At 36.3% G+C, this 72089-nt stretch overlaps 1 protein-coding gene across 1 annotated transcript; it reads right to left on the reverse strand.

Annotated features, from left to right (window-relative positions):
* Positions 1-27785: 27785 nt before the first annotated feature.
* On the reverse strand, positions 27786-42814 carry LOC140858810 (uncharacterized). Its single transcript, XM_073260093.1, has 3 exons — positions 42397-42814; positions 33586-33723; positions 27786-27961 (listed from the first exon to the last, which is right to left on the reverse strand). The coding sequence occupies exons 1-3, from the start codon at positions 42812-42814 to the stop codon at positions 27786-27788; spliced, it is 732 nt and encodes a 243-aa protein (XP_073116194.1).
* Positions 42815-72089: the final 29275 nt, after the last annotated feature.

Consider the following 72089-nt stretch of genomic DNA (forward strand, 5'->3'; position numbering starts at 1 on the left):
TTAAACTTATTGAGGGGTCTCTCTAGGCTAGACTTTTCTTGTATCAAATTCTTGTCATGGCAAACTTAATTTCTTTGCTTCCAAGCTTAAATCTTTGACTTGGAAACATAAATTTGCTTAAATTTGAGAGGATTTCTTCTTGAATAAAATCAACCATTGAGTATTACAAAAAATCCTATAATTACTCTCAAAAAAGTCATCCGTAATCATGATTTATACTCAAACTCTTTTGACATCATCAAAATCAATTCTATGGCTAACACTTAAGCATCAGAGGGTCCACCACTGGAGAACCCCCCAATGTGAGGACTTTTTTGTCTTTGGTGGTTTTAAAGGATTCGGCTTAAAGGATCAACCGAGACTCGATGCCAACATCCAATTTCAAAGGTCTTGACTAGCTATCTTGTGATCGTTTCTCTCTCTCCTGACTCTAGTTCAATAGTAAAGTTAGCTTGACTCCCCGATGGCAACAAGTATTAATGTGATACCCTAACCTGGCCACTAAACAGCACAGTCCAAAAGACCTACACATGAATCTTAAAGCACAAAGAAGAAGAAAAAAAAAAGAATAGGAGGAATAAGACTCTCAATGAGAGTCTTCTTCCTATTCCAAAAAGGATTCAAATAGGAGCTAAAAAACCCTAAGCCCCTATTTATAAATGAAGACTCCCTTCCATTTTATGGCATCCCATCACTAGAATCTTTCTTCCTCTCCCTATTTTCTTCCAAATTCCTCCCTTTTGTTCTCGGATAGATAGCATTGTGCCGATGGATTCATGGTCCAAACACCATTAAGAGCAAGGTAATACCTCAAGAAAACCTTCTCTTTGATTCCTTCTTGATTTTAGACTAAGATTTCTATAGTTTAATTGCTGATTTTTCTTGAAAAAATTGGATTTCAAAGTTTCCTATTTTTTGCAATCCATGTTAATTGAATTTCTGTCACCATCGAGCACCAGATCGGTGAGCTATGGCTGCACTGTCATGGGCTGCACCTTCAGTCATCTTTTTCGAGTAAGACTCCCTCGGACTTCAGAAAGAAGAAGAGGATTCAAGAATTCCCTATTTCGCCCAAACGTGAAGAAGAAAAAGAAAAGAAAAAGAGAGAAAAGAAGAAAAGAAAGGAAGAGAAAATTCTCTCTCCTTTTTCCTCTCTCCTCTCCCTCTCCTCTCTTCTCTCTACTTTTTCTCTCCACTTTCTCTCTCTAAAATTTTCTCTGTATAGACTATTTGTCTTTTTTCATGGATTTCTCTCTAGACTTGTATCTCTCTCTAAAAATTTCTTTCTCTACTATCTCTCTAGGATTGTTTGATTCAGGTGTCCTGTCAATGATTTTAATCGAGCTTAGTAAAATGTTCTAGCCCATAATCACCAAACCACATGCTGGCACCTATCCTGATCAGATCAAATACTGCTAGAGTGGCTCATCAATGACTTCTATCAAACCATCTGTATACTAGATTAACCATGATTTGATGAAATTATCTTGATCGGACAATCGAGATACCAGGCAGGTTGTTTGATTAGCTCTATTCCATCTCGTTAATTTTTTTCTTTTTTGATATTTTCTCTCTACTTAATTTATGAACCTAGTGAAGAGTCTCTAAACCTATTGCTTTGAATCCTAGTTGACCTAGGAGACGACTTTGAACCACCTTATTAGTTGAATAGTATATCTACACCATCTGAATCTTGTTGAGCTTTGTAAGATCTAGTTTTTATTGATCCCTATCGAGTCCTTATATCTTAGCTAACACTGATTAGATGAAGTTACTTGATTGAATTGATCCCTAATCACTGAAGACATATTGATCTCCTCCTTGACTTTTAATGAATACTATTGATTTGATCATCCTCGATCTCTATTGAACCACCTATGTCCTAATTGGATCTTGATCGAACAAATTAGATGACAAGCCAACTTGGATTGTTGAATGAAATTATCCATTAATCCTATCTTTCTTAATTATTTTTATATTTTCTAATTACTAGACTTGATCTTGTATAGAATTATAGATGTCCAATAATAGAATTCTGTGATATGATCAATGATCTGATGATTTTGAAAAAAAAAATATAGAATCATGTGAATTTATTGGAGTGCATGAGATAAGAAATGCTTTACCTTTTCTAGATTTATCAAAAAATTATAAAATATTTTTTAACATGATTTATAAAATAATCCATGAATTTGATGAATGATATTTTATTATCAAAAATATCTTATTTTTAAATGTTACGATGAAATATGATTAAAGAATTGATTATACTCGATTGATTTTGATATCACATAATTATGTACATTTTTATCAAATTGAAATATAAAATATGATTATAAAAAAATTTTGATTCGAGAATGATTTGAACTCTCAGCTTGATTATATAAAGGATCCCACCAATAGAGGCTAATACGTTGGTAATTAATTAGTCCTAAGGATCTATATCACAAATAGATATACGATATGTTGCCAATAGATCAGCAACAAACCACCAGCAAATTTGCGATTTAGAAGAATTTTGCTGCGAGATGATTCATGGCATGTTGCAAGTGAAGGGAAGGGAACAGTTTCCTTCGGAATGCCCAGGTTGCATCTAAATATTTTTTCTAATGTTCTACTTATTTAAGGATCAAATTCTTATCTGAATCATAGTAAAACCAGGGATCAAATCTTAAATTATCTGATATAAATCTTCACGGAGGCCTGGATATGCAGACCCTCTACTTCGTATGCACGTTAGATGCCGCAAGAAAGTAGGATGAACTCCAATCTAATTGACTTTGCAACTCAATCAATCGAGAGATGAGATCTGATGATGTGACATCTCACACCAGTAGGTGGGATGCCCAAGAAGAATCCATGCCCAAAGAGAGGAGGCAGCAACAAAAGGAGAGATGTAGAAGATGAAGGACCTCTCTCTTCACACGCCTGTCTCTCTCTCTCTTTTTCTCTTCTCTCAATTTGGTTTGTTTGCTATTCTATTCTCTTCTCTCATCCACAGGTAGAGACCCTCTCTATTTATAGATGATTCTCATGACCCAATGAGAGGAGGACTCTTTATTCAAATCTGATTTGAATTGATCCAATACTCATGAAAGGACTCCTACATGAGATATAATTGCCATCACTTATGATATCCACTTTGCATCCACTTTCACACCTACTTGAGATGCCCCAAATAAGCACCAAACTAATTTTTGGTCATGCTTCATGAGTGGATATTTTTAGTGTAAGTAAGAATACTCATATCTCATCTAAAATAGGTTCGATTCGAATCTGATTCGAAGCTAGTTCGAAATAATTTCGAAAAGCTGTCAATCCTAAACTCTTTAAGACTTTTATATCAAGTATAACTTAGATTTTAGACCTATTTAAGTCTAATTAATTTAGATCTAATCTAAAATTAATTAGTATTTAAATCTAATCTTTCATATATTTTATGGATCATAGATAGAAATTGTTCATCTCTGGGATTGAATCCGAACCTCATGTGTAGTGCTAGCTAGACATAGTCAACTCTTCAATCCCGTTTGACCCATAACTCAATTCTCAGTCAAGTTAGCTTATATGTTCAATCAAATCAAGTACTTTCAAATTAGACATATAAATATTGGTCAATTCTTTCTTACTTTGTCTGACTTGTGTGCGTGACTCCATAGGTTCAAATACTAAGCCGGTAGCACAGGAATCAATTTCTGCACTAATCGAGATACCATCTAGCAATGGTATTCGACGTCCAGATATATTGAATTATCGCAAAAAAATATTTCAGAATCCATACTCATGGTTACCACATAATTCATCTTTTTGACCCTAGATGCTCTAGGATGGTCTCAGGTTAACTGTCAACCGAGATTGCTTCATTCACATTGTATTTCAACTTTTCAAATCCATCTCATGAATTACCCTGGCCAAAGATTTACTAAATTGAAATACAGTGATACATCAACTTTAATAATCTGGAGGGGTCAATTCCATCTTGATCCATACACAGACTTCGCAAGTACTTGACTACACCCAGTAGCCTTCTGTCACTGCATTAAAAATCCAGGTAGTTTGGCACCAAAGCACAGTGAGTTGCTTGCAAGTCACTATGGTGATCTCAGGTCTGAAAGATATTTATACCCATGTGTTTCGCGAGCAGCTCTTGACAGTAAAATACTTAGTAGGTGAGTCACTTATTCAGTGATGATGTACTCTTATATCTCACCTGTATGCCATACCAGTATCACCACACTTCTTGATTAAGAGGACAACCAACCCATATGGCACACAATGACCTTCACTCGATAAACATCATTATCCCGTAATGACGTACCATTTGATCGCAAACTTATTTTAGAACTATATGATAAATTCTCTCTTTATTGTACACTAGCATAGCTTTATCGACTTCATCACAGTACAAGAGTTCAAGAAAGATGTCACTTTGTGATGAAAAATATCAGAATAACTATTATTCAATAATCAATAATTCATATATAAGGATGAACTCAATCATCACACGATTGATTTTAGGACATAATTTTCAATAACTCCCACTTGTACTAAAGCCAATTGGGGCAGTATCTTATACCCATCTTCCATTTGAAGTCATCAAACTCTTTGATCCTGAGAGCTTTAGTGAAGGGGTCGGTTAGGTTCTCCTTTTTGTCGATCTTCTGAAGCTCAATGTCACCTCGATTTATGATATCTCACACTAGGTGATAGCGGTATAGAACATGTTTAGTGTGATGGTGTGACTTAGGTTCTTTCACTTGAGCTATGACACTGGAGCTGTCACAATACAGTAGAACAGGATCATCAATGGAAGGTACAACTCCCAGCTCGATAATAAATTTTTGCAACCACATCGCCTCTGTTACAACATCCGATGCAGCAATGTATTCCGCTTCGCATACAGAATCGGCCACAATATGTTGCTTGAAATTTTTCCAGCAAACAACTTCTCCATTCAAGGTAAATACATAGCCCGACACGCTTCTACTGTCATCACAATCTGACTGAAAATTAAAATCAGTATATCCCACAAGTTTCAGATCAGAGTCTCCATAGATAAGCCATTGGTCTTTAGTATTTCTCAAATACTTAAGAATTGCTTTTGCAATCTTTCAATGCTTTTCACCTGGATCTGACTGGTACCTACTCACTACCCCTAGTGATAGGCCACATCCGATCTTGTACATGTCATAGCATACATGATAGATCCTACTGTCGAAACATATGGTATTCTACTCATACGTTCTATCTCCTTAGGAGTTGTCGGACAATCCTTCTTGGAAAGAGTAATTCCATGGCCTATCGAAAGATAGCTTTTTTTGGAATTATCCATGTTGAACCACTTCAACAAGGTGTCAATGTACATGGATTGGGACAATCCAAGCAACCTTCTAGATCTATCCTTATAGATCTTTACCTCTAGGATGTAGGATGCTTCTCCCAAGTCCTTCATGAAAAACTATGATGATAACCATAGCTTCACACTCTGCAAAATTGGGATGTCATTTTCTAGTAACAATATGTCATCCACATACAGCATAACAAAAATGACCACAAAATTGCAAGCCCATTTGTAGATGCAAGGTTCTTCTTCATTCCTAATGAAGTCATACATTTTGATTACTTTATCAAAATGGATGTTCCAACTCTTCGATGCCTGCTTAAGTCCATAAATTGACCTTTTCAGCTTGCACACTTTTGACTCATCTGTGGATGTAAACTCTTCAGGTTGTATCATATATACCTCTTCTTCCAACTCTCTATTAAGAAAAGTGATTTTGACATCCATCTACTAGATCTCATAATCTAAGTGTGCAGTGACAGCAAGCATAATCCGGATGGACTTGATCATTTCCACAAGAGAGAACGTCTCATCATAGTCAATACCATGACGCTGATGGTAACCCTTAGCAACCAGACAGACTTCATCTACCTTCCTGTCCGCTTCTTTTTTTCTCTTGAAAATTCATTTACAACCTATGGATTTTATCCCTTCGGGCGGATCAACTAGTGTCTAGATACTATTGATCTCCATGGACTACATCTCAGACTTCGTGACCTCAAGCTATTTTTGAGAGTTGGGCCTTTGCATGGCCTCCATATAGGTGATCGGATCCTCATCATTTTCATCAAGTTCAATAAGATCACCATCCCAAATCAGAAAATCGTAGTATCTGTATGGCTAACGTGGTACTTTATCGGATCTCCTTAATGGTGCCTCTACTGGCTCTGGATTTGATTCACCAATCGAACCCAATTCTGTATGTGTCAGTCTTTCCATCTCATGAACTTCATCAAGTTCAATTTTATAGGCATTAGTTCCTTCACCAAGGAACTCCTTTTCTAAAAAGACTACCCAGCTGCTGACAAATACCATTTGTTCTATAGCGAGGTAGAAGTAGTACCCTTTAGTTTTCTTTAGGTACCCTACGAACAAGTATCTATCAGACTTCGGTCCAAGCTTATCTGTCTTTAAACGCTTGACATAAGCTGGACACCTCCAGACCCTAAGATGTGAGAGCACCGGCTTACGCCTAGTCTATATCTCATATGAAGTTTTATCGACAGACTTGCTGGGCACCTTATTCAAAATATAGCAGACAGTCTCTAGAGCATATCTCCAAAAAGATATTGGCAGACTGAAAAAGCCCATCATGGATCGGATCATGTCTAACAAGGTTCGATTCCTCCTCTCGAACACACCATTATGTTATGATATTCCAGGAGGGATCCATTGTGAGAGAATCCCATTCTCTTCCAGATATGTCAGAAACTCACTGGTGAGGTATTCACCTCCTCGGTCTGATTGAAGGATCTTAATACTCTTTTTAGTTTATTTTTCTACTTCAGCACGGAATCATTTGAATATTTCAAATGATTCTGACTTATGCTTCATAAGATAGACATACCCATACTTTGATAGGTCATCTGTAAACATAATGAAGTAGTAGTATCCTTCTCTGGCATTTATATTTATAGGCCCACATACATCAGTATGTATTAGACCTAGAACATCACTGGCTCTTTCACCTTTTCCTTTAAAAGGTGACTTAGTCATCTTACCAAATAGATAAGATTCACAGGTAGGTAATGATTCACAATCATCTATCTCAAGGACATATTTTTTGATCAACCTGTCAATCCTATTCTTATTCACATGACCAAGCCTATAATGCCAAAGGTAGGATTCACTGACATTATCTAGTTTGGAGTGTTTACTAGGTGTGTACATTACACTAACAGACTGTGATATTTTGTATATGCCATGTTTTAATTGTCTATGCATAATTATAATATCATTCATAATGATATCATAAAAATAAATGATATCATAAAAATAATCTTTTATTATAAACTTGTAACCAAGTTTGGCTAAAAGGCCTACAAAGATGACATTCATCATAAAGGAGGAACAATAATGACAATCATTTAACATGACACTACTGAACTTGTAGACAAGCTGCAAAGTTTCCAAGGCCAAAACTGGAACAAGACTTCCATCTCCAATGTTAAGGAACCACTCACCCTCTCGAAATTTTCTACTTACCTGCAGTCTCTGCAATGAATTGTATATATTAACAGGACTTTCGGTATCCAATACTCAGGTAGTAGTATCACAAATAGAGAAATTATAAGGTATTCTCATATAAATACCTTGTGAAGCAACCACTTGCCTCTTTCTCTTATTTTTAGGTCTGTTTAGGTTAAGGATGGCTATATAAGCAGGATAATTTCTTTTTCAATAACCCAACTTCTTACAGAAGAAGTACTCTGCCTGGCTCTTGTCAACTTTTGACAGTTTGCTCTGCTTGGGATCGGTGGCACAAGATTTTTGCACCTTTTTCTTCTTTCCTCTCCTAGAGGATCGACACCCTACAATGAACCTTTCACTAAATTTACTGACTCTTTTTAGAGCTGATGATCTTTCTCAAAAGTCTGTAGTAACCCTAGCAAATCATGGTAGTTTACTGCAAGCTTCATCATTCTATAATGACTGAGAAAGGGTAGGTAGGATTTCGATAGTGAATTGAGAATAGCATCCTTGCCTAACTATTCATGCAACGGAAAGTCAAGTTTGCTAAGGCGTTCAATCTACTCAATCATGTATAACACATGATTAATAACTGAAGCCCCCTCTCATATACGAGCATTGAACACTGCACAGGAGGTTTTATATCTCTCCACATCCTCAGGGGTGCCGAAAGACTCATTCAATATTTGAATCATCTCCTCAGACTGCGCATCCTCGAACTTATGACTAAGTTCATCATTCATAGATGCCCCCATCATGCAATTCACAGTCGTGTCATTGAGCCACTTCATATAAGTGTCTCTCGCAGCACAAGGAGCATTGGTTGCAGGTTCTTTAGGTGCCTATTTCGTAAGGACATACAAAATCCTCTCGTGCTCCAACATGATCTTTAACTTTCAATACCAGCTATCGAAGTTGGGTCCGGTGAGCTTGTTGCAATCCAACAATAAACGGAGGGATAGTGTATTGGTCATAACTGAAAGGAGAAAATATTAGCTTATTGGTATATGAATTTTTTTTTTAATCCTGAAGATATGGACTTTAGTCTAAAAGTCCTCCTACTATTTTTTGCGAATTGATAGCCTCTACCTCCAACTTGAGGAATTATATTAATTTTTTAGTGGGTACTAGAATCCACATGGACTACATTCAAGTCTGAGTGTGGCTCGGCCAACCCTAGTGCATCCATTGGTAGGTTCATAATCAATTATTTCTCCAAACAACTATTAGCATTAGATTTTGCCCCAGACTTCCCTTCAGCAGGCATGTGGCACCTCCACTGAAAATCCTGGTTAGGTCCAACCATTAACATGACACATCAAGTGTTGGGAATAGTATCCCAAAGCCAATCGTCAGCCTGTTGACGGTTGTGCTCTTTCTTGTATTAGTATATGAATTATAAATTAAATAAAAGTTATTTTGGTATTTTTCATCATAAATTATTTCATCTTCTAATGAACTCCTATGTTGTGGTGAAGTCCTTAGGACTATTTAGATTCGACAAAGGAGGATTTGTCATTTAGTCCTTAAACCTGTTCGTGACCAAATGATACATTGTTACCAAGGACAACAACATTTATCAAGCATAGGTTCTGTCATATGGGTTGGTTGTCTTCTTAACCAAGGAGTGTGGAGACACTGGTATGGCATACAGGTGAGATGTAAGGGTATATCTGCACTGAACATGACTAACTCTAGAGCTTTTTCTGCTGTCAAGATTTGCTCCGATGGGATATGAGTATTACTGTCCCTCCGATCTGAGACTGCCACAGTGACTTACAAGCAACTCACTACACTTAAGCACTGGACTACTTGAATTTCTAATTCAGTGACGGAAGGCTGCTCGGTGTAGTCAAGTACTTGACTTGTCGGTGCGTGTGTCAAGATGGGATTGACCACTCCAGTTCAGGAGCTGTGTACAGTTGTGTTTTAATTTAGTAAAACCTTGGCCAGGGTAGTCTTAGTGAGGAGTCACAGAACTGTTTGAGTTGAGCACGATTCGAATGATCTGATCAGGGTTGATAGTTTAATCCTTAGTCGTCCTATACACAGGGGTCAAAAGGGATGAATTTTACAGTAACCATATTCACGTAGGTTCTGAATGTTGCGATTGCAACTATTCGACCTATCCAGACATCGGGTACCATTGCTAGATAGTCACTTCGATTAGTACAAGAATTGGTTTCTGTGCTACCGACTTAGGTTCGAACCTGTGGGGTCACACACATTAGAGGTTCCTATCTAATCTGATGGCTGGTGAAGAGTCCCACTGGACTGAAACTTTTCGACCAAGAGTCCTAATACTTGGGGACTCTGAGTCCTACGTATCTGAAACTCTATGATCGAGAATCAAGATTCTCTGATCATGAGTTCCACACATTTTGGGTACCAAGGTCAAGAGTCCCACTGGTTTGGGACTCTTCGATCAAGGTTTCATATCGATGGACTTTGATGCCCGATTGCCCATCAGATTTGGACTCAATATTTATGAGAGGTTTAATTAGTGATTTGATCACTAATTAACTCAATTTAATTGAGTAATTATTTTTGGATCAAGTCCAATTGAATTGGATTTAGTTGGGTTTGACCTGATTAGGTTAAGAGTTGACCTAATCGCTGAGGTGGTTTGGTCCCTGATCTGATCAGGGGTTGGACTTAGTCAATTCCTAATTTGATTAGGATTTTATTGAGCCTAATTAAGCTTAATTATGTTAGGTTTAATTTAGTCTAACTATGCCTAACCTATTTTAATAAGGTTGGTTCAATTAGGTTTGAAACTACCTTTGACTTATCTCCCTGTGCCACCTCACCTCATCCTGCGCCTATTTGAATTCACGAGAAACAAGTTCTCATGAATTTTCTCCCACACAGAAGCCTTCCCACACCCCTCTCTTGTGTGCCATTTGGGTGGATAAAGATTAGTTGGTTGTCCATTCAAATTCAAATAATGTTTGAATTTGAATGGGCAACTAACCCATGCGCCACCTTATCTATTTGTGCGCCCCTTGCTCTACATAAGAAAATGTTTCTCGTGTAGACTCTCCATGCACAAAGAGCCCACACCCCTCTCTTCTCACACCAAGAGTGGATAAAGATTGATTGGTTGGTATTTGAATTCAAATTTGATTTGAATTCAAGTGAGCAACCACCTAGCTTTATCCTCTCACGTGGTGAAGACGCGGTAAAGATGCGGTCTTGCACTGTTTTAAAAAAGGAAGAAAAGGTGGGGCATGTGCATGATTTTCTTAAAGAGAGAGATTATGTGAGAAGGCCTTGTGCATGAGATTGAGAGTTTAAAAATTTCGAGAGAAAAGGAAAAGAAAGATTTTGGGTGTAGGGTTTTCTGCGTGTACCCTAGGATTACTGCCTAGGGTTCGGGAAGTGAGAAGGTGAGCTATGAGTGTCGTGAGCCCATCAAACTTTAGGGAGAGCTTAATCAACCTCTCAAGCACCTTTGATGATGATTTGGAGTATTCGAGGAGTCAGCAGACACCGATCGAAGGAGTTCGATCAGCATCGACTGTCGAAAGGATTTTGCAATGAACTAGCATTCGGGTGGAGCCGATCAGACTGAAAGCTTTGTGTGGATGATCCACAAAAGCCAGATATACTGTGTGGCTATATTATGATGATCAGACCATCCGGATGATGATCAGACTACAACGATCGACTACCTGCACAAAGGTAATGTGTTCTGAACACATAACCGTAAAATATTTACTATAGAAGTTTAAATTTTAAATTTAAATACATGCTATATATATCATATTTAGATCCTTGTGTAGAGTTAATATATGTTAATTAATTAGATTAATTAATAATTTTTACTGTAAAATTATAATTTTGAAAATATTTTAAAATTATCATTTTACCCCTACACTGAAATTCACTTCAAATGGTATCAGAGCAGGTTCTAAAATATGATATACATTTGCATACGTAGATTAAGTAGTAATCTAAAAGTTTAAATTTGAAATTTGAATTTGAATTTTGAAATTTAAAATTTAAAATTTAAAATTTAAAATTTGAAATTTAAAATTCAAAATTCAAAATTCAAAATTCAAAAATTTGAAATTCAAAATTTGAAATTTAAAATTTAAAATTTATTTGAAATTTGAAATTTGAAATTTTAAATTTTAAATTCAAAATTTAAAATTCAAAAATTTAAAATTTAAAATTTAAAATTTGTTTGAAATTTGAAATTCAAAATTTAAAATTTAAAATTTGAAATTTAAAATTTAAATTTTGAAATTGGTATATTTAGATATACTTGATCCAAGTAGCAAGTAGTCTAAATGGATTGGTTGCCATGGTCATCTGGTCATAGGAGAAAAGTAGGGTTTAAAGGCCCTCTCCTCCTATTCGATGGGGTTCTCCTATGGCGGTAAGGGTGCTGATGCGATTATATCCCATACTGATGAAACAGTGAAAAGACTTAATTGTAAAGGTTTAATTGTAAAATTTATCATGAATGTGTTAGATTAGATCTAAAGGAATATTCATGATTTATTTTGATTGAGTTATTTTTTGTTATGTAATTAGCAATAGGATTGCTGTTTATGAAATGTACTGATCAGTTTGTGAAATGAGACAACACATTTGGTGAATAGAAAAAAAAAAATTTTTAATTTAAAAATTATTTTCAAAATGCCAAATCCTGACCCATCAGCCCAAATACTAAATTAAAAAAATTAAGTGTTGTCTAGTTGGTCTAAAATTATGAATTAAGACCTAAGACAATTGCATAAACTTATGGGTCAATGGGTTAGATGGATTAGGTCCATAATTGAGTTAGACCTATGGTTAGCTTAAAGAAATAGACTAAATTAGAGTAATTGATCAAATCTAATCAAAAGTTGAATTAGATTAGGTCAAGGACACTCTAGACTCAACTCCAATAGTTGTAGTTGAATGGGTCCATATTTTTAACTAGACCAAGATGGACTTAATTCATGGCTACGTGGTGGAACCCTATTTACTAAGTTGATCAAATTAAAACTAATAAACCGGTTGGTGTCTCAGGTAAGTTCGACAGTCTGACCAGTGGTTTTTAACTGGAAGCTACTCACATTGATTCGATCTCTGACGAGTTAATGGCATATCCCTTCCACTGATCTCACTTACCTGGCCAACCTGGTGAGTTAGGTTTTGATTAGATCACTTGATGATTAGGGCTCACCCATGTCATTAGGTAAATCAGTGTGACTGATTTAGGTGCTCCTAATGCCGACTTTAATTAAATCTTTTTTAATCTGACTTGGTGAAGTCAGTGGGAGGATTGAAATTGGCTGGTTAATTTCTTCTTTTCTATCCTTTAATAAAATCTTCAAAAATTATTAGGTCTCTAAAAATGATTAAGTTATAGTGATAACTAAGTCATAGCCTCCCATTAAGTAAGTGATAATGAGTTCATTAGTTTAATAATCACTGGAGGCCCAAAGGCCTGGTTCTTATTGACTAATGGAATTATCATTCAAACTATGATCATTTGGTTGAGTCTTTCTGATGGTGGTCAGGTTGGCCGGCCAAAGTCGGGCCTGATCATTTATTGGTCAGATTCACCAAATCAAGTCATGTTATGGTTGGACCTAACAAGATCTTTTCAGTGGAGGCCAAAGCCTACTGATTAGGTTCTGAGACTAAATCAATTACTAGAAGTTGTTTAGAGAAACAACTGGTTATGAACCTACCCATAGATGCACATGGGTTGACCAGCCAAAGTTGGGGTCGTGTGTAGTCTGTGTGGATTCTAGTACCCACTAAGAAATTAAAGTAATTTCTCGAATTGGAGGTTGAGGCTACTAGTTCGTAAAAATACTAGGAGAAACTTTAGACTAAAATCCAAGTCTTTAGTATTAATAATTTATGTACTAATAAAGGTCTGGTTTTTCTTTATGCAGCTATGGCCACTACCCTGTCGCTCCAGTCATTATTAGATAATGACAAGCTTATGGGACCTAATTTTGATAGCTGGTATCAAAAATTGAAAATCGTCCTTGAGCATGAATGGATCCTTTATGTAGTAATGGATCTGGCACCAGAGGAGCCAGCCCCGAATGCTAGAGGGATGGTCTGAGACACTTATCAGAAGTGGCTCAACGATCGCACCACCGTATGGTGCATAATGCTGGCGATAATGAATGATGAGTTCAGCCGCAGGTTCGAGAACGCCCAGCCATAGGAGATGCTTCAAATGTTGAACGACTCCTTTGGCACGTCTGACGATGTTAAAAGGCACAAAACTAGTTGTACCATTTTTAATGCTCGGATGAAAAATGAGGCCTCAGTCATCGATCATGTACTGTACATGATCGAAATGATTGAGCGCCTAAGTAAACTAGGCTTTCCCTTGCACGAGCAGCTCGGTAAGGATGCGATCCTTAATTCTTTGCCCAAATTCTTCCTCCCCTTCCTTACTCATTTTTGGATGACAAAGCCTGCAGTGAACTACCACAATTTGTTGGAATTACTGCAGAACTTTGAGAAGGACCACCAGCTCCATAAGGAGTCAGTGAATGTTATGGGAGGGTCTTCTTTTAGTCGTCGACCCTTTAAGAAAGGGAAGAAGAACAAGAAGAAGAAGAATAAGAAGGTGCAGCAGCATGCAGGGATGTCTGCACAGGGTCAGACTAAGAAGCGCAAGCCCGATCAGAGCCAGGCGGAGTGCTTCTTTTGTAAGAAGTAGGGGCACTGGAAGAGGAACTGTCCTTTATACATTGCCTCCCTGGACCAGAACAGGCCGAAGAAGAAGCAAGATAATTATATGATAACACCTTGCAACTTTATTATTTGTGATACTACTGCCTGGGTATTTGATACCGAAAGCCCTTATCATATCTGTAACTCGATGCAGGGTCTGCAGGTTAGTAGGAGATTTGATGAAGGCAAGAGGTTCCTGAACGTTGGAGATGAAAGTAAAGTTCCAGTTCTAGCTTTAGGAATCATGAACCTTGTAATCAACTCTCGTATTATAATTCTGAGTGAATATCACTATTGTCTAAGTTTTTTATTAAATATTATTTCTGTAAGCCTGTTGGCCATGTATAGTTATGAATTTTTAATAAAAAAAAATGTTTGCAATATCATTTTGAATGGTGTTACAATATTTGTTGGACAACTAAATAATAGAATTTACTTACTATCACAGCTTGTTAATGTGGTTCAAACCTCCGGTAAACACCCTAGAATGAAAAATTTGTCAGAAGTCTATCTTTGGCATTGTAGGCTGGGTCATATCAATAAGAACAGGATAAACAGATTGGCTCAAGAAGGAATTCTTGAAGTTGGTGATTGTGAATCACTTCCAACCTGTGAGTCCTGTCTTCTTGGAAAGATGACCAAATCACCTTTTACTGAAAAAGGTGAGCGAGCCAGTGAACTCTTGGATCTGATACATTCTGATGTATGTGGACCCATGAGCTCAAGTGCAAGAGGTGGATATTTCTACTTCATAACCTTCACAGACGACCTATCGAGGTATGGGTATGTCTACTTAATGAAGCATAAGTCGGAGTCATTTGAAATATTCAAACTATTCTGAAATGAGGTAGAAAAATAAATTGAAAAGTGTATTAAAACTCTTCGATCTGATCAAGGAGGTGAATATCTTTCCAATGAGTTTCTGACATATATTGGGGAGAATGAGATTCTCTCTCAGTAGACTCCTCTTGGAATACCACAGCATAATAGTGTGTTTGAAAGGAAGAATCGGACCTTGTTGGACATGGTTCGATCCATGATGGAGTTTGCTGGTCTGCCGATCTCCCTCTGAGGATATGCGCTCGAATCGGCTTGTTACCTTCTAAATAGGGTTCTGAGTAAGTCTGTAACCAAAATGCCTTATGAGATATGGATAGGACGTAAGCCAGTACTCTCGCACCTTAAGGTTTGGTGGTGTCCGACTTATATTAAATGTTTAATTACGGACAAGCTTGGACCTAGGTCTGACAAGTGTTATTTCATAGGGTACCCAAAAGAGACCAAAGGGTATTATTTCTACCTAGCTGATGAGCAAATTGTGATTGTCAGTCTTAAGGCAATCTTTTTGGAAAATGAGTTCCTTGGTGAAGGGACTGTTGTCTCTAAGGTTGAACTTGAGGAAGTTCGACAGGTGGAAAAATCGACACAAGTTGCTGAACCTGAATCGGATTTGGTTAGATCAGATCCGAAGCCCATTGTTCCTGCACCCTTAAGGCGGTCTAATAGAGTACCATATCAACCGGACAGATATTATGATTTCTTGGTTCGAGATGGTGATCCTGTCAAACTTGATGAAAATGATGAGGATCCAATCACCTATATGGATGCAATGCAGAGATCTGACTCTGAAAAATGGCTAGAGGCCATGAAATCCGAAATGGAGTCCATGAAGGTCAATGATGTGTGGACATTGGTTGACCCACCTAAAGGAGTAAAATCCATAGGGTGTAAGTGGGTCTTCAAGAGGAAGAGGGGCACAGACGGAAAGGTGAAGACCTATAAAGTCCATCTGGTTGCCAAGAGATATCGTCAACGTTATGGTATAGACTATGACGAGACATTTTCTCCTGTGGCAATGCTCAAATCCATTCGGATTATGCTTGCGATAGCTGCCCATCTGGACTATGAAATCTGGCAGATGGATGTGAAGATAGCTTTTCTAAATGGAGAGCTGGACGAAGAGGTGTATATGATACAACCTGAAGGGTTCACATCCACAGATGAGTCTAAGGTGTGCAGACTATAGAGGTCCATTTATGGACTTAAGCAGGCATTCCGAAGTTGGAACATACATTTTGATAGGACGATCAAGATGTATGGCTTCGTTAAGAATGGAGAAAAGCCCTACATTTATAAGTGGGCTAATGGTCTAGAAGTGATATTTCTTGTATTGTATGTGAATGATATTCTCTTAATCAGAAATAATGTCCCTGCATTACAAGGAATAAAGATTTGACTGTCATCACAGTTCTCCATGAAGGATCTGGGAGAAGCTTCCTACATCCTAGGGATGAGGATCTATAGGGATAGATCTAAAAGGTTGCTTGGCTTATCCCAGTCCACGTACATTGATACTATACTGAAGAGGTTCAGCATGGAGAATTCCAAGAAAGGCTATCTACCGATAGGCCATAGAATATCTCTCTCAAAGAGGGATTGTCCGATAACACCTTAAGAGAGAGAATATATGGGTAGAATTCCATATGCTTCGGCAGTGAGATCTATCATGTATGCCATGACATGTACATGACCAGATGTGGCTACTCACTAGGGGTAGTGAGTAGATACCAATCTGATCCAAGGGAGAATCACTGGAAGGTTGTTAAAACCATCCTGAAGTATTTGAGAAATACTAAGGACCAGTGGCTTGTTTATGATGAATCGGACTTGAGACTTATAGGGTTTACAGACTCTAATTTTCAGTCTGATCACGATGATAGCAAGAGTGTATCGAGAAGGAAAACCTGGCTGACCCATTCACTAAAGCCATTGCAGTGAAGGAGTTCGACGATTTTAAGTCAAAGATGGGTATTAGATACTACACCGATTGATTTTAGACCAAGTGGGAGATTGTTGGGAATAGTGTCCCAAAGCTAATCGTCAGCCTGTTAATGGTTGTGGTCTTTCTTGTATTAGTATATGAATTATAAATTAAATAAAAGTTATTTTGATATTTTCATCACAAATTGTTTCATCTACTAATGAAGTCCTGTGCTGTGGTGAAGTCTATAGGACTATTTAGACTCGACAAAGGAGGATTTGTTGTTTAGTCCTTGAACCTATTCGCGACCAAATGATACGTTGTTACCAAGGACAACAACGTTTATCAAGCATAGGTCATTGTCTGCCATATGGATTGGTTGTCTTCTTAACCAAGGAGTGTGGAGACATTGGTATGGCATACAGGTGAGATGTAAGTGTACATCTACACTGAACGTGACCGACTCTGGAGCTTTTCCTACTGTCAAGATTTGCTCCGATGGGATATGGGTATAACTGTCCCTCCGACCTGAGACTGCCACAGTGACTTGCAAGCAACTCACTACACTTAGGCACTGGATAACCTGAATTTCTAATTCAGTGATGGAAGGCTATTGGGTGTAGTCAAGTACTTGACTTGTCGGTGCGTGTGTCAAGATGGGATTGACCACTCCAGTTCAGGAGCTGTGTACAGTCATGTTTCAATTTAACAAAACCTTAGCCAGGGTAGTCCTAGTGAGGAGTCACAGGACTGTTTGAGTTGAGCACAATTTGGATGATCTGATCAGGGTTGACAGTTTAACCCTGAGTCATCCTATACACAGGGGTCTAAAGGGATGAATTATACAGTAACCATATTCGCGTAGGTTCTGAATGTTGCGATTGTGACTATTCGACCTATCTGGATGTCGGGTACCATTACTAGATGGTCACTTCGATTAGTATAGGAATTGGTTCCTGTGCTATCAGCTTAGGTTCGAATCTATGGGGTCACACATATTGAAGGTTCCTATCTGATCTGATGGCTGGTGAAGAGTCCCACTGGACTGGGACTTTTTGACCAAGAGTCTTAATACATGGGGACTCTGAGTCCTACATGTCTGGGACTCTGTGATCGAGAATCAGGATTCTCTGATCATGAGTTTCACACATTTTGGGTACCAGGGTCAAGAGTCCCACTGGTTTGGGACTCTTCGATCAAGGTTTCATATCGATGGACTTTGATGCCTGATTGCCCATCAAATTTGGACTCAATATTTATGAGAGATTTAATTAGTGATTTGATCACTAATTAACTCAATTTGATTGAGTAATTATTTTTGGATCAAGTCCAATTGAATTGGATTCAGTTGGATTTGACCCGATTAGATTAAGAGTTGACCTAATCGTCGAGGTGGTTTGGTCCCTGATCTGATCAGGGGTTGGACTTAGTCAATTCTTGATTTGATTAAGATTTTATTAAGCCTAATTTAGCCTAATTGTGTTGGGTTTAATTTAGTCTAACTGTGTCTAACCTATTTTAATAAGGTTGGTTCAATTAGATTTGAAACCACCTTTGACTTATCTCCCTGCGCCACCTCACCTCATCCTGTGCCTATTTGAATTCATGAGAAACAAGTTCTCATGAATTTTCTCTCACACAGAAGCCTTCCCATGCCCCTTCCTTGTGCATCATTTGGGTGGGTAAAGATTGGTTGGTTGTCCATTCAAATTCAAATGATGTTTGAATTTGAATGGGCAACTAACCCATGTGCCACCTTATCTATTTGTGCGCCCCTTGCTCTACATGAGAAAATGTTTCTCGTGTAGACTCTCCATGCACAAAGAGCCCACACCCCTCTCTTCTCACGTCAAGAGTGGATAAAGATTGGTTGGTTGGCATTTGAATTCAAATTCGATTTGAATTCAAGTGAGCAACCACCTAGCTTTATCCTCTCACGCGGTGAAGATGCGATAAAGATGCGGTCTTGCACTATTTTAAAAAGGAAAGAGAAGGTGGGGCATGTGCATGATTTTTTTAGAGAGAGAGGTTGCATGAGAAGGCCTTGTGCATGAGATTGAGAGTTTAAAAATTTTGAGAGAAAAGAAAAGAAAGATTTTGGATGCAGGGTTTTCTGTGTGTACCCTAGGGTTACTGCCTAGGGTTCGAGATGTGAGAAGATGAGCTATGAGTGTTGTGAGCCCACCAAACTTTAAGGAGAGCTTAATCAACCTCTCAAGCACCTTTGCTGATGATCTAGAGTATTCGAAGAGTTGGCAGACATCGATCAAAGGAGTTCGATCAATATCGACCGTCGAAAGGGTTTCGCAACGAACTAGCATTCGTAAGGAGCCGATTAGACCGGGAGCTTCATGTGGATGATCCACAGAGGATGGACATACTATGTGGCTACATTGCAATGATCAAACTGTCCAGATGGTGATCAAACTGCGGCGATCGACTACCTGCACGAAGGTAATATGTTTTGAACACATAACAGTAAAATATTTACTGTAGAAGTTTAAATTTTAAATTTAAATGCATACTATATATATCATATTTAGATCCTTGTATAGGGTTAATACATGTTAATTAATTAAATTAATTAATAATTTTTACTGTAAAATTATAATTTTGAAAAAGTTTTAAAATTACCGTTTTACCCCTGCACTGAAATTCACTTCATCAAGTGCATCCAACAAATAGATATCTAGACCCGAGTATGGCTCGACCAACCTGAGCATTGATCTGAAGGTACATCATGATGGTCATATGATGAATGATAATTTTAATACGTAATAGACACCAGACGTGTGGCACCTCTAATGCCTATTTGGAATATTGGACTCATTATCACACACCTTAATGGGAGGCAATGACCAAGTTATCTCATAATTTTATCACTTTATGGACCTAATAATTTAGAAGATTTGATTTTATTGATCTGAGAATAAGAGAAGAAGTCGACCTGCAAGCTGCAAATCCTTCTACTGACTTCACCAAGTCATGTAAAGGATTAAACACAAGCTGGTCTAAAGATACCTAAATCAGTCATACTGATTCACCTTAATGGCATGGATCTACACCAATCGACTAGTGACCTACTCAAAATATAATCTATCATATTGGCTAGGTAAGTGAGATCAGAGGGAGGGATCTGCCCTTAACTCACCGTAGATGCATCTAGGTGAATAACTCCCAATTAAAAATCACTTAATCGAATCTGCCAAACTTACTTTAGACACCAACTGGTTAATTAGTTTCGATTTGGCACACCAGAAGATTTAAGCTCAACCATGGAGCCATGATCATGGTCCATTTATTAGGGTCAAATACATGAACTTGATCAAACTTTAACTATTGAGATTGATTTAGAAAAATACTGATCTAATCTAATTCAACACTTGATTAGACTTAATCAGTTTCTCTACTTGGTCCATATGCATTCCTAACCCTAGGTCTAACCCATTAAAAGGATCTGATTCATGCTAACCCTTTGCTCATCATATTATGTGATGTCTTAATGATCTTCAATTGTCAATTCTACATCATTCAAACTTAATTCAAAATTAAGTGTGTCAAACGTGTGTTTTGATTTGTAGAACTATTCTACAAGTATTTCAAATGAAGCATACCATATGTTTCAATACATAAAAATAATTTTTTATAATATGTTTAACAATTAAACATACATAGGTATGATCTAAACTTCATTCATACATCTCATGTATCATGATAATTTTTAGATCAATACCAATTACATCATATTTAACATATAATTCAGATCTAAAATAATTTTATATCTGAATTTTATCCTATTATAATGAATTATAAATCACTTTAGATCTAATCTAAATATATTTATGATCAAAATAATATATAAAAATTTATTCATTTTTTTTCTTCATGAAACTGGATCACAATGACACCCCTACACGTCATAAGAGAACCCACCGAATAGGCAAAAGAGAGATTAATCTCTTCAATCTCTTATGATCAGATGGTCTGATGATCTCATCAATCTGAGTACTAGGCTACTAAGATCTGAAATCTAATTTTATATATAATTACATCAACATGCAATTATTGGCAAAATTATTTTATGTCATGAACATATCCTTGATCTCATCAATTATGTTCTTCATTTAATCCAATTAGATTTGATATATCATATACATCATATTAAATCTAAAACTTATATTATACTGATTATAAAATATCAATTTTAGATTTGATATCAAATAAAAAAATAATTAGATGCAAATATGAATGCATAAAGAATTAATTTTTGGTAAAATCTATTTTCATGCAGTGCTGAATTATGATAGGATTCAGATCTAAATATCCATCGAAATGAATCTAATTTAAATATAAAATAATCCTCACTTTATAAGAAAAATAATAAAATTAAAATTTTATTAAAATAAATTTAAAATAAATTTTTAATTTATGTTATTTTTCATCAAAAATTCAGCAACAGCAGAATTCTGTTATAATAGATTTATAACAATCTCAATCCATCATTGATTAGGTACCCTAATCCAATCAAAATCAGATCAAAAATTTTATATAAATAGATTTAAATGAGATTTAATATTACATAAAAAAATTTAATTATATGTCAAGTAAATAATTATAAAAAAAAATTATTTTGCATATATATATTTCAGACCTGCTCTGATACAAGTTGAAGGGAAAGGAAAAGTTTCCTTCAGAATGCCCAGATTGCATCCAAAAATTTTTTCTAATATGCTATTTATTTAAGGATCAAATTCTTACCTGAATCATAGTGAAACCAGAGATCAAATCTCAAATTATCTAATATAAACCTTCGCAAAGGCCTGGATATGCAGACCCTCTACTTCACATGCACGTCAGATACCGCAGGAAAGCAGGATGAACTCCAATCGAATTGGCTTCGCAACTCAATCAATCGAGAGATGAGATCTGATGATGTGACACCTCATACCAATAGGTGGGATGCCCAAGAAGGATCCTTTCCCAAGGAGAGGAGGCGGCAACAAAGGGAGAGATGTAGAAAATGAAGGACCTCTCTCTTCACACGCCTGTCTCTCTCTCTTTTTCTCTTCTCTCAATTTGATTTGTTTGCTATTCTATTCTCTTCTCTCATTCATAGGTAGAGACCCTCTCTATTTATAGATAATTTTCATGACCCAATGAATGAAAAACTCTTTATTCAAATCTGATTTGAATTGGTCCAAAACTCATGAAAGAAGGACTCCTACATGAGATATAATTGCCATCACTTATGACATCCACTTTGCACCCACTCCCACACCCACTTGGGACACCTCAAATAAGCACCAAATTAATTTTTGGTCATACTTCATGAGTGGGTATTCTCAGTGCAAGTAGGAATACTTATGTCTCATTCAAAACAGATCCGATTCGAGTCCGATTCGAAGTCGGTTTGAAATAATTTCGAAAGGCTGTCAATCCTAAACTCTTTAGAACTTTTGTATCAAGTCTAACTTAGATTTTAGACCTATTTAAGTCTAATTAATTCAGATCTAATCTATAATTAATTAGTACTTAAATCCAATCTTTCATATGTTCCACGGATCATAGATAGAAATTATTCATCCCCGAGATTGAACCTGAATCTCATCTGTAGTGCTAGCTAGACATAGTCAACTCTTCAATCCTGTTTGACCCATAACTTAATTCTCAATCAAGTTAGCTTATATATTCAATCAAGTCAAGTACTTCCAGATTGGACATATAAACATAGGTCAATTCCTTCCTACTTTGTCTGACTTGTGTGTGTGACTCCATAGGTTCAAATATTAAGCCGGTAGCACAGGAACCAATTCCTCCATTAATCGAGATACCATCTAACAATAATTTTTGATGTCCAAATAGGTCAAATTATTGCAAAGAAATATTTTAGAACCCATACTTATGGTTACCGCATAATTCATCCTTTTGACCCTGGATGCTCTAAGGTGGTCTCAGATTAACTGTCAACTGAGATTGCTTCATCCATATTGTATTTCAACCTTTCAAATCCATCTCATGGATTACCCTGGTTAAGGCTTTATTAAATTGAAATACAGTGATACATCAACTCCAATAATCCAGAGGGATCAATCCCATCTTGATCCACACACAGACTTCGCAAGTACTTGACTGTATCCAGTAGCCTTCCATTACTGCATTAAAAATTCAGATAGTTCGGCATCAAAGCACAGTAAGTTGCTTGCAAGTCACTATGGTAATCTCAGGTCTGAAGGATATTTATACCCATATGTTTCGCGAGTAGCTCTTGACAGTAAAATGCTCAGCAGGTGAGTCACTTGTTCCGTGATGATGTACTCTTACATCTCACCTATACGCCATACCAGTGTCACTATACTCCTTGGTTAAGAGGACAACCAACCCATATGGCACACAATGACCTTCACTCGATAAACATCATCATCCCATAATCACGTATCATTTGGTCGCAAACTTATTTAAGAACTATATGATAAATCCTCTCTTTATCGTATACTAGCATAGTTCTTGGGACTTTATCACAGTACAAGAGTTCAAGGAAGATGTCACTTTGTGATAAAAAATATCAGAATGACTATTATTCAATAATCAATAATTCATATTCAAGCATGAACTCAATCGTCACACGATAGGTTTTAGGACACAATTCCCAATAGCAAGATGATACACAACTCACCATAAGATGATATGTGATATTATGATCCTGCCATTGGAATAATGTAGTCATAGCTCATGATTGATGAGAATTTAGTATCTTGAAAGAAATTGAATTATTGAATTGAACTCAAATTTTGAAAAGATTGAATTTGATATGAATAATATTTTGATAATGTTGCATAATAAAAATTGATTTTGAACTGATAAATTTTATATACTTACTTTCTATAAATAATTATTTACTTTGTTATCTGATTTTATATAGTTGAAGTGATCATGGCTTACTAGACTATCTAGCTTATTATCCTATATTTTACTATTTTTATAAATCTTAAGAAACTAAGATTATAAGAGATATGTATGAGAGAGTGATTAGGAGCAGAACTTCGATATTCTTATTTTAAATTAAAAATTTTATTGAAATTGATGTAAGATCTTTTGAATATTGTTGAATTTTATGGGATATTAAAATTAAATTTTTTTTAGTTAAATTTTAAATTTAATTTATTGACTAATTATTCTGTTGTTGCTTTATGATAGCATGATGAGATGCCTTGCATGCTCATGGGAAAGTTTTCTATGAGTATGCCTTAACCTCTGGTTCATGATTTCAGATCGAAGGAGTGACAACTAACCTCTCAATTTGTCATAAGTCAAATTAAAACCCTTATAAGATAAAATCCAATGTGACCCAACCTAGTCTGAACCAACTCTAAGTTGTGTTTTGGATAGAAAACCCTGTAGTCTGGTTAGGTTGGGCTAAGGTGTTGAGGTTTGATTGCTTGTCGGGTTGCGTTAGGTTTGCATATCTTTTTTACGAGGTTTGTCTTTGGGTTCGTTTGAAGTGGAAGATCCTGCATCTTCTCAGCCATCAGTCGCATGATGGATCAAGGTAGATGTCTCCACCACTTTGCCAAAAGTCAGAGCATAGCTAGGGACTGTAGCACATTCTTCCCTAGTCCAAGCCATTATCATCACTCCATTCAATGGGGAAGGGCAAAATGACGCTATCTTTTCCTCCTCTTTTTTGAATCTCCATCCATTCTTTAGGCTTAGCACCGTCCTCATTTAAAGAAGCTTTTTGCCTTCCTCCCACCTCTTCACAAAGGAGTTTAGTTCCCACATCACAACGGCATGAAGCAAGCAATAATAGAAGGGCTAAGAAAAAAAATGAAAAAATAATTTATATTTTTTATGAAAAAAATTTTTAGTCGGATCAAATCCACTACCGAGCCGGTGGATCAATCCAATCTTAAACCAACATATCTATTATATATCTTTTTTCTTTTCTATTTCTTTTTTATTTATCTTTATTTATGTTGGTTTGTCATTTGACTGGTCCACCATTGAGCTAGTAGATTGGTGGGGGTTTTTAAATTTCCTGTGAAGATAATGCTTGTTAAATCTTTCTATGCGGTGTATCAGCACACACTCATTCCAACCCAACATTCTATTTTTGCTTGCACTCTTATTTGGCTCTTTTCTATGTTTAGCAAGTCAACACATATTCATATTTGGCTGGCACTCCTATTTGGTCTTTCTCCTTGTTTAGCTATTCTACATTTGGTTTCTCTTTACTTAGTATGTAATCGAGATATTCCTTCTTCTTGTAATTGCTACAATAGCTAGACCTTGTAATCTATATATACTCCTATTGGAGAACAATGAAATGTAAGAATCAGAAATTATCCTCAATAAAGATATTACCTTCTTTATGGTATTAGAGCCTTGAAGCTCCAACGAGCATCTCTTCTTCTTCCTCCTTCTGTGCTCTCTCATGGCCACCAGTTCATCTATCTCCACCTCCTCCAATCCCTCTTCTCCTCCTCCATCCAACACAACGACCCCTCTCACCTTTCCATCGGCACAGCATTTTCTATCTATCAAATTAAATGCATCCAATTTTTTGATCTGGAGAAAGCAAATTACTCCCTTCTTAAAGGGTCAAGGCCTGTTTGGGTTCCTTGATGGCTCTCACCCACAGCCCACCGATCCGATTGCCGCTACTGCTTGGCAACAACAAGATGCCCAACTTGTAAGCCTTCTTGTTGCTTCATTATCTGAAGATTTGGTTCCTCTTCTTCTTGACAAAGAGACTAGTTTTGAGTGCTAGACCACTCTTCATGAAGCCTTTGGTTCAGCATTTCCTACCAGGCTCATGTCTCTGCATCTAGAGTTGCAGAATCTACGTCAAAAACCAGATGAGACTGTCACCTCTTTGCTCCGACAAGCCAAAGCTGTAGCTGATGAACTTGTTGCCTCTGGTAATACCCTCAAGCCAACCGAATTTAATCTTCATGTATTGCGTGCTCTATGTGATGATCTACAAGATGCAGTCCCTGGCATTCTCAACCAACACACCCCTCCGACATACACTGAACTTCATGGGCTGTTACTTAGCCATGAAAGCATGCGGGCATTTAGAAAATTAACTGTTGCTGATGCCACTCCTACCAATCCTACCATCAATACTACTCAACGGTTCGTCCATTCTTCTAATGACCCTAGGCCCTCTATTGGCCGTGGCTTTACTCGAGGTCGTGGAGGATGTGGCAAGTTTGGTCGAGGTCATGGTCGTTTTGGTCCACCTGGTGGCTGTGGTTCTCAATGGTGTTCATTTTGCAATCGTAACAACCACTCTAATGCCACCTGCTTCTATCGCCCTCAGCAACCATATCCATATTTTTTCTCTCCACAACCCAATGCCAATTTCTCATATTCACCATATCCAAATCCAAATCCATCTCAATGTCACCATAATCCACCACTTCTCCCTACCCCTCACCCCTCCACTACCCTCACTTGGTACCCAGATACAGGAGCATCTCACTATATCACTCCTGACATTCATTCTATGTCCTCCTATGATGACTACACTGGTCCTGATCAGGTGCATGTAGGCAATGGTAAGGGATTACATATATCACATATTGATCATGGTTCTTTTTCCTCTCCCTACTCTTCTCTTTCTTTTCAGTTATCTAACATCTTACACGTTCCTTCTATTTCTAAAAATTTACTTTCCGTACAATAGTTTGCAAAAGACAACAATGTCTTTTTTGAATTTCACCCCTCTCATTTTCTTGTGAAGGATCGAACTACCAAGACCATAGTGTTATCCGGTCTGAGTAAAGGAGGATTATACACTCTCCATTCCAGCCCTTCTCTGTTGTCTGCATCTGTTCACGTAGCCGAGAGCACCACTCTTGATGGCTGGCACAACCATTTGGGCCATCCCCATTATCGCTTGCTTCACTCCATGGTGAAGACCAATAATCTACCTTGCAAGTCTGCACATCTTCGTCCCCTTTGTCCCTCATGTCAATTAGGCAAGTCTAGTAAGTTGCATTTACCTCCATCCCATCGTCGCAGTCAGTTTCCATTAGATCTTATTTATAGTGATGTTTGGGGTCCTTCCCCTACTCCATCTTTGTTAGGACACCGCTACTACATAATTTTTGTTGATGATCAAAGTAAATATATTTGATTTTATTCATTAATACGCAAATCTGATGTATTCTCTACTTTCTTACAATTTCAAGCCTTGGTTGAACGGCATTTCTCTCGTACTATTAAATCAATCCAAACTGACTGGGGAGGAAAATTTTGCTCTCTTCCTCAATTTTTTCGTAAAATTGGCATTACCCATCGTGTTGCTGCTCCTCACACCCATGAGCAACAAGGGGCTGTCGAACGTCGTCACCGTCATATTATAGAAACCGGCCTATCCCTTCTTGCTCATGGATCAGTGCCCATGTCATACTGGCACTATGCCTTTGAAACGGCTATTTTTCTCATTAATAGGATGCCATCTAAAGTCTCTAGTGATGTATCCCCTTTCAAACTCATTCACAACAAACCACCATCCTATGCCTTCCTACAAATTTTTGGGTGTCTTTGCTATCCTCTTCTTCGTCCTTACACTCGGCATAAAATGGAGTATCGGTCTCAACCGTGTGTGTTTCTTAGCTATAGTCCCTCTCATAGTGCCTATCGATGTCTCGATTTAAAAATAAATCGTACATATATCGCTAGACACGTTCGCTTCGACGAATCTACCTTTCCTTTTCAATCTCAGTCTTCATTAACTTGTCCACCACCATCATCTCCCTCTTCCCCACCTTGGGGCGTTACATTACTTCAACCTCTACAAGAGGCCACCCCACTACCATCCGTTCCTCCAATGATTTCACATTCTCCTTTGCATCGTCTATCCAACTCATCATCGGCTGCATCCCCCTTTTCTCGGTCTGCCTCAACACCTTCTCCTATGATCGATCCCACTCCAAGCCCTTTTAGCATTAACGACTCTGCACCTGTTCGGACCAGATTACTTACTGACCTCTATTGCAATTCCTCATTAGCAAAACCTTCCCTTCCTACGCCTTTGTCACGCCCCCGACCCGAGATTTGAATCGAGGGTCATGGCAACCACCGCATACTCATAGAATACTTTTTCCATAAGCATGCAAGGCATCTCATCATGATATCTTCACACAAAGTTAAATAATTTTTTTTTTATTTTTCAATATTTAATAATCAAATCTTAGTTCAAATAATAAATCAAAACTCAGTGTTCAAAAGAAAATAACTGTCTGACAAAGTCAACACTTAAAAAAAACTAAAAGTCTTGAATCAATTCTGAGAAAATCCTAAATCAATGAGCTAACTTCATTTCTAATCGCTCTCCCAACCAAAATCTCACATCACGCTAATTTTCTGGATCTGTAAGAAAAATATAAAACTCATCATGAGCTAAACAGCCCAGTAAGCAGTATATACCTTTAACTGAATAAATCAGGCAAATAATACTATACATATCGATTTACTGATAATAACAAAATCAATATGTAGTTTCATGAATTCATAATCATACTATCAATCATATATAAAATTCAATTCATCATAATTTCAAATTATGCTTTTCATCTTAAATTCATTAATTTCTTAAGTTCTTCTTACCAACTATGACTATGACCACATTATCCCTGTGGCAGGGTCATAATACCGCATATCTGCTTGCGGTGGGCTGCGAATCATCTGGCAGCCAAGTCTTTTGGAACCGCTGGTCTTGCTGGCAGTTTATCGCTGGTCTCTCTGGCGACATGTCGTTGGTCTCGCTGGTGACATAAATCCTCAGGACAGTCAATTGCCAACATATATGCCCCTATTGGCGGGGTCCTCAACACAGTCAGGTTGTCAATTTCATATTATCTTCCAATTCATATATTATTATTATTTTTTTAAAATAATATAAATAAATAAAATTCGAGTCAAATCAATCATATTATTCTTTGTGATCACATATCATCATAATAGCTGTTCAACAAATAACTTCAATCATAAATAATTTCTACAATTAACTTTAATCATAAATAATTTCAACAATTATTGCAATAAATAATTTTAATCACAAGTATGCATAAATTTATTTAATTCAGAATTTATAATTTATCAGATAAATTCAATAAAAGTGAACACTACTTACCTCCAAAAGAAAATCCAACTAAGAATTCTAGGAATCTCGAAAATCCTTCTCTGAACCTGATACGTCAAATATCATATTTTTTAATCAAAATTTTATCGAATTAAAAATAATTAAAATTATTAAAATCTAATATCTCCACGAGGATCAACTTGACAACAGCATCCAAGATTTTTGAACTAATCCATGGACACCCTAATTATATTTTATTTATTTATTTATTTATTTATTTATTATTATTATTATTATTTTTATTTAATTCCATAAATCCTAAAAATCTAAGAGAGAGAGAGAGAGCAGAGAGAGAAAGTTTCTCTCTCTCCTTTCTTCTTTTTCTTTTCTTTTCTTTTTCTTCTTTTTCTTTTCTTTTTTCTTCTTTTTTTTTCTTTTTTTTTCTTTTTTTTCTTTTTTTTTTCTTCTTTTTTTCTTCTTCTTCTTCTTCTCGACTCTTTCCACATCGGAACAGGGGACCGGCACCCCCTCCTTTTGTCGGGCCCTTCAGGTCGCGGCCGTCGCGACGGAGGCCGGCGGCAGAGGGAGGCTGCTCCACCGGTTACGGAGGAGCATGGCCGGCGGTCGATTGCGATCGCCGGCGTCGGAAAATCCAAGGAAAAAGAGGCCCAAAACAGGGGTCTCTTTCTCGATCGAAAATCGGCGACACTCGTCGCCGGCCGTCATGCTCAAGGGTATGGGAGGAAAGGGAAGGAAGAGAGGAAAGGGAGGAAGACTTACCTCGGCCTCCGGTGACCCCACCGACGAGCAATCATGGCAAGAATCAAGATGGTGTCCGTGGCTCCGATCGAGAAAAATGGGGAGAAAGAGAGAGGAAGGGGGCCGATGGTCGATTTCTAAAGAGAGGGGAGGTCTTCTTATAGAGGGTCCTAGGACTTCGAGAGGTCCTAGGACTCCCAATTTGCTTGGGTCTCGCCGGAGAAGAAGACTCCTATCGGGAGTCTTCTTCCCGATTTTCCTCTCTGTTTTTTTTTTTTTTTGTGGGCTTGGGTCTTGACGTTATGGGCTATGACATTCTTCACCCCTAAAAAGAAATTTCATCCTCAAAATTTTTCATACCTGTAGTCTTGAAGAGCTGGGGATATTTTTGCTTCATTTCTTCCTCTAACTCCCAAGTAACTTCTCTTTCTGAATGTCGACTCCACTGTACCTTGACATAAGGAATATTGCGACGTCTCAGCACCTGTTCTTTACAGTCCATGATCCGTATCGGATATTCTTCATATGTTAGATCTTTTCTGGCTTGTACTAGTTCAAGTTCCACGATGTGACTTGGGTCTGGTAAATATTTCTTTAACATAGAAATATGAAAAATATTATGTACTCCTGCAAGTGAAGGGGGTAAGGCAAGTCGATAAGCCACCTCACCAATCCTTTCCAAAATCTCAAACGGACCCACATATCTAGGATTCAATTTGCCACGAATGCCAAATCTTGAGATTCCTTTTGAAGGAGATACTTTAAGAAATACATGGTCACCAACTTGAAATTTTAATTTTTGTCTCCTGTTGTCTGCATAACTTTTCTGTCTGCTTTGTACTGCCCGAAGTCATTCTTTAATTAATTGAATCTTCTCGAGTGCTTGTTGAACAAGTTCGGGACCCAATATTCTTCGCTCACCAACATCATCCCAGTGAATCGGCGATCGACATCTTCTACCATATAATGCTTCATAAGGTGCCATATCAATGCTAGCTTGATAATTGTTATTGTAAGCGAACTCAATCAAAGGTAGATGCTCATCCCATGAACTTTTTATATCCAAAATACAGGTTCTCAACATATCTTCTAAAATCTGAATAGTTCTCTCTGACTGACCATCAGTCTATGGATGAAAAGCTGTACTGAAGTTCAATTTTGTTCCTAATGCCTTGTGTAAGCTCTTCCAAAACTGTGATACAAATCTGGTGTCTCGATCCGATACGATGGTCACTGGAATTCCATGTAGCCTTACAATTTCTTTCATATATAACTTTGCTAGTCTTTCCAAAGTAAATCCAACTTTAATTGGTAGAAAGTGTGCAGACTTTGTCAATCGGTCCATAATCACCCAGGCTGCATCATTTTTACTGGGAGTCTTCGGTAGTCCAGTTACAAAATTCATAGTGATATGTTCCCACTTCCATACTGGAATATCAAGAGGTTGAAGTAGTCCCGCAGGTCTCTGATGTTCAGCTTTAACTTGTTGACACACCAAACATTGAGCCACGAATTGAGCGATCTCTCTCTTCATATTATTCCACCAGTACATTTTCTTTAAGTCTCTATACATCTTAGTACCTCCCGGGTGAACTGTATAACCGGTCTGATGTGCCTCCTGAAGTATTTCATGCTTGAGTACTGAAACATTGGATACACAAATCTTATTTTCGAACCTCAACGAACCATCTTCATGTATCTTGAATTCAGATTGAACACCGGCTTCCACTGAATTTCTTATTTTCATTAGTTGTGAATCATCATTCTGGGCAACTGTAATTCTTTCAATGAGTGTTGGCTGAACCCTCATGTTGGCTAATCGTACTGTTGAGTCATATATTCGGATGTCTAATTCCAGTTTTCTTATATCCTTCAATAATTGATTTTGATGTGTGATTAAAACTATCAAATTTTTCACAGATTTTCTACTAAGGGCATCAGCAACAACATTAGCTTTTTCCGGATAATAATGGATTATTAAATCATAATCCTTCAACAGTTCTAACCACCTTCTCTGTCTCATGTTTAATTCTTTCTGCATAAAAATGTACTTCAAACTCTTATGATCAGTAAACACTTCACACTACACACCGTATAAGTGATGTCTCCAAATTTTTAAGGCAAAAATCACTGCAGCTAATTCCAAATCATGTGTCAGATAATTCTGTTCATATGATTTCAATTATCTTGAGGCATAGGCCACTACCTTACCATGTTGCATCAATACACAGTCGAGTCTCTTTTTAGATGCATCACTATATATTGTGAATCCTTTATCTCCTGTTGGTATAGTAAGGATAGGGGCTGAAACTAATTGTTGTTTTAATTCTTGAAAACTCTGTTCACAATCTTCGGTCCACTCGAATTTAACCCCTTTTTGAGTAAGACGAGTCAAAGGTGTAGCTATGCGGGAGAATCCTTCTACAAATCGTCTGTAATATCCTGCCATTCCCAGAAAACTTCAAATCTCAAAAATATTTGTAGGTCTGTTCCACTGCATCACAGCTTCCACTTTTGCTGGATCCACAAAAATTCCATCCTTAGATACGATGTGTCCTAAAAAAATTATTTTGTCTAGCCAAAATTTACACTTCTTAAATTTGGCATAAAGCTTTTCTTTCCTCAATATTTATAGTACACACCGTAAATATTCTTCATGCTCCAATTTACTTCTTGAATATATCAAGATATCGTCAATAAATATGACAACAAACTTATCAAGATAGGATCTGAATATTCTGTTCATTAAATCCATAAAGGCTGCTGGAGCATTGGTTAACCCAAAAGGTATTACTAAAAATTCATAATGTCCATAACGAGTTCTAAATGTAGTCTTTGGTATGTCTTCTGTTTTGATTTTTAACTGATGATATCCTGAACGAAGATCAATTTTAGAAAAAACTTGTGCACCTTGCAGCTGATCAAACAAATCATCAATTCGAGGTAGAGGATACTTATTTCTGATAGTATTTTTATTCAACTCTCTATAGTCAATACAAAGTCTCATAGTACCATCTTTCTTCTTCACAAATAAGACTGGAGCTCCCCAAGGAGATACACTAGGCCTTATAAAATCTTTATCCAATAAATCCTGTAATTGATCTTTTAACTCCTTCAACTCCATAGGGGCCATTCTGTAAGGAGCTTTAGAAATCGGACTGGTATTGGGTGCCAACTCAATGGTAAATTCAATTTCTCTGTCTGGTGGTAGTCTGACTAAATCATCAATGAATACATCCAAAAATTCATTTACAATAGGAATATCCTGTAACTTCAATTCATCATGTTCTTTATTCTTTATTGATACTAGGTAACCTCTACATCCCTTTCTTAGCATCTGTCTAGCTTGCACAAATGAAATAATACGTGGAGGGGTGGTTCCTGTACTTCCATCAAAACTGAAAGTTAATTCTCCCGGTATGTGAAAGTTCACTCTCTTTCCATAACAATCCACAGAGGCATGATAAGTAGCCAGCCAATCCATTCCTAGAATGATATCAAAATCATGCATATCCAGGACCACCAAATCCGTCGATAATTCTCTTTCTCCTATTCTGATACTACATGACATGCACACACTATCGGTACTCAGAATACCACCTACAGGTGTCTCAATATATAATTTAATTTTCATAGGTTCACATACTATATCATGTTGTCTAATAAAAGTAGTGGATATAAAGGAGTGTATAGCACCAGAATCAAACAAAACTGAAGCATGAATATCAGATACAAGAATGATACCTGTCACCACCGCATTGGAGGCCTGAGCATCCTGTTGTGTGAGTGCATAGATTCTTCCTTGAGTTTTCGGCCTTTGACCTCCATCCTTTGTTTGTATGGGTCTATTTTCATCTATCTGGGGGCAATCTGCTATCTTGTGTCTTTTCTGTCCACATCTAAAACACGAACCAGTATTCCATGGGCAATTAGAAGACTCATGCTCTCTTCGACCGCATCTCGAACATCTAGCTGCCTCATTCTCACGATTCTTATCAATTGCTGGCTTCTTTGCTGGATCCTTATTGTTCTGATTTCGTCCTTGAGTTCCACTAAACTTATTTTTCTTCTTCTGATTCCGTTCTCGCTCCGCATGAGCTTCATTAACTTCTCTCTCAATTATTAGAGCTTTATTCACAACTGAGGCATAGGTAGTTAGCTCATAGGATATAACTTGTTTTCTGATTTCTGTCTTCAGTCCCATTTCAAATTTGTGTACTCTGTCTTGCTCAATCTCAACTAATCTTGAAACAAACTTGGCTAACTCCATGAATTTAGCTTCATATTCTGCAACGGATCTGTTTCCCTGTTTCAGATGAATGAACTCCTACTCCTTCTGTATTCTGACACTTTGGGGGAAGTACTTGTCAAAGAATTCATCTCGAAAACTCTCCCAAGTGAGTGGTATCCTATCGTGCTCATATTTTTGTTCCAGTATACGCCACCAGTTGTATGCCTCATCTTGTAACAGATATGCTGTATAGCGGATCTTCTCTTCATCGTGGCATTCTTGCACGGCAAAGGCCTTCTCCATTTCCATAATCCAGTTATCTGCTTCCAGTGGTTTGATGGTCCCTTTGAAGGCTGGAGGAGCTAACTTCTTAAATTCGACAATATTGTTTCTCTGCATCGGATGTTCTCTATGTCCAGGTGTCGGTGGAAAATGCTGACGTGGCTGTGCATGTTGTTGTTGAAGTAATTATTGCTGTGTTTGAACTACTCCGATCAGAGTTTGCATTAGTTGAGTCATGTTCGGCTCCTCCTGTACTGTCAGAGTATTTTTGGTAGGATCAAGGATTCCCTCCTGCTGAGTTGTGCCGCTGTTTAATTGGAAAGTATTATTGCCAAGTGGATTTGATGTCCCTCCTACCACTCCTTGAGTATTCTTCGTTCGTCGTGGAGGCATTTTGACCTATGATAAATTGAGATAATAACTTATCCTTAATAAGGTTATAAACTTTACTTGAGACAGGTCAGCTCATAATCATCATAACTAACCTTTCAATTTCCTAATGTCTACCCATCGCTTGCTCACTCTATTCTACATGTCTCTATCTATCTACTTATGCTCTGATACTATATTAATTGTCACGCCCCCGACCCGAGATTTGAATCGAGGGTCATGGCAACCGCCGCATACTCATAGAATACTTTTCCCATAAGCATGCAAGGCATCTCATCATGATATCTTCACACAAAGTTAATTTTTTTTTTTTTTTTTTAATATTTAATAATCAAATTTTAGTTCAAATAACAAATCAAAACTTAGTGTTCAAAAGAAAATAACTGTCTGACAAAGTCAACACTAAAAAAAAACTAAAAATCTTTAATAAATTCTGAGAAAATCCTAAATCAATGAGCTAACTCCATTTCTAATCGCTCTCCCAACCGAAATCTCACATCACACTAATTTTTTGGATCTGTAAGAAAAATATAAAACTCATCATGAGCTAAACAGCCCAGTAAGCAGTATATACCTTTAACTGAATAAATCAGGCAAATAATACTATACATATCGATTTACTGATAATAACAAAATCAATATGTAGTTTCATGAATTCATAATCATACTATCAATCATATATAAAATTCAATTCATCATAATTTCAAATTATGCTTTTCATCTTAAATTCATCAATTTCTTAAGTTCTTCTTACCAACCATGACTATGACCACATTATCCCTGTGGCAGGGTCATAATACCGCGTATCTGCTTGCGGTGGGCTGCGAATCATCTGGCAGCCAAGTCCTTTGGAACCGCTGGTCTCGCTGGCGGTTTGTCGCTGGTCTCTCTGGCGACATATCGCTGGTCTCACTGGCGATATAAATCCTCAGGACAGTCAGTTGCCAACGTATATGCCCCCATTGGCGGGGTCCTCAACACAGTCAGGTTGTCAATTTCATATTGTCTTCCAATTCATATATTATTATTTTTTTTAAAATAATATAAATAAATAAAATTCGAGTCAAATCAATCATGTCATTCTTTGTGATCACATATCATCATAATAGCTGTTCAACAAATAACTTCAATCATAAATAATTTCTACAATTAACTTTAATCATAAATAATTTCAATAATTATTTCAATAAATAATTTCAATCACAAGCATGCATAAATTTATTTAATTTAGAATTTATAATTTACTAGATAAATTCAATAAAAGTGAACATACTTACCTCCAAAAGAAAATCCAACTAAGAATTTTAGAAATCTTAAAAATCCTTCTCTGAACCTTATACGTCAAATATCATATTTTTTAATCAAAATTTTATCAAATTAAAAATAATTAAAATTATTAAAATCTAATATCCCCACGAGGATCAACTTGACAACAGCATCCAGGATTTTCGGACTAATCCATGGACACCCTAATTATATTTATTATATTTATTTATTTATTTATTATTATTATTTTTTTATTTAATTCCATAAATCCTAAAAATCTAAAAGAGAGAGAGAGAGCAGAGAGAGAAAGTTTCTCTCTCTCTTTCTTCTTTTTTTTTCTTTTCTTTTTCTTCTTTTTCTTTTCTTTTTTCTTTTTCTTTTTTTTCTTCTTTTTCTTCTTTTTTTTTTCTTCTTTTTTTCTTCTTCTTCTTCTCGGCTCTTTCCACACCGAAACAGGGGACCGGTGTCCCCTCCTTTTGCTGGGCCCTTCAGGCCGCGGCCACCGCGGCGGAGGCCGGCGGTAGAGGGAGGCTGCTCCCCCGGTTACGGAGGAGCATGGCCGGTGGTCGATTGCGATCACCGACATCGAAAAATCCAAGGAAAAAGAGGCCCAAAATAGGGGTCTCTTTTCCGACCGAAAATCGGCGACACTCGTCGTCGGCCGTCACGCTCAAGGGTATGGGAGGAAAGGGAAGGAAGAGAGGAAAGGGAGGAAGACTTACCTCGGCCTCCAGTGACCCCAACGGTGAGCAATCACGGCGAGAATCAAGACGGTGTCCGCGGCTCCAATCGAGAAAAATCGGGAGAAAGAGAGAGGAAGGGGGCCGATGGTCGATTTCTAAAGAGAGGGGAGGTCTTCTTATAGAGGGTCCTAAGACTTCAAGAGGTCCTAGGACTCCCAATTTGCTTGGGTCTCGTCGGAGAAGAAGACTCCTATCGGGAGTCTTCTTCTCGATTTTCCTCTCTATTTTTTTTTTTTTTTTTTGTGGGCTTGGGTCTTGACGTTATGGGCTGTGACAGCCTTCTCCTACAACTAGCTCCCAGCAAGACAAAACCTCCCCTGACCCACCTGCCCAACCCATCCGTACACATTCTATGGTACTTCGACCCCGTTTCGACCAGCCATCCGCCCTCACCACAACTATCCTCACCATAGAACCTACTTGCTTTACTCAAGCCTCTAAACACTCTGAGTGGCGTGCTGCAATGACTGAAGAATTTAATGTCTTAATTCGTAATGGTACGTGATCTCTTGTTTCACGTTCATCTCATCAAAAAAATTTGGTCGGGTGTAAATGGGTGTACAGGATCAAGAGAAAAGCTGATGGATCTCTCGAGCGTTACAAAGCGCGTCTAGTTGCTAAAGGGTTCCATCAGCAACTTGGCCTCGATTACAACGAGACATTCAGTCCGGTTATCAAACCTACCACCATTCGATCTATTCTAAGTATTGCAATCTCTCAAGGTTGGTCCATCCAGCAATTAGATGTTCATAATGCCTTTTTACATGGCAACCTAACAGAAGAAGTCTACATGTCTCAACCGCCAGGGTTTGAGGACCACGACGATCCAGATTATGTCTGTCATCTCCACAAATCTTTATATGGGTTAAAACAAGCACCCCGTGCCTGGTTTCACCGTCTCTCCCAGTTTCTTCTCCGACTAGGGTTTGTTGCCAGCAAAACTGATCCTTCATTATTTATTTTAAGGATGAGGTCTCATATCCTCTATGTGCTCATCTATGTTGATGATATTTTGGTAACCAGCAATGACTCCAGTCAGATCTCTCTTCTCCTTCAACAACTTGCTAAGGAATTTTCTATTAAGGATCTTGGTGATCTCCATTTTTTCTTAGGAATTGAGGTTGTTCGGAACTCTACTGGATTATTATTATCTCAAAACCGCTACATTAAAGACCTTCTTTTAAAGGCAGGCATGGTTGATTGTAAACCTGTTCAGACCCCAATGGCCATGACAAAGGATTCTGATTCAGGGGGTGCTCCCCATCCGGACCCCACACAGTATCACTCCATTGTTGGGGCTCTTCAGTATGTTACATTGACACGTCCGGATATTTCCTTTGCAGTGAATAAAGTATGTCAGTTTATGCAGTCTCCTAATACTGATCACTAGATTATGGTCAAACGCATCTTATGGTACCTTCAAGCTACAGCTGATCATGGGTTACACATTCGCCGATCCACCTCTCGCTCTCTCCAAGCTTTCTTGGATGCAGATTGGGCGGGTAGTGGGACTGATAGGCGTTCCACTGGGGGCTATGCAATCTTTCTCGGCCCCAACCTCATTTCTTGGGCATTTTGTAAATAGAAAACAGTTGCCCGCTCATCCACAGAGTCTGAATATAAAGCCTTAGCAGATGCATCAGCTGAACTTATCTGGCTTGAGTCATTATTTCAGAAACTTGGCCATCCCTTACATGGTCCCCCGATTCTATGGTGTGACAATATTGGGGCCACTTATCTGTCGGCCAATCCTGTTTTTCATGCTCGCACGAAGCATGTCGAAATTGATTTTCATTTTGTTCGTGAACGTGTTGCAAGACATCAACTATCTGTTCAGTTCATCTCCACCCAAGATCAGCTTGCCGATATTCTCACCAAGCCCTTGGGTACCTCCCGTTTTAGGTTCCTAAGGGACAAGCTGAAGATTCGTGCTCCCGATTCTTCATCTTGAGGGGGTGTATCAGCACACACTCATTCCAACCCAACATTCTATTTTTGCTTGCACTCTTATTTGACTCTTATCTATGTTTAGCAAGTCAACACATATTCATATTTGGCTGGCATTCCTATTTGGTCTTTCTCCTTGTTTAGCTATTCTACATTTGGTTTCTCTTTACTTAGTATGTAATCGAGATATTCCTTCTTCTTGTAATTGCTACAATAGCTAGACCTTGTAATCTATATATACTCCTATTGGAGAACAATGAAATGTAAGAATCAGAAATTATCCTCAATAAAGATATTACCTTCTTTACGGTGGCACCCTTGCTTTGCCCATTGATCAATCATATTGGTAGGGTCTATTTTACCAGAAAAAAAAAATCATATTGGTAGTGTCTACATGAAACACATGCAGGTGGCACTATTTATTATATTAATAAACTTTAGTTAGAAAAAAAAAGTACTATGTGGATGTGGATTGAAGCACTGCTTAGCCAATGGACCAAAACATCCATGAGAGATGGTGTGAAAATTATTTTCGTACAACTTTTAGTAGCTCATGCACCCATCCACGTCTTTTTAATTCTGCTTCTTAATAATTGGAGATGCAATCTTTGGAGCTCAATCATGATAGCTCATTCTTTAATCCAATCAGTATACTTATATAACAAAAAAACATTAAAAAATTGATGGCATCAAGGATACCAGTCATTTTTTTTCGTTTTAGATGCTATATTATATGTAACAATTTTGTAGGGCGTACATTTTGTATGCTAATAGATATTTTACAAGCAAGAAGGTCGTTTCTAAATAATTGGATATTAGATTTGATGCAACAAGAACCTTTTGCCACTAGATGAATATTTTGACATCGAATGGTGGCTTCCAGAATAAAACAAACATAAAATATAGTAATATCCATATGAGCACTCGTGATTGATAAATCTTTTCATGATGAAATTTTTAGGTGCAGCAGTTTTGAAAGATGCGACTATCACTCAAGGACTAAATTTCAATATCGTGACTAAATCTCGTGGAAGGTTGCTTCACTTTTTTGAAAAGTGGCAGGTTTTCTTACCGCTAGGAAAGCAGCAACATGACACCGACTCATGTGAATGGACTATATTAATGTGAGAAGAAGTGTTTGCCCGGTAAGAGGGTCACGGTGGAGACCGGCAAGTGACAGGGGAAAAGGAAAGTTCGGTACACGAAGAAGAGTGAATGTAAGGATCCAGTCCCTTTATTTTCTGCAGAAAATTTAAAGCAGAACAAAAAAAAAAAAATTCATATGCTGGACATGTGAGACTGAAGAGGACTCCTGATAGAGTCCGTCTTTTCTCTTCGAGTCCAATCAAGATCGAGACTTTAGAACTCATCGGAGCTCCTTCTGTATGCATCGTCCAAATTCTCAGCCACATTGTCTGTCACGCCCCCGACCCGAGATTGTGAATCGAGGATCGCGGCAACCGCCGCATACTTATGAAGAACTCTCTCCATAAGCATGCAAGGCATCTCATCACGATATCAATGCATCACAGCGGAATAAATTCAAATAATTATTATTCAACTGTAATTCAAGTAATTAAATCAAATGTCTTACATCCAATAAAATTTTTGCTAAAAAAAATAAAAATAATAGATCTAAGTTCAATGAAGTTGACAATGCTAATCTCGCTTCTAAAAGCTCTGTCCCAATATTTCGTCCCACGCTTGAAATTAATTATCTGAATCTGAAAAATAGAAAGAAAAGTAATGAGCTAGACAGCCCAGTAAGTAACAAATATCTCAACTAGATAATTCAGATATTATATAATTTTCAAGAATAATACTGCAAATAAACATAAGAATATATTTCATGCTGTTTTAATACAAATCAAATATTTTCAAATATTCACATATAATATAATCATAAATCCGATTCGATTCAAAACACTCGTAACTCAACAGCCTTGACTATGACCAACGTTTAACCCCCATTGGCGGGGTCCATAGAATACCAGCGCACAACCCCCACTGGCAGGATCCACAAATACCAGCGCACAACCCCCACTGGCAGGGTCCACCGAGTACCAACGTATAATCTCCATTGGCGGGGCCCACTGAAACATAGTTAGGCTGAGAGCATAAATCCGATCTGTATCAAAACACTTTGTACCATAATATATCATAATTTTTTCACTAAACATGTGCATAAATCGACGTACCATAATATTTCAAAAGCACTTTTCTTTCAAAACATAATTTCATAAATCATGCATAATTTCAGAGAATAATTATTTATTTTCAGAATAAATATGAAATATCTCGAGAAGATGATTCATTACTTACCTTTCATGGAGTACTGAATGAACAGATCGACCAACTTCTAGGAGATTCTTCCATACCTATTATTTAAAATTATATTTTTACATTAATTTTAATTCAAAATTCAATCTAAACAGATCCCAAATCAAAACCTCACTTAAAATCAGACTCTTCCCTAAACTCGATCAAAATCATCAGATGAAGCCTTCCACTATGCTAATCCTAGAGGAATAACTTTAGAGAGAGAGAAATCCATCAAGAGAGAGAAACAACCTAGAGAGAGAAAATTCTAGAGAGAGAAAATAGAGAGAGAAAGTTCAATTTCAGAGAGAGAAAGTCAGGGTTCAGATTGAAAGAAGAAAGAGAAACTCTCTCTCATCATTTTTTTTTATTTTTATTTTTTATTTATTTATTTATTTATTTATATATATAAAAATATATATATATATTTATTTTTATTTTTATTTTTTCTTTTCTTTTCTTTTCTTTTTCTTCTTTTTCTTCTTTCTTTTCTTTCCTTTTCTTTTTTTCTTTTTTCTTCTTTTTCTTTTCTTTTCTTTTCCTTTTCTCTTTTTCTTCTTCTTTCTCTTTTCTTTTTTTTTTCTTGGGCTTCTTCCAGGCCGAACAGGGGACCGGCGGTCCCCTCCTTGTGCCGGACCGTTCCGGCCATGGCCGCCGTGGCGGAGGCCGACGGCAGAGGGGGGCCATTCCCTCGGTCACAGAGAGGTATGGCCGGAGGTCGATTGCGATCGCCGGTGCTGGAAAATCCACGGGAAAAAGAGATCAAAACAGAGGTCCCTTTTTCCGACCGAAAATCGGTGACTCCCATCACCTGCAGCCACGCACAAGGGCACGGGAGGAAGGGGAAAGAAGAGGGGAAGAAGAGGAAGACTCACCTCGGCCTCCGGTGACCCCACCGGCGGGCAATCACGGCGAGAATCAAAATGGTGTCCGCGGCTCCGATCGAGAAAAACAGGGTGAAAGACAGAGGAAGGGGGCCGATGTTGGGTTTCTAGGAAAAGAGGAGGTCTTCTTATAGAGGGCCCTAGGACTTTGAGAGGTCCTAGGTCTCCTAATTTGCCCGGATCTCGCCGGAGAAGAAGACTCCTATCGGGAGTCTTCTTCCCGATTTTTCCTCTATTTTTTTTTTTTTTTGGGCTTTGGTGGGCTGAGATTTGTTGGGCTTGGGCTATAACATTCTTCACCCCTAAAAAGAAATTTCGTCCTTGAAATTTTTCATACCTGTCACCATTGTATTGGAAGCCTGTGCATTTTGTTGAGTAAGCGCATTCATTCTTCCCTGGTTTTTAGGAATTTGTCCACCACCCTTATGTTGTCTTTCATAAGTTCTTTGGCCAACTTGATTTTCAGTATTTAGCGGGCAGCTAGCAATTTTATGATCCATCTGACCACATTTGAAGCAAGCACCTGTATTCCAATAGCAATCCTTGTCTGCATGATTTTTGCCACATCTGGAGCACGACTCACCATCAATCTGTTGAGTCTTATTGTCTACTGCTCCCTTAGCTGATCTTTTGATGTTTTTATTATTCTGCCCTTGTGTATCATTTGATTGTGCTCTCTTTCTTTGCCTTCTTTCCCTTTCCATGCATTCTTCATTGACTTCTCTTTCAATTATCAGTGCTTTGTTTACCACATCTGCATAAGTTGTCAATTCATATGGAACCACTTGTTTTCGAATCTCAGTTCTCAGTCCCATCTCAAACTTGTGAACACGTTTTTGCTCACCATCCACTAATCTTGGAGTAAATTTTGCTAACTCTGTAAATTTTGCTTCATATTCAGTCACACTCATACCCTTTTGCTTCAAATAAATAAACTCTTGCTCTTTCTGAATCCTTATACTCCGAGGGAAATATTGATCGTAGAATGCAACCCAAAATCTTTCCCAGGTAAGTATTTCGCCGTCTTGTTCATGCTTGCGCTGTAGTCGCTGACACCAGTTGTATGCTTCTCCTTGTAGTAAATAAGCTGCATATCGAATCTTTTCTTCATCAAGACACTCTTGGACAGCGAAAGCCTTCTCCATCTCCATTATCCAGTTGTCAGCCTCCAAAGGTTCAGTAGTCCCCTTGAAAGCTGGAGGGGCAAGCTTTTTAAATTCTGAAATATTATTCCGTTGTACTGGTTGCTCTCCATGTTATGGTGGTGGATGCTGATGTTGTTGTGTATCTCGTTGTATCTGCTGTTGTTCAAACATTTGCTGCTGTATTTGTTGTTGCGCTTGTACCATCCTGATTAGGATCTGCATTAACTGAGCCATATCTGGTTCTTGACGTACTCTCGAAGTACTCCCATTAGGATCTACGACTCCCTCCTCCTGAGGGGTGCCACTGATCAGATGGGGAGTGCTACCATCTTATGGTTGTGATGTCTCTCTTGCAATTCCTTGAGTAGTTCTTGTCATTCTACGGGGAGGCATGATAACCTTGTAGTAGTAAAACCTTATTAGGTTCATTTATCTATTTGTTAGGATAGATTTATTATGATGCTCATACTTTAACGTCCCAATATTCCTAATGTTTACCCACCTACACTCATACTATGTCAAATTCTATGTGTCATAATTTATCCACTTATGCTCTGATACCATATTAATTGTCACGCCCCCAACCCGAGATTGTGAATCGAGGGTCGCGGCAACCACCGCATACTTATGAAGAACTCTCTCCATAAGCATGCAAGGCATCTCATCACGATATCAATGCATCACAGCGGAATAAATTCAAATAATTATTATTCAACTGTAATTCAAGTAATTAAATCAAATGTCTTACATCCAATAAAATTTTTGCTAAAAAAAATAAAAATAATAGATCTAAGTTCAATGAAGTTGACAATGCTAATCTCGCTTCTAAAAACTCTGTCCCAATATTTCATCCCACGCTCGAAATTAATTATCTGAATCTGAAAAATAGAAAGAAAGGTAATGAGCTAGACAGCCCAGTAAGTAACAAATATCTCAACTAGATAATTCAGATATTATATAATTTTCAAGAATAATGCTGCAAATAAACATAAGAATATATTTCATGCTGTTTTAATACAAATCAAATATTTTTAAATATTCACATATAATATAATCATAAATCCGATTCGATTCAAAATACTCGTAACTTAACAGCCTTGACTATGACCAATGTTTAACCCCCATTGGCGGGGTCCACAGAATACCAGCGCATAACCCCCACTGGCAGGGTCCACAAATACCAGCGCACAACCCCCACTGGTAGGGTCCACAAACACCAGCGCACAACCCCCACTGGCAGGGTTCACTGAGTATCAACGTATAATCCCCATTGGCGGAGCCCACTGAAACATAGTTAGGCTGAGAGCATAAATCCGATCTGTATCAAAATACTTTGTACCATAATATATCATAATTTTTTCACTGAACATGTGCATAAATCGACATACCATAATATTTCAAAAGTACTTTTCTTTCAAAATATAATTTCATAAATCATGCATAATTTCAGAGAATAATTATTTATTTTCAGAATAAATATAGAATATCTCGAGAAGATGATTCATTACTTATCTTTCACGGAGTACTGAATGAACAGATCGACTAACTTCTAGGAGATTCTTCCGTGCCTATTATTCAAAATTATATTTTTACATTAATTTTAATTTAAAATTCAATCTAAACAGATCCCAAATCAAAACCTCACTTAAAATCAGACTCTTTCCTAAACTCGATCAAAATCATCAGATGAAGCCTTCCACTACGCTAATCCTAGAGGAATAACTTTAGAGAGAGAGAAAAATCCATCAAGAGAGAGAAACAATCTAGAGAGAGAAAATTCTAGAGAGAGAAAGTCCAATTCCAGAGAGAGAAAGTCAGGGTTCAGACTGAAAGAAGAGAGAGAAGAAAGAGAAACTCTCTCTCATCATTTTTTTTATTTTTTTTATTTATTTATTTATTTATTTATTTATATATATATAAATATATATATATATATATATATATATTTTTTATTTTTATTTTCTTTTCCTTTTTTTTCTTTTCTTTTATTTTTCTTCTTTTACTTCTTTTTTTCTTTCCTTTTCTTTTTCTCTTTTTTCTTCTTTTTCTTTTCTTTTCTTTTCTTTTTCTCTTTTTCTTCTTCTTTCTCTTTTCTTTTTTTTTTCTTGGGCTTCTTCCAGGCCGAACAGGGGACCGACGGTCCCCTCCTTGTGCCGGGCTATTCCGACCACGACCGCCGTGGTGGAGGCCAGTGACAGAGGAGGGCCATTCCCCCGGTCACAGAGAGGTATGGCCGGTGGTCGATTGCGATCGCCGGCGTCGAAAAATCCACAAAAAAAAGAGACCAAAACAGAGGTCCCTTTTTCTGACTGAAAATCGGTGACTCCCGTCGCCGGCAGCCGCGCACAAGGGCATGGGAGGAAGGGGAAGGAAGAGGGGAAGAAGAGGAAGACTCACCTCAGCCTCCGGTGACCCCACCGACGGGCAATCATGGCGAGAATCAAAATGGTGTCCGCGGCTCCGATCGAGAAAAACAAGGAGAAAGAGAGAGGAAGGGGGCCGATGTTGGATTTCTAGGAAAAGAGGAGGTCTTCTTATAGAGGGCCCTAGGACTTCGAGAGGTCCTAGGACTCCTAATTTGTCCGGATCTCGCCGGAGAAGAAGACTCCTATCGGGAGTCTTCTTCCCGATTTTTTCTCTATTTTTTTTTTTTTTTTTTGGACTTTGGTGGGCTGAGATTTGTTGGGCTTGGGCTATAACATTGCCAGTAAAATTATAGATTTATTAGGTTCTTTTTGTCAAGTATTTCTAATGAGTTACCATTAGTTCATTACAAAAATTGAAGTATTAACCCCCTACCTTACTTCATCTCTTCTTTTTGAACTCTAAAAGAAGCCTTTGACGGCTAGATTTAGCCGTCAGCTGCCGGATTTCATAGGGGACCGAGTCTTCCTCTATTAATTTATTTTTTCTCTTCCATCGGAGTGGCTATTGTCGGTGGATGTAACTTTGCCTTGATTGCTGAGAACTGAAGCCATCATCGTTGGTGCCAAAGGATCGCCATCAATCACGGTCGCCGCCAAAGGTGTGGCTAGCCCTATATATTTTTCCTTCCTTTATTTCCACGAAGAAGGAAATAGAAAAAAGAAAATGAGAAAGAGAGAGAGAGGAGGAAAAGAAAAGAAAAAAGAGGAAAAAAGAAAAGAAAAAACATAAATAATTACTCCATTTTTTTCTCTCCTTTACTCTTTCCCTCTATTTTTTTCTCAATAATTTTCTCTCTCTTCATTGATTTCTCTCTCTAAAAATTCTACGGATGAGCAAAGAGTCTAAGTATCTAGATATACTCAAATTGACCAGTTAACCTTATGAGGGATTTTGAATTTATAGCATTAGGATCGTTTACCATAATTTTCCACCATCCCTAATCATTTATGATTTTTATGTTTAATCTTGATTATATAGAGGTAAAATTATCTGCTTAAGGTGTCGAGCGAAACACCTTAACCCTGTGTTCATAGATTGAGGACTAGATCGATTTGTTGTATTTGAGTTTGAGATTAGATAGAGGTAAGAGTCTTTTTACATGATCACCTATAGATATAGATTTTTTTTTTAATTTTGCATAATGATTTCTTGTTTTATGTTGAATATATGATTTCTTATTATATTTGTATCATATATTAACTATTTGGTTGCTGAGAATAAAATATCATGATATTTGAAATTGAGCAAGAAACATAATATGAAATTATTGAATAATGTATTGATTAAGAGGATTTGGACTAGCTATGATGTAGATTATCGGTCATAGACCGAATCATGATATATTAGATTGCTAGTTATGGATCAAATCATGACACCCTAGTTTGCCACCGTGGCCGAAGTATGGATATTTTAATTAGCCACCACGGGCCTAAATGTGGATCTTCTAGCTTGCCACCATGGGCCGAAGTGTGATTTTTATGGTTTGCCACCATGAGACAAAGTGTATTTTATGGTTTGTCAGTCATGGATCGATGCATGACCATGATTAGTCCAAACTAAAAAATAATGATTAATTTGGAACATGTTAATGAAATATAAAAGATAGATCACATGAACTTACATGTGATTTTTATGATGGATTGATGATAATACATGATCTATAATATATATTTATATAACTGTTGTGCTATATTGGATGCTTGATACAAGATTTTATGGCTTATAATTCCTCTTTGATATTGCTTATATATTATTTTGAATTGTATTATTATATTGGTATATACGATGGGATTCAAACTAGGCTGTAAAGCACACACTTCCAATTTTCTCTTTTCTTTCAGAATTGCAAAAAGCGTATCATTGGATGGGTTTGAGCATGAAGTTTGAGCAATGGAGTCATGTTATAGACCTTGCATGATCTCTAGGGCTTATCCTAAGGTTTATATGGCCGTGTCATGCGGTTGACCTGGATGATGAGTTTGGGGCATGACAGAGAAAAAGTGAAGATGAAAAAAGAATAAAAGAATGATGAGGAGAAGGATCAAAAATTAGTGGGTTTGGCTTGGTTATGCTTTACTTTAAGTTCTATCTTCTCTCAGTGTTCTCTTGCTATTGTCGGCATTTTTCTTATATTTTCTAGACAAGTTATTGGAAATTAATCACTCTTTTAAGGTTTTCATTGATGATTAGTTCTCATGTACAATTTCCTTAAGATGTGTGCCTATAATTTCATTGAGCAGTATAATCCTTGTATTTTATCTTGCATACTCCAAATATGACTATAAAACTTATTTTACTTGCTTGATAGATGTCATCTAATTTTTGAGTGATGTATATTAGATCTTGGTGTGCTTTGTCTCATTTTATTTTATTACTTTTTCTATTATTCTATTCAACTCTTCTTAGGTCGTAATGTTCTCCAGATATGACAATCCAAGAAAGGAGGTAAATTAGATTCTTTAAAAAAATAATAATATACCCTTATTATAATAATCAAGTGTAAAAGTGAGTATATGCAATAGTAATAAAGAATAAATATAAAGAAAGAAAATAGAGATAATATACAAATACAAATACAAAATTTATAGTAGTTCAATGCCAAATTCAGCACCTGCACTCACTCCCTAAGATTCCTTGTTAGAAATTTTGCTATAATTCTCTTAATTATAGTTTGATTATTTTGACTGGGCTCACAATCAAACCAAGTTGATTTTTTATAGGCTTACCAACTATTCTTTTAAATAGATTGTTTTAAATAGGCTCATAATTAATCTAGTTGGTTTTATCCAAGCTCACCACCTAAAATCTTTCCAACTAAGTTTCGAAGACTTAGTGAATATAGCATCTAATACCAACCTTAATCCCCAAGTTTCTATCCTATGAAACTTGTAAAGAAAATAAACTAAGCAATGGAGTAGAAAGGAATGGAGCCAATGCTTAGGAAACGAGAAACTCGATGAAGTGCAGTAAAGTTGTTGATGATTATACTTTGCAACTTGGACTTTTGCACTTTAAAGAATGAGAGGCTCTCTTTTGATTTGTTGTAAACGATCTCTTAGTAGTTTATACAATTAATGCTCTTAAATTCTCTTTATTGCCTTTTCTCAAAAATATTCAATGCACTCTATTAAAATGTGGGTTTTCTCTTTTTTTTTTTTCTCTTCTTTATCTTTTAAATTTAATCTCTAGTCTTAAATACCCTTAAACTTCACTAGAACAAGTGTACTAGCTATTAAAGAAACCAAACTAGCCATTGAGAGTGAAATTTGCTTATTAAAAATTATAAAAAAAAATTAGTCATTAGGTTGTCAGCTATAGAGGAGTCGACTCCTATTCTTCAGAGGTCAACACTATCAGAGGTCAACTCACCATCTCTTTGGTCGACTAGCAAAGTACTTTGATTTTTGCAATCTCTATCTTGCACATATGGTCATTCTGGGATCAACTTGATTGACGTTGGGGTCAACTTGTCCCAACTGGGGTCGACTTATGAAATACTAGGGTCGGCTCGGGAATAAACCACTTTTCAGTACTTTCTATCTTCACCCTAAGACCATTCTAGAGTTGACTTGGTCAGAACTATGGTTAACTTATCTTTATCTAGGGTCAACTCTTCAAATGGTCATTTCTACGCACTCTATCATGGGCTTTAGACTGCTCTAAGATCGACTCATGAAAACCTGGGTTTGACTCCTATAGCATGCCAGTCTACTCCAATATATCGGGATCGACTCCTAAATATTCCAGAGAATAACTATCTTCAGTTTAGGCATGTGATTGTTTTGGGGTTTGCTCCTAATGTCCTGAGGTGGACTTATCTAAGCCAAGACTTGTGTAATTTATTTTTAAAAGTCCTTTTAACTTGCTTCTTTAAAAGGAATTCTTCTTAGATTTAGTGTGTCTTTGTGAGTTTTTAAGAGATCTTACATCCATTCTTGAAATACATAATTAATATCATTTACACTCAAATATTTTGTTATCATCAAAATTAAATCTTGGGTCAACAATCTTCTCTTTTTTTGACAAAGCGTTTGAATGCCAAGCTAAAATAGTGTACATGATACAAATAAATATTAATCATACATCGCAAGCTTAAATAGGGTCACTTTATAACATTTTCAATTACTCTTTCTTTATTTCATTCTTTCTCTACTTTATCATGATCTCCCACATTTTATCTCCTCCATTCTGTCATTATCACAAAAGCTGCATAATAAAGGATACATAAGCAAAACTAGAAGACAAAATGAAGTAGAACCAAAAGGATAATATCATGTAAGCATGATGGCCAAAACATAGTCTCTAGCAAATTAATATAACAAGGCGAAGGTTAAAGAAAAATAGTGGACAAGCAAGATACAAAGTATTGATTTCTCTTTTTTACATCTTTCTTATTGTTTCTCCCCCTATCATATTTAATTTCATTCAATCTTCTCCTTTTTTTTTTGAAATGCATGCAATTTCATTTAATTTAGAAAGGCTTGCTTACTTTTCTCCCCCTCTATTTTCCAATTTAAGCCAAATACTTTTGAAAGTTTACATTCTTTCTCTCTCTTTTTTTTTTTTGCTTTTACTTCCCCCTTTTTAACTTGAATCAAAGCAATTTTGAGTTAGAGATTAGTATCAGAGAAACTTAGAAGGGATTTACCACATAACTTATATTGGAATAGGGAAAAGTAAGAATTAAGTATCATATTGCATTTAGGAAATCAGTAAGGGGTCCAATCCCAAAACTAATATCAAAGCAATAGAAAATTTGTAATTCAGCCAAAAAGAGAAGAATTAAGCATCATTATCATTTAGTGAAAAGATAATTTCCATTAAGCAAAGCAAGCAATACATCATTTACAAAAGATAAACAAAATAAGAGAGTCAACACACCAAAACATAAACACCTAGGATACAAACACTAATAGTCAAGATATAATCCTATAGGTCTAGTTGGATGAAGAGGAACAATCAAGGGAGTGAGTGAATGGAGGTTTTCCTAGAAGACTGGCTCCTATGATGGGTTGAAGGCTAAGCAAATGAAGATGGTCCTAGCTAAGGAGAAGGCTGAGTTAATTTGATCTCCCTAAGCTACTAGACAACTCTCTCTACCAGCTTTATTAGACATGCCATATCTGTCTTGACTTGAGTGAACCAGTCCTGCTTCTCAATCTTTTTGCTCTCCAGATGGGCATGGATGGATCTAACCTTTGCCTTTAGGTTTGTAGTCCTCTAGATCTGAGTCTCAACCAAGAAACGAATGTCTAGGGTATCATGTCATAACTCTATGATCATTTGATAAAGGGTCGATGCCTGTCACATGAGTCTACTATCTATCTATCATCCCTAGTTGCTGTGGGATATTTCTAATGGTCTGATCTATGTACTCTTCCCTTGATGTGGAGCAATCCAAAGCTAATACCTCCCTCAACTACTCCACCACCTCTCTTGGTGGATCAACATTCAATCTGATGCTCTTAGAATGCTCTTGCTAAGCCTTATGAGCTACTCCACTACCTCTCTTGGTGGATCAACATTCAATCTGATGCTCGTAGAATGCTCTTGCTAAGCCTTATGAGCTAAAAATCTAACTGTGTTTGCTTAGTTTCAATATCTAGCTGTGTAGACTCAGAAGGTATCTTTATAGCTGCAAGTGGCATAGAACCCTAATCATGATCGGCTATTGGTGCATTGGATCTGGCCTCTAGCAAGTCATCATCATCCTGTGCTTTGTCTCTCAGCTCCTCCCTTAAAACTGCCCCTCTATGTATTCAATGATAGCCGACTCTCTAAAATCCCATCCAAACACAATTAGCGATCATCATACATGTCAGTGTGCATTAGCGTTCTAGAGGTTTTTATTGATCCAAGAATTGATTTTGATGATTATAAAATATTTGAGAGTGCTAATAATTATTTATCTTTGAAAAAGCTTAAAAATGAGTTTCAGAAAAGCCAAAAATTTTTAGCTAATAAGAATGCTTGGAGAAAGCCAAAAAATTAATTTGTCAAGTTGGACATAAGGATGATAGTTTTGGAAAGCCTCAAGAGCACTCAAGCTGACTTTGAAAGGATAAAAGGTGATTCTATGGTGTTTGAAAACTAAAAATATGAGAAAATCATGTTTTGGGCATCAAGGGGCGACCCCTGGATCATTTCTTTGAGAAAAAAAGATATTGGTGAAAGAATTATGCTCTACAAGCCAATCGCATGAATGATGCGATGAAATATTTTTCTATATTTTATCTTTTAAACTCATGTATTTGACATAATCTACTAATAAAATAGGCACTTTGTTTCATTATATACTGCATCTTAATATTTGTTTAAGATTATAACTATTAGAATTTCACCTAGAGGCATGCATGTATGTTTTTAATTTTTTTTTTCTAAATAATATAGTAGAATAAAAGATTAAAATATTTTTTAATCTAAATTATGCATGCATAAAATAAAGAACATATGGATCTATATCATATACTGAAATTGAACACATACTGAATTTTATGCTGAAATTAAATATATGATCGAATTACATACCTGTTTCATAATTTTTTTTTCAAATCTGGATCTAGAAGAGAGTAGATTCTTCTTAAACCATGTAAGTGCCCGACCTCTACGAGTATCTACTTAGGAACAGCCTGAAATAGCCCTCTTTGATGTTGATCTTTCTTCTCTAAGAACAATCATTCTGCGAATCTGAATGAAGTCTGAATCGCGATCAACTTTTTGATCTTTTTCTTAATTTTTTTTTCTCTTCTTCTCTTACTCTTCTTCCTTTGATTATAAAGCAATCAAGGTCTGAAAATCAGTAAGGAAGAGAGGATGCCTAAGCTCCTCTTGGGCGTGGAGATGGAGGATGCCCAACCTTTGGGCGTTGGAACTAAAAGGGAGAAGAGAGGGAGAGGCATGGGGACTCTTGGGAGGCATAGGGGCTGCTGGAATTTTAATGTAAAGAGCCTTAGAGAAGGCCCTTTTAAATAGGCAAAAGATTTGCATCCTATTCAAAATCAAATAGCCCCTTAATACAAGTCCTACTTGCATTAGTAATCTTTGTAGCCTTAGATATTTGACCTCCTTTAGGAGATCCATTAGGTGCTAACTATTGGAGCCTTTGCACCTACTTTTTCACATGCCACATGGGGCCTAGGGGATGCCCCATGCTAGTCCCACACATCCTCTTGGAGGTAGGCACACCCAACTTGATCAAATCAAGTGGCACCCATGCAAATAATCAAAAAAATTGATTAAAGATTTGATCCCTTAATTCATATGATCAAAAACTCTAGGCATCCAACAATTGAAGCCCAATGAATCTAATTCATTTAGATTATTAGCAGATAATTAACTTGAATTAATCTTATCAAATAAATAATTCAAGTGCAAAGAGAAAATTAGGTTCAACCATGTGCTAGCAAGGTTATCCTAAACCCAATAGAATTTTTTTAAATCCAATTAAGACTTCATAAGTCTAATTGCTTATTTCAGATCTAATCTTTTTATTGTGTGATCTCATAGATCTAATTCTATCTGGTAGTGAGATATATTATGATCTCTGTCATAGTATCATTGAAAGTCTTTTCAATGGATTAGAACAATTCTACTCTGGCTCATCAAGGATTGTTTATCCTGAGCAATCCTAGTGAGCTCTCACAATCTATCAGTGACATCTAGTAGTATATAATGATAACCCAGTAGAGCCAAAAAATAACCTTAAGGTATAGTTCACATATGATTCAGTCTCTCTATCGTATCCCGACTAGATGGTAGGTCATAGATAAATCAACAAATTTCATCATCAGTCATATAATAGATTTGATTAGCTCAAGTCTAGTTGTGATCCTAATGAAAACTTTTTTCATCAATCACACTATTGTGGCCATAGACTCTCGATCTTAGCCTCTCAAATCTCATGGACTACTCTTTTCTATCAAGATCGATAGATTCCATCTAGATGCGTACCCCACTCTTACAGTAGATCAACTGTCAGCAACATCTACTACAAGGTCTTAATGAGGCCATGTTTATATGTTCGTCAAACTTCAGTAGCCTCACTGCGAGCAATCATACCATCGTAGGTCAAAAGATCATTCATACAACTATAGCATCGAGACGATCACTAATGATTGATTAGAAATCTAAGTGATCTCTCATATGGTCATGCTCAGTACTAGTTGTTCTCTAACAACTATCCATACTCGTCACTTAGTATCTCTACACTGTAGATTAGAGACTCATCTATCCCAAAAGAAGCAATCTGTGCATCGATCTATCCGAATCAATCACCTTCCTCATGATGATACTATAACCGAGAGTATTTAGAAATTTTATACATATCTCTAATTCTCAATACTTTGAGAATATATATCGAAGTATTAATTTTATGGATGATTCAAAGACATATTACTCTAGAATGAAAATAAAATTTATCCTTTTATTGATCAAATCAATATATTAAGTACAAAATTATGCTCTAGACTTATTACAATGTGTTAGCTATATTGACTTCAAAGACATACATCTAATAATCTCTCACTTGGAATAAAATCAATTGACCATGAATCTAAGTCCCATCTTTACAAGGTGCACTTCCATCTTTAGCTGATTCAATTACTTTGCTAGCGGATCTGCCACGTTATCTATGGAGTCTACTCTTCGCATCTCGACATATTTCTTTTCAAGATAGTCGCGTATGATATGGAACTGCTGCTCGATGTGCTCTGATTTCTGATGAAATCTTGGCTCTTTAGCAAGTGCTATAGCTCCATTGTTGTCGCAATAAAATGATATAGCATCCGATGTCATTATCCCAAGCTCTATGATGAATTTTTTGAACCAAAAATCTTCTTTTACAGTATCCAAAGTAGCTACATATTTAGGTTCTATGGTCGAATCCACTATGATGGGTTGCTTAGAACTCTTCTAGCTGACTGCGCCATCATTATATGTGAACACTTATGCTGATATGAACTTACTATCATCAGGATCAGACATGAAGTTTGAATCAGTATACCACTCAACTCGCAACTCAGAAGCTCTTCCAAAGATCAAGAATAAATCCTTAGTTCTTCTTAAGTACTTAAGGATGTTCTTCCCAACTATCCAATGCTCATCATCTGGATTTGACTGATACCTGTTCGTGACACTCACAGCAAGGACAATATCAGATCGAGTATATAGCATGGCGTACATGAGGCTCCTTATGGCTGAGGCATAGAAAATCCTTCTCATGTGCTGAACTTCCATCGGACACATCATCTTGAAAAGACGAATACCATGCCTAAGAGGTAAGAGTCCTCTTTTAGAGTTTTCTATGCTGAATCTCTTCAGCACTTTCTCAATATATAGCTTTTGTGATAGACCTAGCATCCTTTTAGATCTATCCCTATAGATCTTTATTTTAAGAATATAGGATGCTTTCCTTAGATCTTTCATGAAATTTTTTTTGGACAATCATTTTTTAATCGAGGTCAATATGAGAATATCATTCTCAATGAGGAGAATATCATCCACGTACAATACGAGGAATGTAATTGCACTTCCATTAATCTTCTTGTATACACAAAGTTCTTCATTCTTGATGAAACCAAATGATTTGATAACATCATCAAAATGAAGATTCCAACTCCAAAAAGCTTGCTTTAATCTGTATATGGACCTTTGTAGCTTGCAGACTCAGTGATCACCATTACCAGATGTGAAACTCAAAGACTGCTCCATGTAGATATCTTTCTCAAGATATCCATTCAGAAAAGTAGTTTTCACATCCATCTGCTAGATTTCATAATCATAATAAGCTGCAACAGCAAGTAGAGTGCGGATGAATTTTAGCATAGCTACAGGTGAGAAAGTTTTCTGATAGTCAATACCTTCATATTTACTATAACCTTTTACCATGAGCTTGGCTTTATAGGTCTCTACCTTACCATCGGTATCTATTTTCTTTTTGTATATCCATTTACACTCAGTGGGCACTATACCCTCAGGTGGATCCACTAAGGCCCATGCTTGGTTCGAGTGTATTGAATCAATTTTTGACTTCATTGCATCTAACCATTTTTTAGAATCGATGTCAGATATTATCTCGTCAAAGATATTAGGATCATCACCATGATCCTTATCTCTCATAAGGAATATTTTCTTTATTTTCTCCATAAGCATACCCATATAGCTTTCAGGAGGTCGGAAGACCCTGTTAGATCTATAAGGTGGTAGAGGAATGTCAACTACTGGCTCATGAATAATGGATTCTTGAGGATCTATAGCTCTTTGCTCTTCAGAGACTTTCTCTTCGAGCTCAACTAACCTCCTACTACCACCATCCTGATAAACTATTTTTTAAAAAATATGGCATTCCGACTCACAATCACATTATGATCTTGTGAAAAGTAGTAGTATTTCATTGATTCTTTTGGATACCCAATAAAATGAGCTATTACATATCTATCCTCCAATTTATCAATCTTTTATCCCTTGACATAGGTCAGACATCTCCAAGTCTTAAGATAACCTAGACTCAGCTTCTTACCATGTCATATCTCATATGGTGTGGTAGGAATAGATTTTGATAGAATCCTATTCAATAAGTGAATTGTAGTTAATAAGGTATGTCTCCAAAGATATAAGGATAAATTAGTAAAGCTCATCATAGACCTGACCATATCTAATGGAGTCCTATTCATCCTTTCAGATATCCCATTGACCTAAGGTATTCCAGGAGGAGTTCATTGAGAGATTATATCGTTATCCTTAAGATATCCCAAAAATTTCTGACTAAGATATTTACCTCTTTGATCAGATCGAAAAACCTTAATGGGTTAATCTATTTATTTTTTTACTTCATTTTTAAATTCTTTAAACTTTTCGAAGGCTTCAGATTTATATTTCATTAGATACATATATCCGTACCATGACAGATCATCGATAAAGATGATGTAGCTATAATCACTCCTAACCTGTACATCAAATGGCCCACATACATCAGTGTGTACTAGAACAAGTAACTCGATGTCCCTTTTTCCATATCCTATAATGGATAACTTGTCCATTTTTTCTCAAAGACAAGATTCATAAGCTGAGTATGACTCTGAATCAAAAGAGCCAAAGATCCTATCCCTTTTCAGTTTGTTTATTCTGTCTTCTTCAATATGGCCTAGTCTATGATGCCACAAGTACTTTTGGTTAATTTCATCTCTGAATCTCTTTTGACCTATAACACTTACTACTTGCTCATTTAAATTTATATTTACATCAATATGTAAGTGATAAAGACTGTTAACTAAAAGATCACGTGCAACTAATTTATTTTGTAAATTAATAGAATAAAAATTTTTATTGAAATTAAAATCAAAACCATCTTATGCTAGTATAGATATGAAAATTAAATTTTAATTAGTTATAGAAATAAAATAACAGTCTTTCAAATCTAATCTAAATCTTAATGGCAATCGAAGAGGATAAGTGCCAACAACTTCTGTAGTAACTTTTGCTCCATTGTTAATCTGAAGGATCATGTCATCTTTTCTTAACCTCTTATTTTCTATTAAATCCTGCATTGAAGTATATATATGATCACTCGAACTAGAGTCCAATACCCAACTAGAAGTAGAAGAAATTAAAATGTTAGATTCAATTACGAGCATGCCTTCTGAAGGTTTGTCACCCTTTTTAGTCTTTAGGCTCTCCAAGTAGAGTGGATAATTCCTCCTCTAATGGCTTTTAGCATCACAGTGGAAATACTTTCCCTTTGCTTCAGCCTTCTTCGGAATGTCTTTCTTTGACTTGCTCTCTTTCTTTTGCTTCTTCATGGGTTTACTCTTCTTCTTCTAACCAGACTTTCTCTTGGATGAAGAAGTCCATTCAACAGTGAAAATAGTTCCTCTTGAACTTTTCAAAGTTTTCTCAATAGTGACCAATATATTGAACAATTCAGGTATAGTGCAATCAAATTTGTTCATATAAAAATTTATAATAAATTATCTATATGAACTTATAAGGAATTAAAGGATCAAATCCATCTATAATTTCTTTTGCATATCACGCCTGAACTTTTCAAGCTTCTTAATATCCTTAATCACTATCATACAGTGCTCATGGACTGACTTCCTTTCATGCATCTTCAGATTGAAGAGTCTCTTAGATACTTCGAAGTGCGCTATGCAGCTCTACTTACCATACAACTCTCGTAGGTGAGTGATCATAGCTCTGACAGTGGGCATATGCTCATGCTGGCTCTACAACTCGTTTGACATGAAAGTCAGTACATAACACTTGACCCGACTGTCTTCAACCGTTCACTTTTCATATACTATTCTTTGCTCAATAATAGAATAGTTTGGTAACACTAGATTTTTTGATCGAGTACATAACCAAATTTTTCAGAAGTCAGGATAATCCTGAGGTTTCTAAGCCAGTCTTTATAATTGATTTTGGTCAAATGATTAGATTCAAAGATGCGGGCTTGAGGGTTTGAAGCTAACATGGTTTAACTGCAAGAGTAGAGATTCAAGATTAATTTTTGTACTTTAAATTTATATTTGCTCTAAAAATTTTAAGAAGTAAACAATGACTCCTATTATTTTTTTGGATCCCTCGACTCTCCAGGTGGGAAATGAAAATTTTAATGCAACAACTGAATTTCTAGTGGGTGCTGCAGTTCTACTGATACCATGTACCTCACCTAATGGTTATTGATAATATGCATACCGATGCGTGGACAACCTTTTGCCCAGATGCTTCTCCAAGTATGTTGCAGCGACTTGGTCTCTAAATTATGTGAGCTCACCTAACAGTTATTGACTATACTCCTTAGTTAAATCCAATACACTGTTCACAAGTAGGTGTAAAGCCGTCATTGAGATCCTCATCTAATAGTTATTGGGCCCAACCTCATCCTTACCTTGAAGCAACTTTTTGCTAATAGAGTGGTTGCATATTTTTGATGCAACTGAGCCACTATGATCAGCTAAGAATAATCAACACCAATATCGTGCCCGCACATCTACAATGGTGGAAGACCTATGGACTTAATATTTATGGAGAGGTTTAAGTTTAGATCTCATCTAATCAATCATCATATGATCGATCTAATTAGCATAGGCTAAACCAAACAGCCAAGTAACCTTATTCAAGATTTAATCTTCCAAATTAGTCAGGTCAGTGGAGATCGATGGAGGTCTCTCTGTGGCTTTTCTTAGACATCAATAAATTGGTCAGATAAGTGAACAGAACCAATTAAATCATCACCTCTCAATTACTTGTCTTAGACATCAATAGGTCAATTGGTCTAAATAGATTAGCTTAAGTGAATTAGGCTCAAGCCATCAAGCCGAATTAGGTCCTTAGATTAATTGATTCTACATATGGGATTTAGTCGATTTAATCAATAATAATTGTATGATTTTAAACTTAATTGACCTAATCCTAATCAATATTTTGTTAGATGTGTACCCTAGAAACCAATCTTGGCTGACACATATTTTTCTATAGGGCCTGTTTTGTACTTGATGGATAGTTTTTATAACCAATTATGTAATGTGTCTATGATTTATCTTAAAAATTAACAAAGATAATTTTGTATATTCTCAAGGTATTAAGAATTTGAGATATACATCATTAGTGATTAATTTCTAAATACTTCCAATCGAAGGATTGTCATGGAGGACAGTGATCAATCCATTCAAGATCGGTGCATAAATCACCTCTTTTTTTGGATAGATGAGTCACGAGTTCATAGTATGTTGCCCAGCTATGCAACCCAAAAGGGGGGGGGGGGGGGTGAATTGAGTTTTTAAAAATTTAAAAATTAACTTACAACTATGAGGATTATTTAACAATGAGCAGGATGAATGTATAGAGTAAAATTTATGCAAGGTGTAGAAGTTGAATGCAAGAATACAAGAAGATAAAAAAATTTAAAAGGAGAGCAAGTAAGCACAACACTAATAAAAAGATTTATAGTAGTTTGGTGCCAACCTGGCACCTACGTCTACTCCCCAAGCTCCTACTTGAGAATTCAAATCTACTAGATCGTATTCAACTCGAATACAACATCGAAACCTCCGACTCTAACTATTCCAAGCTAGAACACTTATTTTTTGGATACAAACTAACTCAATACAATCTGATTCAAGGTTCGAATCAATCTTTCCATATTTTGGAATCCTTCCAAAATAAAATATCAACTCAAAATAGAGTATAGCAGTTAATTACATAGAAATACAGATGTAGCTCCTTTAATGAGCAAATAAAGCTTTATATATACATTACACAGTAAGAACGAAACTCTTCTGATTTCTCTCAAGGTGGTTGAAGACTTAAATGAGCTCTTGAGGGGTTGGTGAACTTGAAATAAAAGCTTCTTGAACTTTTAAGAGGGCTCTTGCTTAGGGTTGAAATGAATGTTTGAAGAACTTTTTTAAAACCTTGTTGATTCCTCCCTTTAAGTGCCTTTTATAACTTCAAATAATGGTGAAGAAGAATCTGGACTGAAATAAAGCCATTGGAGAATATTAAATGGGCATTAAATGCAGCCAAAATGAGCTGAAAATTAGCCGTTGTGGAATTTTTTCATCATAGAGGTCGACTCATAGGGTCGACTCATGCTCATGAGTCGACTCATGGGGTCGACTTTTGTGGTACAGAAGAGAAAATGACTGTTCTGTAATTTTGGTTTACACAGCAGCAGAGGTCGACTCATGCTCAGGGGTCGACTCATGAGGTTGACTCAAATATATAAACATAATTTTTATTCAAAATACATATTCAAAAATATTAAAATTACCTCCAATAAATTATAAATCTTGTATTCTTGCTCTTGAGGCTTCTGAATCAGAACTTGATAAAATTATGATTTTGCCCCTGAAATACAATAATTTTTTTTTCAAGTCAAAATCATTAGTAACCCTCTCAAATACTTTGTAATCATCAAAATCAATTCAAGGAGCAACAATCTTCTCCTCTTTGATGATGACAAAACACTTGAGCAAAAGTATATATAAAGCATTGAACATGAATTTCAAATTTATGAAGATGTATCACTTCAATATCATAGCCAAGTATTTGAACGAAATGCATCATAAGCAGTTTGCAGATCAATTTGAAATTTACTTATAAGTTCATTTGCTTTGAAAATTAGATGAAAAAAGGAGCTGTCAATTTTGGTTTTTTTGACACATTTGCTTAACAATTTTGCTTATTACTAATTTCTTTATTGCTTATTGCTCATTTCTTTATTGCTTATTGCTCAAATTCCATTTTGATTCTCTACTCCTCCTTTTTGACAGCATCAATTAAGATTTTCTACTCTTCCTTTTAAGAGATCTTGAAAGGACAAATTTTCTTTACTCCCCTTTTTTGATAGCATCAATTAAGATCCTAAGCAATTTTAAGGATAGACAAAAGAAAAGAAAGATGACAAAAAAGATATATTTTCTTTACTCTCTCTTTTAGATACCATATTTTACTTCTTTAGCCCCCTTCTTTGATTGCTTATTTCTCTACTCTCTCTTAATATAGCAAACATAAAGGATATATCAATTTGCTCATCTAAAAGATATTGTAATTTATAGTATTTCTTAGCACTAATATGAGTTATTTTTCATATCTCATAATTAAAATAATTCAATTTGATCACATTCATAGACATTCATTGAAAGTCAAAGCACATATATATATATATATTCAAAAGTGACTGAATACAAAAGGTGTCCCAATACACATGAGTCAACTCAAAATATAAAAGTCATGGATAGAAACTATCCAAGAGTTAATTAGCCAATAAATGCAAGGCCCATAAGATAGATCCTAGACATAGGAGATAAACTAATCTATATCTAATAGATGTCATGGCTGGAGGGATCAGAATCTAAAGAATCAGAGATAGAGTGAGGAGATATAGGATCAAGTCCACGAGCACGACCTCGACCACGTCTGCCTCGGCCACGGGTAGAGGTACCAGCACAAGTAGAGGGGTGAGAGGATCCTCGAGCCTAAGAAGCTATGGACTGTGCAATAAAGAAAAGTCTGATAGTGTCCAAAAGATCCAAGGCTCTCGATACATACTACATCAGGGCACTGAACTGAGTAGAAGTATTCTCACTGGAGCCCCTGATCTCTCTCCTCAAGAAATCAAAGCCACTCTCTAAAACTCCTCGAAGTCTAGCCACCTCTGCAAATAGGTCTGAGACCTCTGTGATATCTTCATGCGGCTGGAGATGGGCTAAAGCTAATACTTGCCCCTGCAAATCTAATACTCTACCTGTCAATCTCAAAATATATCCCTTAAGCTGCTCAATATGTACCGACTGAGCAGTGAGCATCTGAAAAATAAAAAAAATATGAGGGATCAGAGTCTGGTCTGAGTCACCCTGAGATGTCGATCTCCGAGCAAAGACTGAAGTGGCAAACTGCTGAGATAGAATGGAGGCAACACGCTGGGACATCATCTCAATCTGATCATCTGCTAGTATGAACTCTGAAGGATGTGCCCTGCTTTCTGACTGTGGAACTGAAGCATGCCTCCTCACAGACTCTGAAGAACCAGCCTCATGATTAGATATGAACTGAATATCTGGGGATGCTCTGTGATCATGAAGAGGTGAAGATGGCCCCTCCTCCTCTGCTCTATCATCTGCTCTCTCCTCAACACCCTTTGTCCAACCGCCATCAATCTTAGAGAAACCCATGCGATGCAGTGTGTGGCGGTTGATGGTGTCGGAATGAGATAGTTTATTATCTGTCTCCCCCTCAAAACTGATTCTGAATCTTCTAAAAACTAAGGTGAGTGCCATACCAAAAGCCAAGTGAGCCTTGGATCTATTCAGGGTCTCTTTCATGGCCTCAAACATCAATGCGAGAAGGTTCAAGGGGGTCTGCGTGATCACATGGTACATAATGCAAATGTCCCTACCAGATAGAAGGTCGTATCTACCACTCTTAGAGACAAACAGTTTGGTTACCAAGTGATGTAACGGCCTCATCTCAACAGAAAGAATTTTTTGCTTCCAATTTATTTAAACTTTTAATATAAGTTCTCTCTAAGATAACATTAATTCCTTCTTTTTTAATTGGAAGCTCCATATTGGTATAGCCTTCACAAGGCAAATACAGTATCTGTCCCAAATGTACTAGATCAAGAATAACATCAACACCTTTTACTGTAGATTTCACTATTCCATTGCAATAGCTCAAATTTAAGTAAAATTTTCTGACTAGATCGATATAAGTATTTTTCTTTAAAGAGCAGTAAAATTTTCATCCTTAATACTAAATCTTCGATCTAATAGTGAACTTTTCTTTTTCAAAAAACTTGAAATCAATATTTTTTTCAGATTCCACTTTTCGGTCAGAGAGAGGTACCTTGCTTGGGCTGATTGGAGATTGAGTGAAAGCTGAAGCAGGACCTGGAGCAGGGATTGGAGCAGGAGAAGGCTCGGCTGCTAATCTCTTTCTGCGCACACTCTCTTCCAACCCACGAACAGATCTTCTCCTCTGCGGTAGCCATTAGGACAAGAGAGACTTGAAAGGAGCTTATGAGACTAAATGTGAGGTAGAGAGGAAAGAATTTTGGAAGAAAAAAAGCAACGATTTTAGGAGTTAAATCACCAGTTTGGAGAAGAGGGGATGATTCTAGGGCAAGCTCGAACCACCCCAAATGAGGAAGGGAGAAGAGAGGAAGTTGGTTCCTTAACAGATGATTTGAGGGGTGAAAATCGATGGGAGAAGATAATTGAGAGAAATCTTTAGTTTGAGGGAGAAGAGATGGAGAGCTTTTGGTTCGATGGGAGGAAGAAGGCAAAGGGCTGAGTCGGCTCAAGAAAAAAATTCTCAATAAGAAGAGAGCACCCGAAGGATTTTGACAAAATTGCAAATTTACCCTAGGGTCGACCCTGGGGGTCGACTCATAGCACAGAAAAATTCAAAATAATGATGGGATAATTTTGAAAAAATTTGAAACTCTGAGAGAAGGATGTTTACCCAAATATTGATCATGTGAATGATAGTTTTGAGCTTTTGAGCTCTTAAGAAAAATGAGAATTGAGCTCAATAGATTTGGTTCAATAAATTTTTGGCATTAAGAATTTGAAATCAGAGAGATACTTAAGCTGATGGATCAAGGATTTCTAGTTCTCTCTTAATTTCACAAAATCTATCTTCACTTAATAGCCTTGGTAAAGATGTCAGCCAATTATTTTTTAGTACAAACATAATCAAGAATTATATCTTTATTTTGGATATGTTCTCTTATGAAATGATGCCTAATTTCAATATGTTTTGATCTAGAATATTGAATTAAATTTTTAGTTAGATTTATAGCACTGGTGTTATCACATCTTATGGGAGTTTCATTGAGTTTGATGCCAAAGTCTTCAAGTTGTTGCTTAATCCACAAGATTTGAGTACAGCAACTTTCGACTGCAATGTATTCGGCCTCGGCCTTAGACAGTGCTACCGAGTTTTGCTTCTTGCTAAATCAAGAGATTAAGTTAACTCCAAAAAATTGGCAAGTTTCACTAGTACTTTTTCTATCTAATTTATATCCAGCAAAATCAGCATCTGAATATCCTATCAAGTCAATTGATGAGTTCTTAGAATACCATAGTCCTAGAGTTTGTGTACCATTTAAATATCTAAGGATTCTTTTAACTGCATTCCAGTGAGATTCTTTTGGATTTGATTGAAAGTGAGTACAAAGACAAACACTAAACATAATATCTGGTCTACTAGCAGTTAAATACAATAGAAAACCAATCATACCTTTGTAAAATTTTAAGTCTATAAATTTATCTCCTTCATCTTTGTCAAGCTTACATGATGGGCTCATGGATGTACCAATTACTTTGGAGTTCTCTATTCCAAATCTTTTGAGTAGTTCTCTTATGTACTTGCTTTGGGTGATGGAGATTCCTTTCTTTGTTTGTTTGATTTGGAGTTCGAAGAAGAATGTAAGTTCTCTCATCATGCTCATCTCGAACTTTTCCTGCATGAGCTTAGCAAAATCTTGACAAAGAGTTTTATTAGTAGACCCAAAAATAATATCATCAACATATATTTGTATAACTAATATATTATTTTGATTTTTTTTAATGAAAAAGGTTGTGTCTACATTTTCTCTTGAAAAATCATTATTAAGCAAAAATTTGCTTAGCCTTTCATACCAAGCCCTAGGTGCTTGTTTCAAACCATATAATGGTTTGTTTAATTTAAAAATATGATTAGGAAAAGCATGATTTTCAAAACCTAAAGGTTGTTCTACATAAACTTCTTCAGTAATATATCTATTTAGAAAAGTACTTTTGACATTCATTTGGAATAACATAAAATTCATAAAGCAAACATATGCAAGTAGAAGTCTAATTGCTTCTAATCTAGCAACAGGTGCAAAAGTCTCATCAAAATCAATTTTTTCTTCTTGATTATAATTTTTTGCAATTAATCTCATTTTATTTCTTATCATATTTTCATGTTCATCTAATTTATTCCTATATATTCATTTTGTGCCAATTATTGAATAATTTTTAAGTCTTGAAACTAAAGTCCATACATTATTTCATTCAAATTGATTAAGTTCTTCTTGCATTACATTTATCCAATTACCATCTTTTTCAGCTTCATCTATGATTTTAGGTTCAAGATGAGAGAAAAAAGTAAAATGATTGAATACATCTCTAAGTGAAGAGCGAGTTCTTACACCATGTGTAGCATCACCAATGATTAGTTCCTTGGGGTAATTGTGATCATACCTCCATTCTTTGGGTAGATCATTTATACCTAGAGGTTGTTCTTATTGTTCTTCACCTTCCTCATTCTGTTTGTCTTCATGTTCTTCATCATCTTGAATGGTTGAATCTTTTAGAGTGATTTTCTTCATCCCTTCTATAAGAGGATCTGCATCATCAATACCTTCATTCTTCCTTGAAGGAAGATCGTTAGTTTCATAAAAAATAACATGTATTGACTCCTCTACTATTAAAATTCTTTTGTTGAAAACTCTAAAAACTTTGCTAGAAGGGGAGTAACCAAGAAAAATCACTTCATCAAATTTTGCATCAAATTTTCCTAGTCTTTCTTTACCATTGTTCAAAACAAAACAACGACAAACAAAAATATGAAAATATGCAATGTTTGATTTTCTTTCTTTCCAAAGCTCATAAGGAGTTTTCTTTAAAACTGATCTAATTAAAGCATGGTTTAATATGTAACATGCCGTGTTAATTACTTCCATCCAAAAATATCTTGGAAGGTTGCTTTCACATAGCATGGTGCGGACCATTTCTTCAAGAGTTTTATTTTTTCTTTCTACTATCCTATTTTGTTGGGGTGTCCTAGGTGCTGAAAAGTTGTAGTTAATACTCTTTTTTTTTATCACAAAACTTTTCAAAATTTTTATTTTCAAATTTGGTTCCATGATCACTTCGAATATTTTGAATTAAATTTTTTTTTTATTTGTGACTTTTCGATAAAATTTTGAGAAAACATGAAAAATTTCATTCTTATGTGCTAAGAAGATGACCCATGTAAAATAAGAAAAATCATCAATAATCATAAAACTATATCATTTTTCACCTAGACTAGTAGTTCTAGTGGGTCCAAATAAATCCATGTGCAATAATTCTAATGGCCTAGAAGTTGAAATAATATTTTTAGATTTGAATGAGACTCGTGTTTGTTTACCCATTTGGCATGCATCACAAATTCTATCCTTTTCAAAATTTAATTTGGGTAAGCCGATAACCAATTTCTTTTTAATAAGTTTTGAGAGTGAATGCATGCTAATATGTGCAAGCCTACGATGCCAAAGCCAACTAGTCTCATTAATCTTGGCATTCAAGACTACTAGGCATTGCATGTTTATTTTGGAAAGATCCTTCAAATCTACCATATAAATATTACCATGTCTATGCCCAACAAATTTAATGCCTTCATTAATAAGACTAGTTACAATGCAAACTGAAGATTCAAAAATGACTTTGTATCCTTTATCACAAAATTGACTGATGCTTAATAAATTATGTTTTAAACCATCTACTAATAAAATATTTTTAATATACTTGAAGGGATTGATACCAATGTTACCTATACCGATGATCTTTTCTTTTCCATTATCTCCAAAGGTGACCATCCCTTCATTTTTAGCATCAAGTGTGATGAATTGAGATTCATCACCAGTCATGTATCTTGAGCATCCACTATCAAGATACCATCTCGGATTTGCTCCTTGGGATGCAAGACACACCTATACATAAGAATCAAAATTTGACTTTAGGTATCCAAGTTTTCTTGGATCTTTTTTGATTAGTCATAATGGTTCCTTTTGGAATCCATATTTTCTTTACACTGAAATTTTCAAATTTGTTAGAAAAATATGAATAGAATTTGTATCCTATTCTATCATATTTAAAGCAAGTTATATTTGAAAACTTATTATATGATGAGTTTACAAAGATATTTTTCAAAAATTTTTATTTCTTTAAAGGGTTATATCCAATACTGGCTTTATTATAAATAGCCTTTTGATTGTCAAGTATCATGTGAAGTTTATTTGAACTTAAAGTGAACTTTTCAACCATTGATTTTAACTTGACAATCTCATTTTTTTAGTTCAAATTTTTTTGAGACAGGATTGATTTTTCATTTGAAATACTCTTATTTTCTTTTAGTAAAGATTGATTCTTTGATTTTAATTCTTTGTTCTTTACCCCTAGCTTCTTTAGTTCATAAATTAGGTCATAAAATGTTTCATGAAGTTCTTCAAAGGTAAAGTCAATAGGAGTTTTAGTATTTACCTCATTTTCATGTGCCATAAGGCACAAGTTGGCTTGTTCATTTGAGTCTTCTTCTTCGAAACTTGACTCATCACTTCTGCTCCATGTAGCCATCATGGCCTTCTTCTTGTACTTCTTGGGATCCTTCTTCAGTTGTGGGCATTCAGACTTAAAGTGTCTCAGTTTCTTGCATTCATAACAAATAAGAGGTTGCTCCTTATCCTTCTCTTTGCTATGTTCCTCTTTTGTAGGTGGCCTCTTCCTTATTTCTTGTCTTCTTTTCTTCAAAAATTTTTTAAACCTTCTAGCAATGAGGGTTATTTCTTCATCCTACTCTTTATTTTCTATATCATCAGATTCTTCATCAGGTTGAGCAGTGGATTTGAGGGCGATTATCCTCTTCTTTTTGACATCTTCTTCTTGATGTTGTTTCATGCTTAGCTCATGTGTCATCAGTGATCCTAGAAGCTCCTCCAAGAGTAAGATATTAAGATCTTTGGCTTCTTGGATTGCGGTCACTTTGGCCTCCCAAGTCCTTGGTAAAGACCTAAGAATCTTTCTTATGAGATCACTGTTAGAATAAGACTTATCAAGACTTTTTAGATCATTAATAATATCAGTAAAATGAGTAAACATCTCAGTTATTGATTTATCATACTTTATTTTAAAAAGTTCATATTTATGCACAAGCATGTTGATTTTGATTTCTTCACTTGATTTGTTCCTTCATGAGTTATTTCTAATTTATTCCATATTTCTTTAGCTGATATGCATATTGAAATATGATTAAATTCACGAGCATCTAGAGCATAATACAAAATATTCATGGCTTTAGCATTTAGTTAAGCCATTTTCTTATCAACCTCATCCCATACTTTTTCGGGTTTGATTGATTCCACACCATCAATTATTTTAATAGGTGTGTGTGGTCCATTTTCTATGATACTCTACATATCATAATCAAGTGCTTGAATAAAGATTTTCATCCGAGCTTTTCAATAGGTATAATTTGACCCATTAAAAAGTAGAGGTCGGTTTGTGGACTGTCCCTCGGCTAGTGAAGTGCCAACTTGAGTTGCCATAGATCTTTAACTCTTTAATGGTTAAATCAAAATAGGGCTAGAGCACCAAGCTCTGATACCACTTGTTGCCCAACTATGCAACCCAAGAGGGGGGGGGATGAATTGAGTTTTTAAAAGTTTAAAAATTAACTTACAACTATGAGAATTATTTAACAATGAGCAGGATAAATATGAGAGTAAAATTTATGCAAGGTGTAGAAGTTGGATGCAAGAATTCAAGAAGATAAAAAAATTTAAAAGGAGAGCAAGTAAGCACAGCACAAACAAAAAGATTTATAGTGGTTCAATGCCAACCTTGTACTTACATCCACTCCCCAAGCTCCTATTTGAGAATTCAAATCCACTAAACTGTATTCAACCCGAATATAACATCAGAACCTCCGACTCTAGCTATTCCAAGCTAGAACACTTATTTTTCAGGTACAAGCCGATCCAATATAATTTGATTTAAGGTTCGAATCAATCTTTTCATATTTTGGAACCCTTCTAAAATAAAATATCAACTCAAAATAGAGTATAACAGTTAATTACATAGAAATACAGATGTAGCTCCTTTAATAAGCAAATAAAGCTTTAAATACTTTACACAATAAGAACGAAGCTCTTCTGATTTTTTTTAAGATGGTTGAAGACTTGAATGAGCTCTTGAGGGGTTGGTGAACTTGAAATAAAAGCTTCTTGAACTTTTAAGAGGGCTCTTGCTTAGGGTTGAAAGGAATGCTTAAAGAACTTTTTCAAAACCTTGTTGATTCCTCCCTTTAAGTACTTTTTATAACTTCAAATAATGGTGGAGAGGAATTTAGGCTAAAATAGAGCCATTGGAGCACATTAAATGGGTATTAAATGCAGTCAAAATGAGCTGAAAACTAGTTGTTGTGGAATTTTTCCACCACAGGGGTCGACTCATAGGGTCGACTCATGCTCATGAGTTGACTCATGGGGTCGACTTCTATGGCACAGAACAGAAAATGACTGTTCTGTAATTTTGGCCTACACAGTAGCAGAGGTCGACTCATAGAGTCGACTCATGCTCAGGGGTCGACTCATGGGGTCGACTCACAGAGTATGCCAGTCAAAAAATTCAGCATGCCGTTCAGCCCCTTTTGCCATGGGTCGACTCATCGGGTCGACTCAAATATATAAACATGATTTTTTTTCAAAATATATATTCAAAAATATTAAAATTACCTCAAATAGATTATAAATCTTGTGTTCTTGCTCTTGAGGCTTCCGAATCAAAACTTGATAAAATTATGATTTTGCCCCTGAAATATAATAAATCTTTTTTCAAGCTAAAATCATTAGTAACCCCCTCAAATGCTTTGTAATCATCAAAATCAATTCAAGGAGCAATATGGTATGGAGGCACTGGGATGAGAGTGTAGGTGGTTGTTGTAGAACAACTTGCACCAAGTGTGACCAACACAAGAAACCACTTGGATGTCTACTCATTCGTCAGTGATTTTCTCGATATCGTGGTGGTGTGATTGATCTTTTAACTTATGATATATTGGCTATTCACAGTGAGACTACTTAGTTTGACTGTACGTTCTCTTAATCTCTAGCCATTTGGGTCCTTACTGTATATGCTGGCTATTATAGATTCAGGTTCGCTGTTTGAAGTAGGATGCACCTAAATGGAATCTATTGACCTCGGTAGAAAAGGAGTAGTCCTATGTAATTCGCAAGACTATGTTCAGAAAGTCTCTGACTAGAGCAAGAGTAAATACTGAAAAAGAGTTTTTACAAAATTCATAAATGAACTCGAGTCGAGCCAATCTAGCATATGACAGACAATGAGATTTGATGAGTTCTCCATGACCTCCATCTAGTCGGGACTCACAATAGAGGGATTATATTATACAATAATTATACCTAAGAGTTTATTTTTTTTATTCTATTGACTTGTCACTACATGCTACTAGATGTCACTGATGGATTATTAGAACTCACTAGGATTATTTTTGGATCAACGATCCATATCGAGATGAGTCGAAATCATTCCAGCTCGTCAAAAGAAGTTTCGATGATACTATGATGGAGATCATAATATGTCTCACTATCCGACAGAATAGAACCTGAGAGGTCACACACAAAAGGAGCATGACTTGATCAATGATTTGGATCATATTCTAATTTTCCAAATTGATAATTTAAATTTTAGAAACTACTAATTTGTAAGTGTTACAGTTTTGACAGCTGTTAATTGTTAGTATAGGGACTTAATTATAAATATTATAATTTATTTTGAGACTGATTAAATAATAGATTAAATTTTAATTTTTTTAAATTAGATTTAATTTAATTTAATTTGATTTAATTTAATACTAATTGAGTTCAATTATCCAAATCAAATGTAGATTTCAAGCTTGATAGGATCAGGTTTGACAGCCTTTTGAATTCGACTTGATTTGGACTCAATTTGAACCTGATTGAGATCCAATTTGAACCAGATGAACCATAACTTAGAGAGCCTAGATTCTCTGAGACTCTCTCTCTTGATCTCATGTAGAAAGAAGAGAGGGTGGATGTTGAGACACACGCTCCTTCTTTGCATGCGTGAAAAATAAGGTTGGTGCCCCACCTTATCTGGGACTCTCTCTCTTTTTGATTCATCCTTCCTATTGGAATTTGATTTAAAAGTGAAGGGAATCATATCATTTCCTTATCTAAAAGAAGGGCCGCACCTCATATTTTTGTGTGACAAAAATATTGGAGAAATTATGGGCGTGCGCTAGGTTTGTGCATGAGATAATTTTCTTCTTTCTTCTCTTATCTCAATGAATCTTATCTCTTCTTTTTTATATGAACACCTAAGATCAAATGAGTTTAGATCTATTAAGGCATTAGAAAGTGTTTGGGCATGAAATAATTTATTTTGTGCAATAAAATATAACGTGAAGGTGAGTGTGTGCATGTAAGAAAATAAGGCTCTCTTTTCTTGCCATGGGGTTGTCTTCCATGCCTCCTTTTCTTTCTTCCCTTCATCTCCACGCCTAAGATCTAATGGTGATCAAATTTAAGAGAGAAAAAAAGAGAGAAGAAGAAAAGATATGGATCTTGTCGGATCTGTGCGAAGGAGTTCGTGCAGCGATCATCTTCTTCGAGATCTAGAAGAAAAGATTTAGATTCAAGGTTGAAGAGTGAGATCTACAGGATACTAGCACTCTGATGATCTTAGTGCTCTGATCAGGCATCTCCATATGGATATCAGCAGAGGTTGGATGCATGCACGGCTATGATCGAAACCTCAAAGATCTGTAAGATCCAAAGATATGGATCATTACTTACCTATGAATCTTGTCTACTTGGTAAGATGACTAAGTCACCTTTTAAAGAAAAAAATGAAAGAGCCAGTGATGTTCTAGGTCTAATACATACTGATGTATGTGGGCCTATGAACATAAATGCCAGAGGAGGATACTACTACTTCATTATGTTTACAGACGACCTATCGAGGTATGGGTATGTTTATCTTATGAAGCATAAGTCAGAATTATTTGAAATATTTAAATGATTCTGTGCTGAAGTAGAGAAACAAATTAGAAAGAGTATTAAGATCCTTCGGTCAAACTGAGAAGGTGAATACCTCACCAGTGAGTTTCTGACATATCTAGAAGAGAATGAGATTCTCTCACAATGGACCCCTCCTGGAACACCACAACATAATGGTGTGTCCGAGAGGAGAAATTGAACCTTGTTAGACATGGTCTGGTCCATGATGGGCTTTTTCAGTTTGTCAATATCCTTTTGGGAATATGCTCTAGAGACTGCCTGCTA

The sequence above is a fragment of the Elaeis guineensis genome, chromosome 6 (assembly GCF_000442705.2).
Source record: "Elaeis guineensis isolate ETL-2024a chromosome 6, EG11, whole genome shotgun sequence".
NCBI classification, from domain to species: Eukaryota; Viridiplantae; Streptophyta; class Magnoliopsida; order Arecales; family Arecaceae; genus Elaeis; species Elaeis guineensis.

Coding starts and splice junctions, on each gene's coding strand:
- LOC140858810 (XM_073260093.1), bottom strand. CDS start 42,814: ATGAGTGTGACTGAATATGAAGCAAAATTTACAGAGTTAGCAAAATTT. Junction 33,724..42,396: donor CAAATGTGGTCAGATGGATC/ATAAAATTGCTA, acceptor GACAGAAAAGAC/ACAAGATAGCAGATTGCCCC. Junction 27,962..33,585: donor CTCCAATGCGGTGGTGACAG/GTATCATTCTTG, acceptor TGGTCCGAACAG/GTGCAGAGTCGTTAATGCTA.